The 72,089-nt window shown below is 41.8% G+C and overlaps 3 protein-coding genes across 3 annotated transcripts; 1 reads left to right on the forward strand and 2 right to left on the reverse strand.

Moving 5' to 3' along the window:
• Window positions 1–1,309: 1,309 nt before the first annotated feature.
• Window positions 1,310–8,784, forward strand: clec3ba (C-type lectin domain family 3, member Ba). The gene is made up of 3 exons (XM_062064215.1): window positions 1,310–1,668; window positions 1,735–1,830; window positions 7,946–8,784. The coding sequence occupies exons 1-3, from the start codon at window positions 1,569–1,571 to the stop codon at window positions 8,344–8,346; spliced, it is 597 nt and encodes a 198-aa protein (XP_061920199.1). The 5' UTR covers window positions 1,310–1,568; the 3' UTR covers window positions 8,347–8,784.
• Window positions 8,785–9,455: 671 nt separating this feature from the next.
• Window positions 9,456–43,522, reverse strand: LOC133660033 (CUB domain-containing protein 1-like). Its single transcript, XM_062063065.1, is given in 10 exon segments — window positions 9,456–10,432; window positions 10,434–10,743; window positions 19,093–19,180; window positions 19,269–19,622; window positions 23,189–23,557; window positions 25,921–26,118; window positions 38,312–38,680; window positions 38,754–39,116; window positions 39,181–39,387; window positions 43,326–43,522. Coding segments are annotated over 10 exon segments (2,448 nt in total). The 5' UTR covers window positions 43,390–43,522; the 3' UTR covers window positions 9,456–10,306.
• Window positions 43,523–59,293: 15,771 nt separating this feature from the next.
• Window positions 59,294–62,108, reverse strand: LOC133660034 (transmembrane protein 158). The gene has a single exon (XM_062063067.1). The coding sequence runs from the start codon at window positions 61,899–61,901 to the stop codon at window positions 61,200–61,202; it is 702 nt and encodes a 233-aa protein (XP_061919051.1). The 5' UTR covers window positions 61,902–62,108; the 3' UTR covers window positions 59,294–61,199.
• Window positions 62,109–72,089: the final 9,981 nt, after the last annotated feature.

Raw genomic sequence — 72,089 nt, forward strand, 5'->3', positions numbered from 1 at the left:
AAAAACTATTAAATCAAAAAAATAATTAAATCAAATAATAAAAATAAAGAAATCACAGCATTTTAAAGGGGCAGCACGGTGGAAAAGGGGTTAGTGCGTCTGCCTCACAATACGAAGGTCCTGAGTAGTCGTGAGTTCAATCCCGGCCTCGGGATCTTTCTGTGTGGAGTTTGCATGTTCTCCCCGTGACTGCGTGGGTTCCCTCCGGGTACTCCGACTTCCTCCCACCTCCAAAGACATGCACCTGGGGATAGGTTGATTGGCAACACTAAAGTGGCCCTAGTGTGTGAATGTGAGTGTGAATGTTGTCTGCCTATCTGTGTTGGCCCTGCGATGAGGTGGCGACTTGTCCCCCCCCCCCCCCCCCCCCCCGACCCCCATCCCACTCTCTAACCCTGAAGACTAGATTAGATTAGTTTATTTCAAAGGGGACAATGTAATTTCATAAAACACATGACTATACCTGGTTAAAAAAGCCAGAATGAGCCAGAAGGCTAGTTTTCATCTGTAGTCCCCTGGCCATGATGTAAAAAAGGCAGTAAAATAAAAAAAATAAAAATGTGAAGGCCTTGTAAGTTGTGACCAGTTTAACCTCCTCAGGTACTGAGTTCCACACATTTGCGCTCCTTATTACCATGAATTGATTAACGTGGACCCCGACTTAAACAAGTTGAAAAACTTATTCGGGTGTTACCATTTAGTGGTCAATTGTACGGAATATGTACTGTACTGTGCAATCTACTAATACAAGTCTCAATCAATCAATCAATACTGACCAGGCCGACTTACTGAAAGTGCTCCTGCGCAGAGGAATATAACAGTCACCTCTGACAGAGCCTGAAGTGACACGCGGCTGTTTCTTTGGCTGATGAACTCTGCCAGAGGATCTGGAGCCAATTCATGCAGTACTTTATAGGTCACTTTTAAGTCTGCAAATGTGTGAAGACTGTCCCAGTTTAAAATACTGTATTTTTTTTACAATATCACAGTGATGATAGTGCCTAGGTTTTTTTTTTATCCATAACCTTAATTGCTTGTTTGTACAATATTTACAATGTTTTTTTTTTATAGCTCTGACCAGCCTGAGACCAGCTGGTAAGGCAATAGTTGAAGTGGCTGAAAATCATCGAATGCAAATACAATTTTGCAGCTTCAGTTGCCATCTCATTTCGAATTGCACGAAAATTTTCGAGATTAAACTTTAATATTTTACACAATTTGCCAATAGGGGCTTTAAAGGAAAGCTCTGAATCTATTATTTATATTGGTTGACATTTTGTATTCTTCCTCCATTAGTATGTAGTAGATGATCCTTTTTTTGTTTTAGTTACTTACATGCCTACAGTTTTAGAAGACGTTGGAGAAGTTGCAGCCGCCTGAACACTTGCCAAAAGCAACGCACCCTTGTTGCTCGCCTCCCCTCACACTTTCGCCAACGTCTGTCAGACATCTGCAAAACATTTGCGCTCTCTGAGATAAGAGCTTGCAGCGGCTTGCAAAACAAAGCCGTCTTGGTCTGACCAGCCACGCAGGAAGTTGAACAGACGGATTTCTTCCCAAAGACCACCATGGAACGCGTGCCAGGTATTTGCTTGGTGCTCTGCCTTCTCTTGCTGACACACTGCACACACCAGCAGACACCAGAAAAGAAAAAAACTCCCCAAAAAGGTGAGATTGCTGTCAACATTTCACTTGGATGTGTTTGTTACTACTCACTTGTTCTCATCACGACAGATTCTACCAATGCTGCCATCGAGGAAATAAAGAAACAGATTAATGACATCATCAACGACCTCAATTTATTAAAAGAGCAACAATCTCTGCAGTCGAGTAAGTGTGTTTGACATGTGACATTCTGTGTACATTTCATGACATTTGCTTACTTTGCTCAGACAACAACAAACATTGTTACATGCAATGTGTACATACTTTATACAGTATCTAGCTATGGAAAGCAACAACTCATGATCCAAAGCATACCACATCATGACATCACACTCAAAGGTATTAAGTGTATCTACATAATTACATGCATTGTATACAAAACCCAAAACCAGTGAAGTTGGCACATTGTGTAAATCGTAAAAAAAAACAGAATACAATGATTTGCAAATCCTTTTCAACTTATATTCAATTGAATAGACTGCAAAGACAAGATATTTAACGTTCAAACTGGAAAACGTTGTTATTTTTTGCAAATATTAGCTCATTTGGAATTTGAAGCCTGCAACATGTTTCAAAAAAGCTGGCACACGTGGCAAAAAAGACTGAGAAAGTTGAGGAATGCTCATCAAACACTTATTTGGAACATCCCACAGGTGAACAGGCTAATTGGGAACAGGTGGGTGCCATGATTGGGTAAAAGCTGCTTCCATGAAATGCTCAGTCATTCACAAACAAGGATGAGGCGAGGGTCACCACTTTGTGAACAAATGTGTGAGCAAATTGTCCTACAGTTTAAGAACAACATTTCTCAACCAGCTTTTGCAAGGAATTTAGGGATTTCACCATATACGGTCCGTAATATCATCAAAAATCACTGCACATAAGCAGCAAGGCTGAAAACCAACATTGAATGCCCGTGACATTTGATCCCTCAAGCGGTACTGCATCAAAAAGCGACATCAGTGTGTAAAGGATATCACCACATGGGCTCAGGAACACTTCAGAAAACCACTGTCAGTAACTACAGTTGGTCGCTACATCTGTAAGTGCAAGTAAAAACTCTACTATGCAAAGTGAAAGCCATTTATCAACCACACCCAGAAACGCCGCTGGCTTCACTGCGCCCGAGCTCATCTGAGATGGACTGATGCAAAGTAGAAAAGTGTTCTGTGGTCTGACGAGTCCACATTTCAAATTGTTTTTGGAAACTGTGGACGTCGTGTCCTCCGGACCAAAGAGGAAAAGAACCATCCGGATTGTTATAGGCGCAAAGTTCAAAAGCCAGCATCTGTGATGGTATTGGGGTGTATTAGTGCCCAAGACATGGGTAACTTACACATTTGTGAAGGCGCCATTAATGCTGAAAGGTACATACAGGTTTTGGAGCAACATATGTTGCCATCTAAGCAATGTTATCATGGACGCCCCTGCTTATTTCAGCAAGACAATGCCAAGCCACGTGTTACAACAGCGTGGCTTCATAGTAAAAGAGTGCAGGTACTAGACTGGCCTGCCTGTAGTCCAGAACTGTCTCCCATTGAAAATGTGTGGCACATTATGAAGCTTAAAATACCACAACGGAGACCCCCGGACTGTTGAACAACTTAAGCTGTACATCAAGCAAGAATGGGAAAGAATTCCACCTAAAAAGTTTCAAAAATTGGTTTCCTCAGTTCCCAAACGTTTACTGAGTGTTGTTAAAAGGAAAGGCCATGTAACACAGTGGTGAACATGCCTCTTTGCCAACTTTTTTGCAATGTGTTGCTTCCATTAAATTCTAAGTTAATGATTATTTGCAAAAAAAAATATGTTTCTCAGTTCGAACATTAAATATCTTCTCTTTGCAGTCTATTCTATTGAATTTAAGTTGAAAAATATTTGCAAATCATTGTATTCTGTTTTATTTACCATTTACACAACTGGCCAACTTAACTGGTTTTGGGTTTTGTACATTTCTATTCATCTTGTCTATGGAAATCTATATCTTCAGACCCAAAGCATCCCACATGACGTGTCATCTATGTGTTAGGAAACTCTTGAAAGTATACAACTTGCACTAATTATTATTATTATCTATACACAACAGGGGTGTCCAAAGTGGGGCCCAGGGGCCAAAGGGTGGCTTCCGCTATGAAATATATATTCATAATGACCTTCTTTTAAGCTCACGAGCGGGGCGGGGCGTCTTGAGTCAATATTAATATCAGTCTGATAAAAGTAACAAGTACTGGATTCTAACGGCTAGCATGTAAACTTTCCGATTAGCTCCAATACAAGCGGCCTTGCGGCACATTTACTTGTTAACCACGTAGCAGCTACATGTCCTCCAATAAGCACACAAGGTTGGTCTTTCCGTTTCACAAAAGGTAAACATGGTAGGCCGTCGGCTACTAGGGGCTAACTGCTACACAACAGCTAAGCTAATAATAGCACACAAGCTAGACATACTGTACATAATAAGTGTCCTTAATTGAACAATATTGCAGACTAAGACACTTTTAAGTACATTTTCTTTTTCATTGTATCTTTATTTTGATATATATTTTAGTACAATGTTTAACTTTTTTGTGCAATTAATTGTATTTATGATAACATATAATTATTATTAAATTATTATTATTATTATGATTAATATTATTATATAATTCATTAATTGTATGACAGTGTTTTCTTTTCACATATTCAAACACCGTGTTACTGTTCAAACTATGTGTAATGTTACAGGGGCCAAAAATATATATATACATGTTAAATAAGCAGCACGGTGGAACAGGGGTTGGTGCTTGTGCCTCACAATAAGAAGGTCCTGGGTTTGGTCCCCGGGCTCTGGGTTTTTCTGTGTGGAGTTTGCATGTTCTCCCCGTGACTGCGTGGGTTCCCTCCGGGTACTCCGGCTTCCTCCCACCTCCAAAGACATGCACCTGGGGATAGGTTGATTGGCAACACTAAATGGGCCCTAGTGTGTGAATGTGAGTGTGAATGTTGTCTGTCTATCTGTGTTGGCCCTGCGATGAGGTGGCGACTTGTCCAGGGTGCACCCCGCCTTCCGCCCGAGTGCAGCTGTGATAGGGTCCAGTATCCCCCGCGACCCTGAAAGGGAGAAGCGGTAGAAAATGGATGGATGGATGTTAAATAAAACCCCTGCCTTGTTTTTAATGACTACGTAGGCCTACTACGCTCCTGTAATTAATATTTTAATGTTGGTCATTATGGTGGTACTTGGAGAACCACGTGTTTTCTGAGGTGGTACTTGGTGTTTTTTTATACCTACCACTGTTCTAAGTTTGAGTAATTTCACTTGACCAACCCTTTCCGAACATTCCACCCAACAAAACAATAGAAGTTTGTATCGTTCCTGCTGATGTCCTATCGGATTAATATCAGTACAGTTCAGTGATGTCAAACGTACTGCCCGAGGGCCGGATCAGGCCCGCGAACATGTTTTATCCGGCCCGCGGGATGAGTTTGCTAAGTATAAAAATTAACCAGAAATTTTTGAATGAAAGAAACTGCTGTTCTAAATGTGTCCACTGGATGTCGCAATGGCAATGATTTGTATCTTTGTAGATGATTAAAGTTAAAGTTAAAGTACCAATGATTGTCACACACACACTAGGTGTGGCGAAATTTTTCTCTGCATTTGACCCATCACCCTTGATCACCCCCTGGGAGGTGAGGGGAGCAGTGGGCAGCAGCAGTGGCCACGCCCGGGAATCATTTTTGGTGATTTATGCTACATATGTACAAAATAAAACATGTTAGTGCACCAGTCGAGGAAACTGATCCAACTATATTGTAATTTGATTTTGATATCATTTTTTATCTTGATAAATTGAAAATTACCACCAATGAGTTGAATGATGAACATTATCACATAACTTATTCAGAAAATACAAATAACGACAAATAAAGATAGAATACTATTAACGGCAACATGTAAATGTAAAAAAACAACAACATTATGATTTGTACATTTTCAGAATGTGCTTGTTCTATTTTTAAAGAAAGAAAACAATCTGCAGTTGTATTTATTTTGTAATTATTGTACCGTGATTTTACCAGTCCGGCCCATGGGAGTAGATTTTTCTCCGTGTGGTCCCTGATCTAATATGAGTTTGACACCCCTGGTATAGATCAATACTCAAAGCTCCAATATCGCTATCGTTGATGGCATGTTTACAAGGCTAACGAGTTGTCATGTATAGTTGGTATTGGCACTAATTGTAGGAACTTTTACACCATAACACATTTTACTTTGTCCCTTCTAGGAAAATGTTTACACACCCCTGACATACATTATATCATGTGACATACATATATATATATCATGTGACATACATATATATACTGTATATATCATGTGACATACATTATATATATCATGTGACATACATATATATATAATGTGACATACATTATATATATATCATGTGACATACATTATATATATCATGTGAAATACATATATATATCATGTGACATACATATATATATCATGTGAGATATATATATATATATATATATATAATATATATATATATATATATATATATATATATATATATATATATATATCATGTGACATAAATTATATATATCATGTGATATATATCAATCAATCAATCAATCATGTGACATACATATATATCATGTGACATACATTATATATATCATGTGACATACATTATATATATCATGTGATATATATATATATATATATATACACTACAGTTCAAAAGTTTGGGGTCACATTGAAATGTCCTTATTTTTGAAGGAAAAGCACTGTACTTTTCAATGAAGATAACTTTAAACTAGTCTTAACTTTAAAGAAATACACTCTATACATTGCTAATGTGGTAAATGACTATTCTAGCTGCAAATGTCTGGTTTTTGGTGCAATATCTACATAGGTGTATAGAGGCCCATTTCCAGCAACTATCACTCCAGTGTTCTAATGGTACAATGTGTTTGCTCATTGGCTCAGAAGGCTAATTGATGATTAGAAAACCCTTGTGCAATCATGTTCACACATCTGAAAACACTTTAGCTCGTTACAGAAGCTACAAAACTGACCTTCCTTTGAGCAGATTGAGTTTCTGGAGCATCACATTTGTGGGGTCAATTAAACGCTCAAAATGGCCAGAAAAAGAGAACTTTCATCTGAAACTCGACATTCTATTCTTGTTCTTAGAAATGAAGGCTATTCCACAAAATTGTTTGGGTGACCCCAAATTTTTGAACGGTAGTGTATATATAAATATATATATATATATATATATATATATATATATATATATATATATATATATATATATATATATATATATATATATATATATCATGTAACATACATTATATATATCATGTGACATACATATACTGTATATCATGTGACATACATTATATCATGGATGATCAAAGTGCGGGCCGCAGCACATTTTTTAACGGCCCGTCACACATTCTAATAATTCTATAACAAGAAACACAAAAGAATAAAAGAGCAAATAGGTCTCAAATAATGGGAAAAAGTTGAAATGTTGACACTAAAAACCAGGCACGGACTTCCTATATCTCAGGAAAAATACAGATAACCGATTAACTTATTTATTATATTTATTAATGTACATTTGAATGCAGTTTGTGCACACATTTCTTTGCGGCAGCTTCTTTGGCAGCAGACGTCTACATTGACTTTCAAAACGATGTCATAGAAATGCTGGCATTTCAGGTGGCTGATAAGGTTCGATGTGTTAAAGTGCAATGTTTATTTCCTTCTCACGGAATGTTTGCAGAGCATTCGCTGCAAATAGCACGAAAAAATGTGTTCCTCAGAGACACTGAAGAAGTTTGTTCGCAGCAAGTTCAGAAAAAACAAGTCTCGGAAAAGGAGCGCCTGATTTGCTCGCCTTGCCCCACCTGCAGCACAGTGCGGCTAATCTGGCCTCAATTGGAGTTTTTTTTAAATTTATCATCAGAGGTATTTTAGATGTGACTGTTATAATTATTGCAGAGTGAGCTAGGTGATGTGTCATGACGCCAGAAAGGTAGTTCCTCTGTGTTAGCTCTTACAATAACAATGTCGCTATAGCTTGGTTAATATGAAGATCACTGCATGTAAATGGAGCGTTGTTGGCAGTTTTATGATGAGTTTACAAAGGAATCCCATTACCGGCATTGCTAGCCGCCTCCTACTAGCAGTTTTTTACTATTTAAAATGCACAAAAAAGGGATAGACAGTGTTCCTATCTAAGTATCTATATTGTATCTATCTATATGTCAGTGTGTCTGCGTGGAACCAAGGTCCTCGGCAAGTGTTTCCTGGCCGAGCCGGTCAAGAGGACGTTCCATGCGGCCAGCGACGACTGCATCGCCAAGGGGGGCAGTCTGAGCACCCCTCTAACGGGGGACCAGAACGATCAGCTCTACGCCTACGTGCGCCAGAGCATCGGCCAGGAGGAGCCCATCTGGCTGGGCATCAACGACATGGTGACCGAAGGCCAGTGGTTGGACATGTCAGGTTCCAACCTACGCTTCAAGAACTGGGAGACGACGATCACTACGCAGCCGGACGGGGGGCGCGGCCAGAACTGCGGCACTCTGTCCACCACGGCCAACGGGAAGTGGTTTGATGAAAGCTGTCGCGCTGAGAAGGCTTCGGTGTGTGAGTTCAACATTGTGTGACCGCCTCAGCCTGGAAGACATCTTGCACTTCCTTGATAGGCTCTTTTCACACTATTGCACATTCACTCTTAAAGCAGGGAAATACATGTACAGTAAAAGGTGGCCGCTTGATTTGTCCAGCAAGATGTTCTCTTATTCACTTCTTTTTTTGCATGACTACCACAAATAAACCAATTCATGTAGCATTTTTTTTCTGCAAAGCAACATCTCCTCTGAGGCTCTTCATTCTTTTTCTATTTCCCATATATTCATTGAATGAAAGACAGGAATCATCAAATACATAAACAACCGTGTAGTCAACTGCTAGTCTGCACCATGATGAAGCAGAATGAGTCCAACGCCAGGCAAGGATGTTAAAATATTATCTAAACGGAAAAGATGTATCCATGAAAATATGGAGAAGCTGCTGATGGTGTGTTTGACTAATAAACAGCTAGAAGGAGATATAGTAGAAGTCTGCTCTCCAAAGTAAAAGATGTACATTATTATTACATTAATTCATAAAATGTCTGTAGTTGTGAGTAGTACATTCTATTGTATTGTTTTTACACAATATTCCTTATCTCAAAATGTTTTTTTAATTTACAAAAGGTATGTTACATCATAAGATGTTGCGGTTTTAGGGGAGGGGCATGCAGCAATTACATTGATTGCAATTAATTTAGATAAGAAATGCTGATTTGAGATACAAGTGTTATGAACTCTGTCTCAGAATCAATTATGACGGTTTATTTGTTTTAGAAATGATTAAGAAATATTACATTTGCACATTTCAACATATCTAAAGAAGTAGGAAGAAGCAAAGCTGGTAATTAAGCTTGTAAGTTGAGGTATTAATGTACTGCGCTCTTAATGTGTATTTATGGTGACATATTTTGTCACAAGTTCAATCTGAGACACACCGAAAGCAGTAACAAATCAGTCAGTGATGATTGTTTATTGTCATGTATCACTGAATCATTGTTTCAGGGTGAGATTCAGAATCAGTGAGTCGGTGAATACATGCAAAGGATATCGCGCAAACTGAGAATCCCACACGAGTCTCCGAAAACAACAAAAAACGGTCGGATTTTTCAATTAGATTCAAAGTTTTTGCATAATAGGATACTTTCGAAAAATATGTTACACGGTATTTACTATTACAGTATGGCCGTTGTAAAAATGTAAGGACATATGCCATATTTTTTAGAAAGGTCTTGAATTAAAACTGCACATCAAATCCACAGGCCAGTGGCTGTTTTAGCTTCAATAGTGCCCTGTGCGAGACCCCCCTGCGGAAATGTTACAGTATTTTGACATCAGTGTCATTACAAAATAAAGAAACACTCAAACAAGACAGTTGAATCATTTTGAAGTCACTGGACCAAAAAGTTTGTCGCATACAATCAATGTTTATTTAAAAACATGATTTTAAAAACATGTTTTTTGTTAGCCTTAAAAGGCCCCTTTAGCTTTTGCTCAGGTTTTTAATCATTTATTATATGTATGTTTACCAAAGTCACTTAATTATGCTAAAGCAATGTTGTCATTGGAACAAACAGTGGTGATTTAAAACAGTATGTGTCTATGTAAAGTTTATTTTAGATCGCCACTAAAGAAGGATAACCATTGTGTGAATGGAAGCATCTTTTTTTTACCACTTTATTGGTAAAAGTGGATAAAAGGCATTTAAATAACATACAGGACGTTGTTTTCCCTTGAACAATCTCCATCTGTACAAAATGGAAAAAAAAGTCCTTGTTTTTCCATTGGTCGAAAGTACAAAAGGGTGATTCAGTTCTGCTTTCCCAAGAGAAGTTCCGCCATCCAAGATAAAAAATGAAGGCAACAAGCACATGCAGGCCTGGACATGCGTAGTTTGTGTGTCTAAATTTGGCAGCAGAGAAGAAAAAAAGAGGACATCTTGTGAGGCTGAGCAGCAAGTAATCACAACATCTCCAAAAGTTAAAGCTGCGTCCAATCAGTTGCCTCCCTCTGGTTCCAGTCGTGGCCCTATCTCAGCGGAATGCTCTTCCAGCGAGGGTTGGGACTGGTAAATTACATTGTCCACAAAGGTGTGGCTCAGGGGCCTTTTGGGAAGCGGGGGGAGCCTGTTGCTGTGACAAAGGATACTCCTGGTAAACTCCCACCTCCATGTTGTCGCCAACCGTTCAATTATTGTAACGTCTATCGTGTTGAGGACAGGATTATATAGTTCGTTTATTGGCAACTGGTTTGTATCGGACATAACACATGACACGTTTTCGAGATAAATAAACCAGCGTGTCCTCAATGGAGGCGTACACATGGGACTCGTTGTCCTCGCGAGATTTTGGGAAGCCGTTGCGTCCCGGTTGGAAGTTGGTTCCATTGGGATTGTAGATGGACACCTGATGTTCAAGCTTCTTTTTCTTCTTCCTGTTTGGCAGCAAACACAAGAGTCATTTAGTTCCAATCAGAATGCTCGAAATCCTTAACTTCAAGCATGTTTTAATGTCTGTAACTTATTTACTCTTTATTTATATCCTGTTATAAATTGTACTTTGGAAATCAGGGAAAAGGTAATGATTAATGATTCCTCCTGATTCAAATAAAGTTGAATGAATGACAACAACTTAAATAAGAACATATATTGAAATATATATAAAAATACAGTGGTACCTCAACTTAAGAGTGTTTTGCGACAAGAGCTGTCTTGTTATGCTTTAAATTGCAAGCAAAAAGTTGAGTTACAAGTCCTGTCATTAGTTGGGAGTAGCAAATGTCACAGTAAAACCCATAAGATCCGACCAAAACATCGTGTTTTACTCACTAGCATTAGATTATAGCTAGAGATGAAGATCATTTTGTTTTTCCAAGCACAGGAAGGAAAAAAAGTGAGTGTGAAGGACAGTGCTGAAAAGAACAAGTGGATAATACCCATTAAATAAACAAAAGAATAACCAAAAACATGACACAGCGTATCGCAACTTAACGAAGCAATTTAAGCGTCTGCACCATACAGAAGCAGAATGAGTCTAACACCAGCCAATAATGTTAGAATAATATCCAAATGGCGGACATTCATTCATGAAAATATGAAAAAGCTGCTGATGGCGTGTTTGACAGAGAAGCAGCTGGAGAAAGATACAACAGAAGTCCACTCTCCAAGGTAAACACTGTACATTATTATTACGTTACTTTATAAAACCAATGTAGCTGTTTGTACTACATTCTATTGTATTGCTTTTATATAATATTTTTTAAATAAAAGTTGTTGTTTTTTAAAGGCATGTCACATGTCAAAATTGTGCTGTTTTTTTTAGTGTAAAAAAACAAAATTACCAAAGGAAACAACTTTGTGCTATTCGCAACATAAATGTTTTTCTAATGTTGTCAGGGATTAAACCCAAGTTATTCTGCTCAACGCACTTTATGTTAACACACGCTAACCGCTAGACCAGGGGTAGGGAACCTATTACTCGCGAGCCAGATGTGGCTCTTTTGATGACTGTATCTGGCTCTCAGATAAATCTTAGCTGACATTGCTTAACACGATAAGTAATGAATAATTCCACTAGAAATCACAGTGTTATAAATAACGTTCAAAATTTAAAACATTCTCATGCATTTTAATCTATCCATCTGTTTTCTACCGCACCTCTGTTAGCAAGAACTGTTCACGATCGTACCATCATGATGGCAAATCAAGTGGAGGAAACACAAGTGAATGACATAAATGCAGCGCCATTCTTTTCCCTCGCTTTGGATGAGTCAACAGACGTAAGCCATTTATCCCATTTCAGCGTGATTGCTAGGTATTTTGCCGGTGACATTCTGTGTGAGGAAAGTCTTGCTGTTTTGCCAATGAAAAGAACATCAATAGGGGAGGATTTATTTAAGTCTTTCATTGAGTTTGCTAAATAAAAAAATCCACCAATGGATAAACTCGTTTCGTGCTCCGTGCACGGTGGGGAAAAACAAAGGATTTGTAGCGCTTCTTCGTGAACATGAAAATAGACCCATCCCAAGTTTTCAATGCATTCTACATCAGGAGGCGCTTTGTGCTCAAATGTGTGGCAAGCAGCTTGGTGAGGTGATGTCGCTGGTCATTCCAGTGGTCCACTTTATTGTTGCTCGAGCTTCAAATGATCGCCAATTTAAAACACTGCTGGATGAAGTTGGGAATACCGTAATTATCCTGGTCTGATTTTGCACAGCAATGTGCGTTGGTTGTCAAGAGGGAAGGTGCTCAGCCGCTTTGCGACTTGCCTGAGCCAAATCCGGACCACCAGAGTCAGACATGATATTCACTGCCATTACAAATATATCTGCAATATATGTGTCTGGTAAGGCGCATATGTTTGTTATTCAATTTCATATAAAGCACCCTTTCATTTATCAATTGACATTTTACAAGCTATTTTTGTTTATCAAACGTGTCTCAGCATGTAGTGTCAAGAAAAAAACACACAAAAAAAGTCCACCCCTGCAATCTGCTCTCTTCCTGGTCTGTTATAATGTACTGTAAAGTACACCCTTAATTTAAAAAAAAGCAGTGTTTGAAAAAGTGTATGATCTAACTCAACAGTTTAACAGTAACAGTTTTAAAATAATTTCTATCACAAATATCTCTCTCCTGTGAATGATCGCAACTTGCTCTTACATGTATCTCGCATCTGACCACTGATTGGCCATCTGCTGCATGCTATCAATCATTGTCACGTTGGAAAGAAGGCTGCGCCAGAAAACAAATCATGGAGCTTGTGAGCGGTCTAAAGTACAGGTTTTAGTCCAAGCAGTGGTTTTCCGCCTGGCACAAGTGTTTGACTTGTCTACATTCAATAGCTTTACATAATTTTTGGACGGTAAAAAAACTACACTCATGCGCTCCGGTTAATGAACAGGTAGGTAGTATTTCCTGCTTGGCATTGCTGCCTGTCGCACCTCCTCCAGTGCCCACGGGTCAGCTGCAGGGTCATCAGCCAGGAACCACCATTCACCAACGTTTCACTCCTTTAATCCTGGAACGTCTCCTGGTGGCGGAGCAGTGACAGGGACGTCTCCCTGTCACCCCCTGCAGCTGATAGCTGTTACCCCCTGCGGCTGTTATCGGGGTTAGTTGTTCTTTCCCCAGCTCCTGTCCTTCCTCCTCAGCCAGAGCCAAAAGCTGCCTTTCTCGGCCTCCTCTGCCAGATCTTTTATGGCCTTTCTCAGCTTTCTTCCAGTCACTCCTACGTCCCTCAAAAGGCGTGTGGTTGACAGCCCCACGTAGCCTCGGCAGCCAACTTCTACTGGGTAGATGGTTGTCTTCCAGCCAGCCTCCCGGCACTCCGCAGCCAGCTCCGAGTACTTGGCCTTCTTGCGCTCAAAGGCGGCCTCGATCCCCTCCTCCGATGGTACGGTCAGCTCAATAAGGTGCACCACTCTTGCCTTGCTGGACCACACTACAATATCCGGGCGGAGAGATGTAGTGGTGATCTCCGTGGGGAACCGGAGCTGCCTATTGAGGTCAACCCTCATGTCCCACTCCTGGTCTGGGGAAAAGGGCCTTGCTGCTGTCTCTCTTGGCCTGATGTATCTTTGACCCCCCCCTTCCGTGACAAAGCTGGTATGGTTCTCTGCTGGTGGTGATTCTTTGCTGCCCTGTCGACACCCCTCCAGCACCTCCGCTAGTTTCCTCAGGACCTGGTCGTGGCGCCATCTATAGCGCCCCTGAGAGAGTGCGGTCTTGCAGCCCGACAAGATGTGCTGGAGGCTTGCGTTGGGAGCATTGCAGAGTGAGCAGCATTCCTCGTTCCCGAACCATTGGTGAAGGTTACGAGGACAGGGAAGCGTGTCGTAGGTTGAACGAATAAGGAAGCTGATCCTTGCCTGTGGAATCTTCCACAGGTCGGACCAGCTGATGTTCCGGTTGACCACTCCCTCCCAGGTTGTCCACCTTCCTTGTCGGCCCTGCGACACGGCCTTGATCTTATAGCGCTCTTCCTCCATCCTCGTCACCTCCGCCACCACCATCTCCTTCTTCTCCTTGCGGTTGGCCTTAGACCAGAACCGAGGCGCTTCTCCCCATCCTAGCCCTGCTCTTCCTGCCTGGACTCTGCCCATGAGCTCTTGGTGATGCAGCCTACTGACAGCTCGGTCAACCTCAGTTTGGGCTTTCCACTTTCGGCCAGTGGGAACCTTGGCATTGGCGTTCCTTACTGACTGGTCAGTGGACTCTCTTAGTTCGAGGACCAGCCTGGACTTCTCCTGCATATAGCCCAGACTGATAGACTGCAGTGGCAGCTGCAGTGCGTTCTTCCCAAAGAGGCCCGTTTCTGAAAGGCACCGTGGTAGTCCCAGCCACTTTCTGATGAATGAGTTGGCTTTTCCATCCATCTTACTCACGGCAGATGAGGGGATCTCGCTCATTTTCAGAGGCCACATCACCCTCCTGTAGAGTATGAACTGGTAGCACCAGACCTTGTACTTTCCAGGGAGTTGGCTCTGGTCGATCCTTGCCAGGCCGTCCGTGAGTTGTTTCATGACAGTCCTCCCCATCTGTTTATCGGACAGCTCTGCAGTGTACTGCCTCCCCAGGCTTTTGATGGGTTGCTCAGACAGGAGGGGGATTTTCTCTCCCCCGACGACAAAGATGGTGTTGTCGTTTCTGACTCCCCTTCTGAGTGACAGGCTACGGGATTTGGAGGGTTTAATCTTCATTCTGGCCCATGATGTCAACTCATCCACCCTTTTCAGCAGTCGAGATGTACATGCTGCTGTCTGAAGGAGGCTGGTGACATCGTCCATATAGCTCCTCAATGGGGGTAACCTCTGACCAGATGGTGTTTTGATTCCTCCAACCATTTGCCTTGCTCCGATGAGGATTATCTCAAAGGCTGCCACGAACAAGATTGGAGAAATGGCACACCCCATTGCAATTCCCACTTCTAGATGCTGCCACCCGGTGGTGAAGTCCTGGAGGGCAAAGCACATCTGCAGATCGCTGAAGTAAAGCGCTACCAGGTTCTTGATGCAGGGTGGCATGTGGAAGAACTCCAAGGCGTAGTTGATCAGCTGGTGTGGGACCGATCCGTACGCGTTGGCGAGATCGAGCCAGATGACATGCAGGTCGGTCTTCTCCCGCTTGGCCTTCTGGATCTGGTCCCAGATCATCGTAGAGTGCTCTACGCATCCTGGGAAACCTGGAACTCCTGCTTTCTGGCAGTTGGTGTCGATGTAGCAATTCTCTAGCAGGTAGGTGGTCATCCTTCTGGCCAGCACTGAGAAGAAGATTTTTCCTTCTACGTTCAGCAGGGCGATGTTTCTGAATTGGCCGATATTTTTGGAGTTTTCTTCCTTCGGGATGAATACCGCTACAGCCCTTTGCCACTCCGCTGGAATGAGTTGCTTTTTCCAGGCAGTTCTCATTAGATACCAGAGCAGTTCAAGTACCTTGGGGCAGTTCTTATAGAGCTTGTAGGGAACTCCATTGGGGCCTGGTGCTGATGAGGACCTTGCCTTCTTCACGGTTTGCCTAACTTCGCTGAGCTTGGGGGGCATGATGTTAAATTCAGCTGTCGGTGGCGCAGGCCGGGGCACGTACCCTGGTGTTCCTAATGGGACGTTTCTTAGCGGATCACTGTACTGCCTTTTGACGTGCTGTTCCATTTGCTCCCTGGTGGTTTCGAGCTTCCCGGACTTTTTCTCCTCCAGCAGTTGTCTGGCGTGCTTGAAGGGATCCTTGAAGAAGCTGGCTCGCTCTTTCTGCTTCCGTTTGCTACGCTTGCGGATGCGTTCAGCTCTGCGGAGCCTGGATAGCCTTTGCCTGACCTCCTCCCACAGGACTTTCAGACCTTCTCTCTCTGGCTGGGTTGCCTTCCTCCAGTTCTTGCGGAGTTGTCGGCGTCTTCGCACAAGCTCGGCGATCTCCTTTTCCCTCCTCCCCATTTCCCTTGGGGCAGTCCTCTGCTTGGAGATAATTTCACCAAACCTGTCTTTGCAGGTCTGGTATATAATGTCCCCAAACAGGTTAAGCTTAGCTTCGGCACCTCCATGCAACCTTTCCTCCAGGATCTTGGTCAGGTCTGTATCCAAAGTACGCCATGCCTCTGCTTCATTTGCCTTTGGCCATTTGAGCTTGTTCCTTCTTGCTGGTTTCTTGGTCTCTGCTTGTGGCTCTGTTCTGTGTGAGATGGTAGAGATTGGGTCTTGGTGCTCACGCGGGGGCTCAGCCTCCACCGAGGGGCTTTCTTCCTCTGTGCCATCTGTGCTTTCAGCAACATTGGGTCCGTTAGCACTGTGGTTTTCTACCTGGCTTCTGGTCCCTCTTGTCTCACCCGCTGCCGCGGTGCAAGGTTGCTGTTGGCCTCTCTGACCACACTTTGCTTTCCCCTGGTGGATTCGCAGTCCCCTGTACGTGGTCACCTTTTCCCATCCGCAAGCACACTTTCGGAGGATCTTCTCCTCATTAACTGGAGTTCTGATGTTCTCGTTATCCGTTTCCGTTGCCATCGTCGTTACCGTGTGGTCCGTCATGTTAGGCCCATCTTTCATCCCGCCTCTCGGAGGGCCTGCGGGTTGTTTTTTCCTTGATTTCTTCGTAGTTAAGGTGGGTGTCCCTCTTGCGAGAGACCAGTGGGTTGGGTAACTAGCCGTCCACTCCCGGTGCGGTCTTTCCCTGCTGCCATCCAGTCTTTCCTGGCTGTCCTCCAGTCTTCCCTGGACTCCAACTGCCCTGTTCACAGTAGTCACTGGGGTTTCCAGAACTTCAGTTAATGAACAGGTAGGTAGTATTTCCTGCTTGGCATTGCTGCCTGTCGCACCTCCTCCAGTGCCCACGGGTCAGCTGCAGGGTCATCAGCCAGGAACCACCATTCACCAACGTTTCACTCCTTTAATCCTGGAACGTCTCCTGGTGGCGGAGCAGTGACAGGGACGTCTCCCTGTCACCCCCTGCAGCTGATAGCTGTTACCCCCTGCGGCTGTTATCGGGGTTAGTTGTTCTTTCCCCAGCTCCTGTCCTTCCTCCTCAGCCAGAGCCAAAAGCTGCCTTTCTCGGCCTCCTCTGCCAGATCTTTTATGGCCTTTCTCAGCTTTCTTCCAGTCACTCCTACGTCCCTCAAAAGGCGTGTGGTTGACAGCCCCACGTAGCCTCGGCAGCCAACTTCTACTGGGTAGATGGTTGTCTTCCAGCCAGCCTCCCGGCACTCAGCAGCCAGCTCCGAGTACTTGGCCTTCTTGCGCTCAAAGGCGGCCTCGATCCCCTCCTCCGATGGTACGGTCAGCTCAATAAGGTGCACCACTCTTGCCTTGCTGGACCACACTACAATATCCGGGCGGAGAGATGTAGTGGTGATCTCCGTGGGGAACCGGAGCTGCCTATTGAGGTCAACCCTCATGTCCCACTCCTGGTCTGGGGAAAAGGGCCTTGCTGCTGTCTCTCTTGGCCTGATGTATCTTTGACCCCCCCCTTCCGTGACAAAGCTGGTATGGTTCTCTGCTGGTGGTGATTCTTTGCTGCCCTGTCGACACCCCTCCAGCACCTCCGCTAGTTTCCTCAGGACCTGGTCGTGGCGCCATCTATAGCGCCCCTGAGAGAGTGCGGTCTTGCAGCCCGACAAGATGTGCTGGAGGCTTGCGTTGGGAGCATTGCAGAGTGAGCAGCATTCCTCGTTCCCGAACCATTGGTGAAGGTTACGAGGACAGGGAAGCGTGTCGTAGGTTGAACGAATAAGGAAGCTGATCCTTGCCTGTGGAATCTTCCACAGGTCGGACCAGCTGATGTTCCGGTTGACCACTCCCTCCCAGGTTGTCCACCTTCCTTGTCGGCCCTGCGACACGGCCTTGATCTTATAGCGCTCTTCCTCCATCCTCGTCACCTCCGCCACCACCATCTCCTTCTTCTCCTTGCGGTTGGCCTTAGACCAGAACCGAGGCGCTTCTCCCCATCCTAGCCCTGCTCTTCCTGCCTGGACTCTGCCCATGAGCTCTTGGTGATGCAGCCTACTGACAGCTCGGTCAACCTCAGTTTGGGCTTTCCACTTTCGGCCAGTGGGAACCTTGGCATTGGCGTTCCTTACTGACTGGTCAGTGGACTCTCTTAGTTCGAGGACCAGCCTGGACTTCTCCTGCATATAGCCCAGACTGATAGACTGCAGTGGCAGCTGCAGTGCGTTCTTCCCAAAGAGGCCCGTTTCTGAAAGGCACCGTGGTAGTCCCAGCCACTTTCTGATGAATGAGTTGGCTTTTCCATCCATCTTACTCACGGCAGATGAGGGGATCTCGCTCATTTTCAGAGGCCACATCACCCTCCTGTAGAGTATGAACTGGTAGCACCAGACCTTGTACTTTCCAGGGAGTTGGCTCTGGTCGATCCTTGCCAGGCCGTCCGTGAGTTGTTTCATGACAGTCCTCCCCATCTGTTTATCGGACAGCTCTGCAGTGTACTGCCTCCCCAGGCTTTTGATGGGTTGCTCAGACAGGAGGGGGATTTTCTCTCCCCCGACGACAAAGATGGTGTTGTCGTTTCTGACTCCCCTTCTGAGTGACAGGCTACGGGATTTGGAGGGTTTGATCTTCATTCTGGCCCATGATGTCAACTCATCCACCCTTTTCAGCAGTCGAGATGTACATGCTGCTGTCTGAAGGAGGCTGGTGACATCGTCCATATATCGCTCCAAATCATTATTTAACTTAACATTTGCGGTCTCTATACTTCAACTTGATGCTTTTTTGCTACATTTACATAGCAGACTAAAACATGGTCAGATGACAAGCTTCAAGTAATAAACTTTGCATACTTACTTGATAACAAAACAGACCACCACCAACACGATGATGAAAAGCAGCACCAGAGCCGCGACCACACTAGCGATGGTAACCAACATCATGTCTGAATGAGAGAAAACCATTGAACACACTCAAGCGTTTTGCTACAACTTTGTAAAAAGTAGAAACAATGTGTAAACAAACAAACATACTTGTGCTTTTCCTGAGGGTCAGCTTTGTGATGACCTTGAAGTCTCCTCTCTCAGGCATGCAGTTGGACATGTTTAGGTAGAAGTTTTCAGAAACGCTGACCTCCTCGGCCTCCTCATCCTCCCTGCGACTGTAGTCCTCCTCTAGACTGTCCATCCTCTGCACTCGGATGTTGGTGTGGCGGTTGGCGCATTTGGGCTGGCTAAGGTTGACAAACATCAAGTGCACCTCCGTCTTAGGGGGAAGCGTGACGATCCAGGAGACGGTGGCGTAGGACTCCATCCCAGCTGGCCAACCAGGCGTCGCCAAAAGAATGGGCTCGTCTTTTTTGGGTAATACGGTGAATATGTATCTTTCTGTGTTGATAGAGAAAACACTATCAATTATAAAAAGGTTCACAGGTCACTTTTTCCTGACACATCCACAAATTGATACCAGTGATGACAAAACGGAATAGCATGATGATAGCCATAGAACAGGAAATGCAACATAGGAAGGTTCGTCTGCTAAGACAATTGAATAACAATTACATACAAATATATTTTAGATAGCAATGCTAACATAAACAGCATGTAGCTGAACGCATAATGGCTTAAAACTAGGGCTAAGTACCTTTCACAATGTATACCAATTCCTGCTACTTGGGAATCATATGGTACAAATTTTCTGTAATTTTGCACGTGTTTGTGTTAATATACGTTAATTTGTTTAATAATAAAAACTTTTTTTTTTAATAAACAGTGAGCCGATAATGACAACTGTGTTGTCCGGTTATTATATCTGGTTTTCTAACACTTCTCAGTCTCAAACCATCCATTCATTCATTTTTTACTGCTTGCCCCTTCGGGGCCAGGGGGGGTGTGGGAGCTTATCCCCGCTACACTCGGGCGGAAGGCGGGGTACACCCTGGACAAGTCCCCACCTCATCGCAGGGCCACGTCTCATATATAGTAGACTTTGCGGGCAGCACGGTGGAACAGGGGTTAGTGCGTGTGCCTCATGACCAGTACGAAGGTCCTGGATTCGATCCTGGGCTCGGGATCTTTCTATGTGGAGTTTGCATGTTCTCCCCGTGTCTGCTTGGGTTCCCTCCGGGTACTACGGCTTCCTCCCAACTCCAAAGACATGCACCTGGGGATTTTAGTGTGAATGTTGTCTGTGACTTGTCTAGAGTTAAGTTAAAGTACCAATGATTGTCACACACACACGAGGTGTGGCGAAATTATTCTCTGCATTTGACCCATCACCCTTGATCCCCCCCTGGGAGGTGAGGGGAGCAGTGGGCAGCAGTGGGCAGCAGCGGTAGCTGCGTCCGGGAATCATTTTTGGTGATTCAACCCCCAATTCCAACCCTTGATGCTGAGTGCCAAGCAGGGAGGTAATGGCTCCCATTTTTAGCGTCTTTGGTATGACTCGGCCGGGGTTTGAACTCACAACCTACCGATGTCAGGGCGGACACTCTAACCACTAGGCCACTGAGTGTACCCCGCCCTGGAGTAGACTTTGCATGTGGTTGCAATTTCATGACATTAAACAGCAGTAGTGTATCGGCTACGGTGTGTTGCCTAGTCAAGGATTAGTCATTGCCATTAACCCTTGATGCTGAGTGCCAAGCAGGGAGGTAATGGCTCCCATTTTTAGAGTCTTTGGTATGACTCGGCCGGGGTTTGAACTCACAACCTACCGATGTCAGGGCGGACACTCTAACCCAGACCTGGGCATTCTGCGGCCCGCGGGCCACAGAATGCCCTTTGTGCGTCCCTGTCCGGCCCGCGTGAGGCCAATTATAAATTACAAAATAAATTTTAAAAAGTATCTATGTCGAGTGTGCAATACAACGGTGCTGCTTTTGTTTTGAAAATCGTTATTTGTATTACTTCCGTGTGGACGTATGCGTGTGCGTGATTGTGAGTGAATGTGAACAGCTGCAATCATTAATTACAAAATAAAGTTGAAAAAACATCTATGTCGTGCGCGCATTACAACTGTGCTGCTTTTATTTTGAAAAGTATTATTTATGGGCGTGTGTCCGTGTGTAACCTGCGAGTGAAGGTGCACATGCAGCGACAAGTGATGCACGGTTTACACCCGAGACGCTAAAAAGAGAAAAGTTGATGAAGAATGGCGTGTTTCCAACAAGACATGGACTGCAAAGCAACGTTCCCTCTAAGGTGCGTGCCTGCGCAATTGCGCACTGCTCAAGGGTCTGCTGCGCGCAGCAAATATATGCCGCGCACCAAATCAAATCCCATCTGAATTCTAAACAAAATAAACATATTTATTGTATGTAATTTTGCAATGCAACTTTGAGTGACAGTGACAACAAGCGGCCCTAACGGTGTTCGTCAACACCGTTCAATTGAACACCGTTCAATTATTGTAACGTCTATCGAGATGCTTCGAGGACAGGAATTATATCGATCACTTTATTGAGCAAAACTGTTTATATTCGGACATAACCACACCAAAAACATGAGTAAAACAATTCTATCTCGAAAAACGAGTCATTTTCTGCCGTACAAACCAGGCCAAAACCAACTTGTCATCTGTCACCAACACGCATAGCACTAAACCACTGCTGCTTTTAGGGCCACACAAAAAGTCGGACAACTCAAACACCACACAAAGTTACACTATGACTCCTCAGTCATACGTGTGCTTATTTTACTGTCATTTATTATTAATGTTAATTTATTTATATTAGTCATGGAATGCTGTTACACACACTATGTTGAAGTATTACTATTATTATTAATTATTATTATTATTATTATTTATCTTACGGTATATATCAAAAATAATATTGAGCAAAATTTAATTGAAATATTGTCGATGTGGCCCTCCAGCAGTGCTCGGGTTGCTCATGCGGCCCCCGGTAAAAATTAATTGCCCACCCCTGCTCTAACCACTAGGCCACTGAGTGTACCCCGCCCTGGAGTAGACTTTGCATGTGGTTGCAATTCCATGACATTAAACAGCAGTAGTGTATCGGCTACGGTGTGTTGCCTAGTCAAGGATTAGTCATTGCCATTAAGATCAATCTAGTCTTTTGTTGCGTCCTAAAAAGTGTTAATATTGTAAGTATTTTACTTATCACACACTGCAAAGTGCACCTTTTTTGTAGTTTTCATGACCAAATTTGGAGGTGTTGAAATAGCTATTAAAAATTGCTAATTCTAATCAATATCATGGCAAATCCAAGGTAATCTAACGCTTTTTACTGTATGTTTGAGTGTTTTCTATCAGGCATACTTGCTATGTCGGCATGGAAAATTGCAACATTATCTAGAGGGAGTTTGGCTGAGTCCACTCGGAGTGCTGCTTGAGTGAATGCTTCCCCGCCAAGTGTTTAAGCCGATGTCGAGTCTACAACTGGACGTGACGTAACGTGCAACAAAAGTATTGATATATGGCACCTTTTGATTTTCATGAATAAATACCTGGAATTTGGTCGATGTCTGTCTGTAAAAGTAGCGAATTCGGTACCCATCCCGACTTATAACTAGGGTTGGTTATTCGACTACCGTAAATTGATTAAGAAAATGAAGGATCTTTTATATACATCGGTCATTTCTTCTGTATAATTATTCATATTAATTTTAAGAGAGAAAATTACAATTTCTGTTTGGATATGCAACTACTGATAGTATGATGTACATTTTGCCTCAATTGATGTGATTCATCAACAATCACAATTCTTAATCACTTGAATTGTGTGCCCATCCCTGTAATGACTAACATAATAATAACAACCAGAAAAGCTTGACAGAATTTCCAGCAACACCTATAAAACTACCAAGTAAGTTTCACACCCTAGTGTTCCCTCTAATGTGTCTGTTAGGATGACTAGTTTTTAATTTTATTAAATGGTTCATTTCCTATATCGGATGGCATGCGTAGGACTCAATCATCATTTTGTTACCTGCTATCTCGTCTGTCAAACTGGCTCTCAACATAGGCTTCACAGTAGGTGTCAGTGCTTGGCCCTCCCTTCTGGTCACAGTGACAGATATGTTGGTGTGGATTTGGACCTTCCGAATGGCCCCGTGAGGACATAAAAGGGCTACAGTAGTTTTGTCATCTTCGATCAGTGTGATGAGGCTGTCGTTGCATGGCTGCTCAGGGAGGTGCTGCTGCAGGGGTCCGATTAAAGACTCTAGCTCGACAGTGCCATGCAGAGGAGGGCGGAGGGCCCAGGTCACAGCGCTGAGAGGGGCTGGGAGGCATTTTGGCAGCGAAGGCACTGAAAGAGGAACTTGACGCTTCGGGCAGTCCTGAAATTGGGTACAACCTGCGTAAAAAATATGAATATAGTGAATGAAGGCTTTTATAGGAAGACTGGGCAAATTATGAACTCGGCAACTGTACTACTAACATCCGTAGACTAAATGACATACGTCATGGCTCACATTTTTAATTGCTCTCTATGGAATTTGCTTGGCTTTAGATTAGGGATGTTCCGATCTGATATTGACATCAAATATCAGTCCAATGTCAGCAAAAAACGGATTATATCGGCTTGCACCTAAAATGTCTGATACAAGCAGTCCTGCAGCAGAGTGTTTACTTGTGCAAAGCTGGACAGCCAGTTAACATCTAAATGTCCGCTTATGAGCACACACAACTTTAGTTAAGTCATTTACAAAAGGTAAGCAGAATGCAGATAAAGAGCGATAACTCAAAAAACAACAACAGAGTGGATGAGAGAGAAGAGGAAAGAAGCTGTCAAACGTTTTGCTATCATTTAAACGTGAAAAAGATGGTGAAATGTTTGCACTGTCAAATGGAGCTGACATTTCACAGTAGCACTACATCGATGATGCGGCACATTACCAGAAAGCATGCTTCATATTTAAGAGCAGCAAACAAGCAGAAACAAGGTAAAAGTCTATTTTGGGAGCCAACACCAGATTAAATGTTGGACTTGCAAAATGATTGTTTTATTAAAAAAAATGTAAGGACATGTTAGCATCTACAGTTTATTTTAATGCTAATGACTTGTTTGTCCAAAAATCAAACAACCCTTTATAACAATGTCCCTCGTTATACTTTATTAGTCCTTTTGTTTAGTTTGGTTCTTTAGGACGTGAAAGTTTATTTATTGCATTAGTTATGTATTACCTGGTTCATGTTTATCTGGATTTTATCTTTTTAAATATTTTTTGGGGGTAATACAGTAAATAGCGATGCTCCTGTGGTAAAAGTGCAATTTCAATGTTATGTGCTTTTATAAGAAGAAATAATTTAGGTCATCATAAAAAAACTATTTTTAAAACTAACTTAATGATTCATGACAACTTAATGAATTATTGTGGCCACTAGGTTTGCCAAAAAAAAAAAGAAAAATATTTATACAACTCCAACTTGAGGACAGCATGAGGACTGCACGGTTAATAATACATTGGTTTGTGTTTTTCATACCAAACATTATTATGCTCTGTTTGACTAATTTAACTTGATCAAGCCTTTTCTAACATATACTACAGAAAATAAAAGTAAGTGTGATTCCTGTAGAAATCGGATCGAATCAATATTGGTATCGGCCAGTACTCAAGGTCCAATATCAGTATTATATCGGAAGTGAACAAGTTGTATCGGGACACTCCGACTCTAAATACATTTCCTGAATCATAACATTTCATTTCAATCTAGATTTGAGGCAGTATCACTTTTCATTTCTCATAATTAATCAAATAATTACTGCTTTAAAGAGCTATTCTTGAAATGTTGTTCCTGGATGATGAATGCATGTGTTTCTTAACAAAGAAAATCAAAGTTATTTACTTTTAGGGAGATCTTTTGACTAAATGTCCTTAGCTAAAAAACAGTTAGCTGAGTAATGAGTATGAGAGAATCTCTCTGAGAGTTCTGGATTTCAATTTCCATGACAGCTGTGAAGACAACAATAATATGACATAAGTACACAAGGATGATTTTCCAATGTTGGTCTATTAGACATCAAACTGGTTGATAATGCTCAACAGCACCGTTGCTGGTTGCAGCAAAGTATTGCACCATATTTTGCTTTAATTACTTGACAATTTCACAAATGTAAAGGCACATATCTATTAGTATATTTATGTCTTAAAGCCATGTCTACACAAATAGGGATACCGGTATTTCAAAAACATATATTTTTCCATGCGTTTCGGCACAACGTCCACACGCAACTGTGAGCAATTCTCGTTAAAAACTGAGCTCTTGGAAAACTTAAACACGGGTGAGATTTCAAAAACTCAAAACTTAAAGGGGAACTGCACTTTTTGCCTATCATTCACAATCCCTATATAAGACATTGTGAAGGATTGTGAATAATAGGCAAAATTCCAAACAAAGTGCAGTTACCCTTTAAGATTTGCACAGGCAATTGAAAAAAAAAATCATACATCAATCATGTTTCCTGGGCGCTGTATAAGTAAGCCCTGATTTTAAAGATAACGTACACGCCACTACATCACTATATTGATGAACAGATTATAATTTACGCCCAAGTCAGCTCTGGCTGCCTTTGCATGACAGCTAATCAATTTGATTTTATGTGGGCAGAGATTTTTTTTTAAAACGTGTGTTTTTGCATTACTGTAAGAAATACATTGACTATATTTAATCTGTGATGTGAGTAGCCAGAAGTGTATGACTCAACTAGGGATTTACCGATGACTCCACTGGCGGTGACGAGCACGTCTTGGGGAAGACAGTCCTGGAAAGACAGCTGAGTAACGCTTCCAGATGGGACTGTGATATTCTCCATCGTCATAGAGTTCATCTTCATCTCACATTCAGATGCCGACCTCAACCTTTCCAAGTGAAGAGAAAGGACCTTCAACTTCCTCAGGTCGACAGAACACAACACTGCAAATAAGAATGCAAAAATATTCAAACAAGCTGAATGCAAACCAGGTTCCTCTCTTCATTCCCAGCTGTGTCAGCTGTCATCTCTGACTAAGCAATGAGGCAACATTGGAGCTCCCTGACCCTGAACGCTTGAGGGGATCATTACTGTAAACTCCACTCTCCATGTCCTTCTATAATCACCACACTATTTGTGTAAATGCGAAAAACATAAAATAACATGTAGTGGAACTTCTGTGACATTTTGGAAGACGGTCTGCCAAGCACGCAGCTGCAGTCTACATTAAGCAATACATTTTTGCACTGGTGTTGCAACAGGTAGATAAATGAAAAAAATATGTTACTTGCTGCAACATGCAGCATCTTGATCAAACTTCCAAAAGTAAAACGTCCAAGTTGTTTTTGGGAAATAAAGATTGAGAAATCATTTGGCCATCATAAGTGCTCCAAAAACTGTATATTAGGGAGGTAACTAGTATAAACGGTATTAATGATAACTGCGGTAAAACTTCCGATGGTTAATATTACCGTTTTAAATTTAAATGATCAAAAAACAGTGATTGATAACTGCACTTTGATAAACTCGGACTGACTGGTGCCAGCTCGCTAGCCTAAATTCTAACATGAAAACAAGAGACATTAACAACTTTCCCCATTACGAAACAACATACTCTAATCTAAAATTATATAAACACATTACTGTCCGAAGAACTAAGATACAGGGACATGAGCACTATGAGGAAAAAATAGGAACATTGAGAAAAAAGAGGAACATTTTTATTAGCACAAAGTGCCGCCATGCAAACCCCGAAAGAACATTTTGAAAATCAAAACTACATTTCCTGCAGTTGGGTGAATTTTTACACTATATTTTACCTTTAGATTTATTCTACCTACTAACCTCTTGGGCTATCCTTTTGACATAATAATTTTACACATAAGTCGCTCCTGAGTATAAGTCGCACCCCTGGCCAAACTATGAAAAAAACTGCGACTTATAGTCAAAAAATACGGTACCTGCGACCGAGGCGAGCGTTCAACAAATTTTGTTTAGATCGTATTTTTATTGATATTTTATTAAAAAACGCGGAAGTAATTTTTGACACAAAAATGAAAGTTTAAAAACTTTGGTTTTTGCGAACATTTCACATGCCTGAAGATATTAAATTGTGTACATTGAACATACAGGCTGTGCTCTCTTAGAAAAGAGTGATCATTCTATACTCAGAGAAATACGACAAGAAGCTGTTTTTACGGTACGTTCAAGGTCCGCTGAACAGAGCCGGATACCACTATGCCAGCAAAAAATTATAAATAATAATAATAGGTTTTATTTGTTTCTCACTTTTCATTTAAATAAATCTTTAAGTGCGACAGTACAAACCAATATTTAAAACAATAAAAGCTTAGCCAATAAAACAGATATAATACTAAGACTAAAACACTATCAGTGAAGCATGAGAAACAAAAAGCATGCAAAACAGTGTCTATTTAAAAAGAAAATTGTCAAAATATTTCAGTGTGTGTATAAGTACTTGAAAGCACATTTAACAATACCGCGATAATAATGATAACCGTGATAAGAAATTTTCATATTGTTACATTCCTACCGTTGATACATATTTCTTCTTCATTAGAAGACAACCAAAAAAATGCTGACTTAGGCTGAAGGGGAAGCATCTTAACTGCCTCTTTTTTAAACCAGATTAGAGTGGTACGCTAATTCATATTATTGGGTTTAATATGCGAATCTCGGATGATTGAATTGAGAATTTTCAATGTATTTATAGAGGAATATATTCAGCGGGACTTTGATGCGGTGACTGAAAACAATAGAGTTTGTGGAAAAATAGCTGACACGCTTATGGTACGAAATGTAAGATACACGCCCCAACAAATTAGCGAAAAAGCTGAAGAAACTTTGCAAGAGGGTTATAAAAAGATAAAGAACAGTCGCAGTGGATGCGACCGCTGTAGTAATGTACCAACAAACCAAATGCAGCAACAAGAACTCTGATCTCGTAGTTTGAGGTATATGTGCTTAAATATAGGAGGCAGTGAACAAGTGGAACTAATACGGATCTATTAAGGTTAATTTGTGTATTTATTACGCAAGCTTTTTTTACACTGAATTTATGTAACAAATTTTTTTGCGTTAGAATTTTATGAAATTTTGCTGACAATTTAATTGAAAAAAATGTGGTGTTTTAAAATTCAGTGTAAAAAAAATCAGTGTATGAAAATTCAGTGCTGAAAAATTCAGTGTAAAAAAACATTGTTGCTTCAAAAAGCAAGACTCACGTCCGGTAAATTAAGACTGAAGCAATCGATTCTGTGTTAGAACCAGCCAATTAGGTGTCAAGTTTGAAGTCATGTGACACTGGTCTTGCAAAACAGCATACAAATGGCAGTTAACTGGGCTAGATTAGCATAATACAATATAATTAACATTTCAATGCAGTCCCTGGATATTTTCAAAATATATAAATTATTCCAATGGTTAGAATCTGCACTTTTGAGTGACATACAAAGCTACGCTTCATGCAGACCAGGCACGAACAAAGTAGGGCAGAGTGGGCGGGGCTTGTTTCTGAGCAGCGAGTGTCAGACAGAGACAGATTTCTATAGCAAAGTTCTGCAGAACCAGTGATATTATATTGGATATGTGGAAGTTTTTTTTAACCCTTTGTGTTTATGTTTCGCCGCGTTTGTTACAATATTCAATGTTTTATTGTTCATAGTTAATATTGTAAATCCCACATTCTATATTTTGTACATTATGAAATGTCCTATTTTCATGTGTGGGTTGAAAAGTGCATTGGAAAGTTTGTTATTTTTGTCAAAGCTGAATTTGTTTGTATAGTTAATATTATGTCATTTTTTTGGAGTTATTTGTCCAGTAAAAAAAGAAAGCTATCCTTTTTCTTACAGGCCATTTTTTAAATTCATTGTTTCAGTCATTCAATAGAGATTTTAAAGTTATTTTTGCATTATTAAAACTAATAAAATAGATATTATTTTAGGCATAACAAAACATGTTGAGTAACCTCAGTGATGCCTACATAAATGTGTCTCTCGTTAGTATTTTGTAACATAACAATTTTCTATCCAAACAGAAGAGGAGTTATTATTTAAATCTGTTGAAATTATAAGGAATCTTTGAGTAAACTTAAAATATCATTTGATACAATTAGATAAAAAATTGATTATTGATGCATCAGTAATTTATGTATATTGATGCAGTTATACAATTATTTTCGTTTCACTAAATAAGCGTTTATCACTTGCAACATTTAAAAACAGTGCATTCGTAATAAGAAACAGGTAAATAAATTTCCATCATTTTTATTAAATTCATGGAAGTATGTGCAAAACTAGAACATAAGTGCCCTATAGTAAAAGACCTGGTCGGATCTCTCATTGAGGTGGCTCGCTGCAATCAGCCAAATTTAAGAACTATCTGCATTACATTATTTACAATATATAAATTGATTATCGATTGACGCTTACTAATCAATTTTATAATCTTCCATATTTGAATTGCGATTAATCTAAAAATCGATTATTTACCCCACCCCCAGCAGAGACCACAACATCTTTCCCTATATCTAATACCCGGACTTTGTGAAGTACTTAATTTTTTAACCCAGCCCATTTCACACTTTGAAAGACTTTCAAAACTATACGAGTCTAGAAAGCTATGACCACTTTGTTTGTGGATGGTTTTGTGACGTTTGTGTTTATCTGTATAAACCCAATGGACATCGTGTTGTCAAGCCAAGCTAGAGTAATGGACTCTCAGAAATTATATGACCCAAGTTTGACACCCTGGATAATCACGGATAACCAATCTAATGTCATCTCAGCACACTGTGACTGTAAGGCAGGATTGGGAGAATAATGTTCTCATTTCTCCCTTAGAGATAGGGTGAGAAGCTCTGCCATCCGGGGGGAGCTCAAAGTAAAGCCGCTGCTCCTCCACATCGAGAGGAGCCAGATGAGGTGGTTCGGGCATCTGGTCAGGATGCCACCCGAACGCCTCCCTCGGGAGGTGTTTAGGGCACGTCCAACCGGTAGGAGGCCACGGGGAAGACCCAGGACACGTTGGGAAGACTATGTCTCCCGGCTGGCCTGGGAACGCCTCGGGATCCCCCGGGAGGAGCTGGACGAAGTGGCTGGGGAGAGGAAAGTCTGGGCTTCCCTGCTTAGGCTGCTGCCCCCGCGACCCGACCTCGGATAAGCGGAAGAAGATGGATGGATGGATGGATGTTCTCATTTCGCTTCTCTTCTGTTTTATGTGGAGTCAGTCCGGATAAGAGAAGTGAGTACTATTTTTTTATCAAAACAACTACTACTAACAGTTCTTCGATCAGCACATCAAGTTAATGCAAAGTGGGGCTGTTATTTATTTTAGATAAATGTTTACTTACAAAATGTTCTTAATTACCTGAAATGATTCGAACAAACACAAAGTCGTCAGCATGTCACATTTCGGTTTGTTTGCAGCAATGCATGATCTTCTTCTTAGTCGTTTCTCAATGTCCAGAAATAATCTTAGGACTTCGATAAAAGCTACTTTTATTCCTTCCACCTCGATTGTGACAGTTGACAATAGCACACGTGTTACTGGTTAAATGAACGTCGGCCTTAGTCAAGTCACTTTTGGAAAGTAACTTTGGCCATTCAATATGTATACTGGCAATGCATTGTGGGATATGTAAAAACATTCTAACCCCTCTATATATTGTTTATGGCTGACTTACTGCGACAAAATCTAATTTGAAGTGCTAATGACGATTATTATAGAAGAGGATATCATTGTTTACATCCAGAGCAGCTAGCTATCTTTGAAACTAACTCAGGGGTGGTGACAATGCTCAGACTTTACGAGTAGTAGAAATGTCCTATAATATCAGACTGCCGATAATATCGGCCGATAAATGCTTTAAAAATAAAAAATAAAAAAATAAATAAAAATAAAATGTAATATCGGAAATTATCGGTATCGGTTTCAAAAAGTATTTATTTATTTTTTGTCCTGTCCAGCTTCTCAAGCAAATCATATAGTTGATGTAGATGCTCATATCGGCTGTTCAGATTTACTTTACAAAACAGAAGTGTAGGATACTTCTCTTGTTGCCTTATTTGTATTTGACTTTATTAAATGTATTTATATTATCATTTGGTGCAGCCGGGCCGGAGCAGGATGTGATAGAAAGAGAAAAAAAGGAAGACAGAGGGGGAAATTGTGGGGACAAGAGGGGGATTAGACAGAGAGACAAAAACAACAACAGCAAACACAACAATAACAACAACAACAATAGAGCAAAGTAAAATGTATGACTTTTTAAAACGCCGCTGTACGGAGTGGTACACGGACGTAGGGAGAAGCACAAAGCAGTTGCGTCTCCTAGTCAGCAGCCCCTCTCCCCTCTCCCACATACAACACAGGAGTTGCAGCATGACTGCAGCATGTGAGGTTTACTGGCGACGCTTGATGACCTCATCAAACCGCCGCGAGCGCAGCATAAGAACAACAAGAGTGTGTTGTTGCCGGTGCTGTAGCCGTGGCTAACAAGCGAGCTCGCTTGGTGACTGACTAACGACATGGTTTGGGATTATTTTAAAGTGTCTCTGACGGATAAAAAACTGGCAATTTGCAAAGACTGCAAAAATTTGAATATGCAAGGAGGAACCAAGACGTCTTCCTTTAGTACGAGCAATTAGATCTCCCACCTCTTCAAGAATCATAAAGAGATACACATGAATACAAGCGGAAGATGGATGAAAAGCAAACACCGAAAAAAAGTAGTACCACACAGTTGTCGCTTAAAGACTACGCCGAGAAAAAAACAAAAATATAACAAAAACCACCCCAAGGCGAAAGCCCACGTTGTGGTCAGGGACAACACACGCAGTATGGCAAAAGCTACGGTGGAGTTTGGTGTGGCTACTCTGCCCTGCATGGCGCACAATTTGCAGCTTGCAGTGAACGGAGGTGCCCTGTCTCAACGCAGCATTTCAGAAGCTCTGGCTGACTGGTAGGCCACTTCAAGCACTCACCACTAGCTTGCAGCACATTTTTGTTACTCATACAAATACGTTAGAGCTGGGCAGATTGAGCCCAGTTTATAATTTCCTGTTATACAGTATGCCAGGCAGTCTTGCACTACAGGAGAACTATGTTATTGTTTACTTTATTACTCGAGAAAATGAAAGATGGCGGCGCGTGTACACGCAGCGACCACTCTCTCTCCTGATAATGCGGTGTTTTCTTGTTTTACGTGTGTTTTTTCGTCTCGTGTGTGTAAGTGTTCGTCGCGTTTATCTGCCCCACGGCAAACATACAGCCGTGAGGGACTGCTTGCCATAGGCAGCACCGGAGTTAAGGACTTAAACCCGGCGGACGTCGAGGTGCTACGAAGCCTCGGATTACTCCGGCGGCCCACCACAACACCGACCCCCACAGCTGCTCCGTGCCCGCAGAGGAGGCGCCGCAAGCGGTGTGCGAGAAGGCGGAAGCGCGGCAAGCGCGGAGGTATCCGAGCCAGGCTAGCGGCTAGCCCAAACAAGCCGGCTATTCCATCCATCCTCCTAGCCAACGTACGCTCCCTGGACAACAAACGGGACCACATACAGCTCATCCGATCCACACAGAAGACGGTGAGAGAGTGTTGTGCTTTTGTGTTCACTGAAACGTGGCTCCACGACGGCATCCCGGACTCCGCCATCCAGCTCGACCAGCTAACATGCTATCGGGCAGACAGGGCCCTCACTGCAGGAGGTAAGACCCGCGGTGGCGGGGTCTGTGTTTACATCAGTGATGCATGGTGTAAGGACACTGTTGTTACACAGAAGCACTGCTCAGCCCTGGTGGAGTTCATGTTTTTAAAGTGTCGGCCTTTCCACCTACCGAGGGAGTTTACAGCCATTCTACTAGCTGCTGTTTATATTCCCCCCTGCTCTAACAACAAGGACAGAGACAGGGCACTATCTGAACTGAACTGTGCCATCACCGAACACCAGACAGCCCATCCAGACGGCTTCCTCATCGTGGCTGGTGATTTCAACCAGGCTAACCTCAAGTCAGTGTGTCCACAGCTACATCAACACATTGACTTTCCTACAAGAGGTAATAACACACTGGACATGGTCTTCACCACTCAGAGAGGAGCTTACAAGGCGTCACCCCTCCCCCACCTGGGTGCTTCTGACCACCTCACTGTCATGCTAATGCCAGCATACAGGCCGAGGGCTAAAGTCACCAGACCAGTTCAGAAGCAAGTGAGGGTGTGGCCAGTGGATGCCTCCTCTGCTCTGCAGGACTGTTTTGACACCACAGACTGGGACATTTTCAAGCAGGCAGCCACCTACAACCACCACATCGACATACAGGAATATACAGAGACTGTCACTGCATACATCACTAAATGCATCGATGATGTCACAGAGACCAGGACCATCACGGTACGGGAAAATCAGAAACCATGGCTGACGGGGGAAGTCCATAGGTTGCTGAGAGCCCGGAACGCTGCCTTCAGAGCAGGAGATGAGGCTGGCCTGAGAACAGCCAGGGCCAACCTGAACCGTGGCATCAGAGATGCTAAGAGGCAGTACGGCAGCAGGATAGCCCACCGCTTCAGTGACAGCAGAGACACCAGGAGCCTGTGGCGGGGGATCCAGACCATCACGGACTATAAACCCCGACCACAGACCTGTGACAGTGACACCGCTCTGCTGAACAGCCTGAACGAGTTCTTTGGACGCTTTGAGGCAAAAAACAGCACGCCTGCACGGAAGACTCCACCCCCTCCGGATGACCAGGTGCTGTCCCTGTCTTCGGCCAGCGTGAGGCGTTCCCTCTCCAGAGTCAACGCACGCAAAGCTGGAGGCCCGGACAACATACCTGGTCGTGTGCTGAGAGACTGTGCAGCGGAGCTCACAGATGTCTTCACGGACATCTTCAACACCTCCCTGAGCCAAGCTGCTGTTCCCACGTGCCTCAAAGCCACCACCATCATCCCGGTTCCCAAGAAGGCTTCCCCATCCAGCTACAACGATTACCGTCCCGTTGCACTGACGCCCATCATCACGAAGTGCTTCGAACGGCTAGTCTTGCAGCACATCAAGTCCATCCTCCCCCCCACCCTGGACCCCTACCAGTTTGCATATCGGGCCAACAGATCGACCGATGATGCAATCTCCACAGCCCTCCACTCAGCTCTCACCCACCTGGACACTAAAGACTCCTACGCCAGGATGCTGTTCATAGACTTCAGTTCAGCATTTAACACCATCATCCCACAGCAGCTGATTCACAAACTGGACCGGCTGGGGCTGAACACGTCGCTGTGCAACTGGCTGCTGGACTTCCTGACTGGGAGACCACAGGCAGTCCGGGTCGGCAGGTACACATCCAGCACCATCATCATGAACACAGGGGCCCCTCAAGGATGTGTGCTGAGCCCCCTTCTCTTCACCCTGCTGACCCACGACTGCACGCCGAAGCACAGCACCAACCTCTTCGTCAAGTTTGCGGACGACACAACTGTGGTAGGTCTCATCCACAATAACGATGAGACCGGCTACAGAGACGAGGTGAGCCAACTGGCCACATGGTGCGGTGACAACAATCTCTCTCTCAATGTAGAGAAAACAAGGGAGATTGTTGTGGACTTCAGGAGAGCGCACACCCAGCACCCTCCTCTGACCATCAACGGTGCGGTGGTGGAGAGAGTGAGCAGCACCAAATACCTGGGTGTGCACATCACAGATGACCTCTCCTGGAAAACCAACACTGCATCACTGGCCAAGAGGGCTCAACAGCGCCTCTACTTCCTCCGCAAACTGCGAAGAGCAAAAGCCTCAGCCTCCATCATGCACTCCTTCTACCGGGGCGTCATTGAGAGCATCCTGACCAGCTGCATAACTGTGTGGTACGGAGGCTGCACGGCGTCCTGCCGCAGGACGCTGCAGCGCACAGTTAGGGCAGCTGAGAAGATCGTCGGTGCCCCCCTCCCCTCCCTCCAGGACATTTACAACACACGCCTGTCACGCAAAGCACTCCGCGTGGCAGGCGACATCACACACCCCTCACACGGCTTCTTCAGACTGCTGCCATCCGGCAGACGACTGAGAAGCCTCAGAGCTCGAAGCTGTAGGCTGAGAGACAGCTTCATCCATCAGGCTGTCAGGAAGCTGAACTCTCTCCCGGCCCCCCCCCCCCTTCTCACTCTGCCCTGCAATCTGATCTGAACTGTGAACTGAGACACTACACCCCCCCCCCCCCCCCCACTCACCCACACACACACACACACACACACACACACACACACACACACACCATCTATCACTTAGCCACTTTACTCCGGACTCAAAATGCTGCTAACTGTTTTAACTGTTTACACTGTTTACATTGCACTTTGCACTCCCATCTAAATACTTGAATACTTACGTTGCAATACTGTATATACAATAGATAGATATTATAGATATTCTGGTAATATCTTCTTCCCCTGTATATTTTTCCCCCCCCTCATGCGACTGTTTAAATTGTTGTCTTCTTTATTCTTCTTTTACACTTTATATTTATAGACACCGTGGTTGTGAGAGGAACGTAATTTCGTCCACCTGTATGTCCTGTACAAACAGTTGTTTGACAATAAAGCTGACTTTGACTTTTTTTGACTTTGAGTATACTCTGGACTAAAGCTGTGTGCCTTCATTGTTTTTGTAGCTGTTGTTTTGAGGCAAAATAAAAAATAATGCACTTTGTGAAAGTCAAAGTATAGTATTTCCCATAGTTGTAGTGGGTATTAGGATTATTTTAGGGAGAGCATGTCCCAAATTCCAAGATGCTGTTTTGAGAGGCATGTTAAAACAAATAATGCACTTTGTGACTTCAATAATAAATATGGCAGTGCCATGTTGGCATTTTTTTCCATAACTTGAGTTGATTTATTTTGGAAAACCTTGTTACATTGTTTGGTGCATCCAGCGGGGCATCACAACAAAATTAGGCATAATAATGTGTTAATTCCACGACTGTATATATCGGTATCGGTTAATATCGGAATCGGTAATTAAGAGTTGGACAATATCGGAATATCGGCAAAAAAATCCATTATCGGACATCTCTACCGAGTAGAATATTCGACCTCGGGGGGCGTTTCAGTTGAAATTTAGACTAGGAACTCGGAAAGTCTGACTTGCCACTACAAATGGAACGTTTCTGCCACCCTCCTCAAAAGTGCCAGTGAAAGCGATACAGACCCTCTCAGGCAATGACAGAGGTGTCATTCAACTAGTTGTAAACCGATGTATCATCCTAAAAGTTATGAAAATATCTTCCATCCATCCATCCATTTTCTACCGCTTGTCCCTTTTGGGGTCGCGGGAGGGTGCTGGAGCCTCTCAGCTGCATTCGGGCGGAAGGCGGGGTACACCCTGGACAAGTCGCCCCCTCATCGCAGGGCCAACACGAAGGTTAAAAAGTTACTTAGTCCTACTTTAAAAAGTTACTTAGTGCTGCTTCAAATAGTCTAATAAAAGAGCTAAATAAAAAGTATTTATATATTTAAAGACCAACATTTGTGTTTTTGTTCATTAATGGTATTAAAATGTATTTGTTTTATTACATAATGCCTTTAGCTCTATTCAGCAATTTTTTTTTTCAGGGCCATAAAAAAACCCCGCCCTCCACTGGACACTCCCGCTTGAGCTCATCATACATTTGATCGATTGTAGTGTGAAACATGTATCCTAAATGACAAAATATAGCGTTATTCAGTGTAACGATTGTACTCACGTTAAGAGTCCCTAAAAGCGCAATTACTTTTCTGTATAAAGGAAACAACACACCGGTCTTTCCTCGTCTCTCATCGTGGTTACAGTGAACACAAAAAATTCTTGTTCCCCGAGGTCACACTGGCATCGCACCTCGCCTCCACGGGGGGCCTGCCCCACTATTTGAAAAGGACTGATTTAGCGTGACAGCTACCCTGTCCTGCTAGCGTGATTCTAGGGAGACAAAAAGTGAAACGCGTTGTGCTTGCGTCTACACCTGTTGCCGTTTAACAATGGTGGTGAGGCACGCAGAGAACTCCACGTAGTAAAACAAGTGAATTGACGTGAAAAAGGTGACCATCTGCAGCAGCCGAGTAATGATTTGTTAATGCTGGCGAGGTGGCCGGCTTAATCATGGAGCTCTGTGCCCATACATAATGGCCTCTGGCATGGGCGTCAGCGGCTTCACAAGGCCTAAAGACAAGACAACCCTTACAATTGCTACCAGGAATTGAGATCAGGGGTTTCAAACTCAATTTAACTGGTGGCTGCAGGAGGTATTTAGTTGGGGAGAGGCTGGGCTGCACAAAGTATTTATTTACCAATCACATTTGAACTACATGACTAAATTTGTTAAATACTTCTCCCAGCAGCTAAAGTGACTCTGAGCTATGGTAGGCCTTATGTCATTGTAAATGTAAAATCCAAAGCAAAAATTGGGTATTGTGACACTGCTGAGTTCCCCAGGATATGACCGAGACATTTTTGCTTGCTTATGAGAGTTGCTCTTTGTGATGCTTAGTGTGTTCATTGTGCCGTCTTTTTTGCGAATTATTATAGTTAGTAAGGGTGCTTAAAAAAATCGATTCACATCCAAATCGCGATTTTTTTAAATTTTTCGATTCGATATTTATTACGACCCCTACTCTACATAGAATGGTTGTAATTCCTCAATGATAAGTGCTATTGTGTGAAACATCTTAAATTTAAGCTGAAAGTGTACAATTAAAACTGCAGCCCTTTGAGAGACTCGTGATTTAGGGCTACATAAGTAAACTTTGATTGATTGATTGATTGATTGATTGATAAAACCAATCTTGTTTATTTTATTGTTGTTACAGAAGGTTCTGTAACAGCTTCTTCCCTCAGACCGTAAAACTCTTGAACGCATCATAATAATCCCCTCAATTCCCCCCAAAAATGGATTAACTGGCTGGAATATAAAGACAATATAACATACATCCATAAACGTGGATGCATATGCAAAAGTGCAATATATTTATCTGTACAGTAATCTATTTATTTATATCTGTACTGTAAAGTTCAAATTTGAATGACAATAAAAAGGAAGTCTAAGTTACATTAATGCAAAAGTCTAAAAACAGTTGTCGTAAACCAGTTTACATACCTGGTGAACTCGCCTTGAAAGAGGACACATTGAGTTTCAGGGACAGTCCTGGAGAACCAGCTCGTCTTCTGTCCATTTCACAGTTTCTCAGAGTCAAAGAGAAGTCCCCCTGATTTAGGACCGGCATGGTGTCCGTTAGACCTAGCACCAGCGCCCGCCTGCCTTTACTGTGATACTCTGCCGCTGTTTCCTTCTTTAGACAACGCGGCTGTGTGATGTTTAGGAACTCAATAGTCGCCTTATATTTCGCCTCGATATGAAAGTGCCACTCCATCACGTCGTCATCGGGGAAGCTCTCCGGGAAGTTTGGAGAGAGCAACTCGATGGAAGAGCTCCGGCGTGGCAAAGACACTGTGATTTTGGCAAGGGCTACAAGTGAAAACATACAATTTAGACACAGCAAAGACAAGATATAGAAAATACTACAACGATGCTAACTTACATTTAATTTCCTCCCCAACAGACACACCAAACTGGTCCCTTTGCACCTTCAGACTTGGTGGAACATCCAGAGAGAAGCTGCCCTCATTCAATATCTGAGCAGCACTGATTGGGCCTCCTCTGCAGTATTTCCCAATGACAACAGTCCCTGACACCTGGAAGGCCTTTAGGGTGTAGGTGTGTCTGTCTGGACAGTTCGCAGATGGACTTATTTGTCTCAGACCCCCTTTAGTGAAGTCCACTTGGATCGCTTTTGGTGCTGAGGCTTTCAGGTTCCAAGTAAATGTGCGATGGAACTCCAGCTGCGTATAGGGGTCTGATTCCGTCTGGATGGTGTCGCTGCTGCACGACGTTGCTGTACATTCTGGGGAAACATCTTTCGTCAGCAAGTGCTTTGGAAGAAAAAAATACTCTCGGTTCAATGTTACCTATATTTCTAATTATCTCCACTTTAAATACATCTTCAGGTCGGGGGCAATCAAATTCCACCACAGAAGGGGTGTTTTCTTTTAACAACAGAGATGTGTCGAACCTGCACCTCGCCCCTAAGCACACTTTGCATTGCGACCCTTTGACCTGGTTGCTTATGTTGAGGGCGGTGCCTTGGTCAGGGGTTAGTGTCAGCCTCTGGACGCCTGCAAGCAAACAAAAAAAACAGAGGAGTCAACAATCAAAGATTGTCTAAGGAATTTAAAGGAATTCTAGACAGAAATCTGAATAAAACCGTCCCTTGCCACATTGTCCTGAATTTTTTATTTTTTCAAAAGCATATCTTGCAACATTTTTTACCCAAATTAAGCATGTTAAGCAATAAAAATTGCTCCGTGAACAACAAATAACACCACACTACAAGATGACACAAAACCAATAAGAGCGCGCTGCACAGCATTGTGGCCACTGATTGGCTCAGCCTCAGGCAGCTATTTTAGATTGAAAGAGTGCAAAGGTGACTATGTGGGTTATTCAATGTCTAGTGCAGTGGTTCTTAACCTGGGTTCGATCGAACCCTAGGGGTTCGGTGAGTCGGCTCCAGGGGTTCGGCGGAGCCTCCGCCACGGAGGTCCAGACACACCCGACTCATTGTGTAAATAAAAACTTCTCCCTATTGGCGTATTATGGATACCCTCAAACAATGTTCCCTCTAATTTTTCATATGCGTGAGCAAATGCAAAAACTCCTTGAGTATTCAGTGGAGCACATGTGAGCACACCTGTCCCAAACCTGACTAAATAAAAAATTAAATGTTTTATTATTATAATCAAATGACAGCTGTCATTTCCATGAGATTATTTTCAAATATAAGTGTTTTGGCCCAGTTACAATGACAATAACAAAAAATATTGTTTTGCATGAGCTGTGTACTAGTATTGTATGTCTGAGTGAAAAACGAAGAAAAGGAACAGACATTGCTGTGAAAATAAATAAATAATTTTATTTGATCATTTATCATTTAAAATGACATGAGAGTGGCACTTGCTAAGGTGAAGCCACGCATATCTGAACTGGTCTCTCAAAGGCAACAGCAAAAGTCACACTGATTTGCAGGTGTGTAATTTGTTGTGAGTTCATGCACTGTGTTGGTTTTGTTCTTTGAACAAGGTGATGTTCATGCACGGTTCATTTTGTGCACCAGTAAAAAAAACATAACTTTGCCTTGAATTTGAAAAAAACAAACATTGTATTTTTCACTAAAGAAGGGTTCGGTGAATGCGCATATGAAACTGGTGGGGTTCTGTACCTCCAACAAGGTTAAGAACCACTGGTCTAGTGGGCTCTCATGATGTTAAAATAAATGTAGATGGTTGTAAACAGTTTTCGCTCTAGTTATGTAAACATTGTATTTATAATTAACAATTCCTAATGTGTGAATGTGAGCGTGAATGTTGTCCGTGTTGGCCCTGCGATGAGGTGGCGACTGCTCGTGTGCAGCTAAGATAGGCGCCAGCATCCCCCGCAACCCCGTAAAAAACAAGCGGTAGAAAATGGATGGATGGGATGGAATTCCTACTTCCTGGAAAATAATTTACCAAGTCCAGGTCAATTAACAGCATTAACTGAGAGACGACTGCGGACCTCATATACTGTAACTCAGGCTTCTGTACAGTGTTCACTTTCACATTTCATATGTATACTTGTTACAATATTAAGCTCTTTCGTATGTATACTTGTTACAATGTTAAGCTCTTAAGGGATGACGTTTTAGTGTGGGAAAACAAACACTAAATACTGTACCTATTCATTTTACATATGCATTTCTGTCAAAAACCTTCTATCTTCCAACTCAGTTCACATATTTAATCATTGTTGAAATAAAAAACATCAAGGTTGACACTTCAAATAGTGTAAGGCAGAGGTCCATCCATCCATCCATCTTCTTTCGCTTATCCGAGGTCGGGTCGCGGGGGCAGCAGCTTAAGCAGGGAAGCCCAGACTTCCCTCTCCCCAGCCACTTCGTCCAGCTCCTCCCGGGGGATCCCGAGGCGTTCCCAGGCCAGCCGGGAGACATAGTCTTCCCAACGTGTCCTGGGTCTTCCCCGTGGCCTCCTACCGGTCGGACGTGCCCTAAACACCTCCCTAGGGACGCGTTCGGGTGGCATCCTGACCAGATGCCCGAACCACCTCATCTGGCTCCTCTCGATGTGGAGGAGCAGCGGCTTTACTTTGAGCTCCCCCGGATGGCAGAGCTTCTCACCCTATCTCTAAGGGAGAGCCCCGCCACCCGGCGGAGGAAACTAATTTCGGCCGCTTGTACCCGTGATCTTGTCCTTTCGGTCATAACCCAAAGCTCATGACCATAGGTGAGGATGGGAACGTAGATCGACCGGTAAATTGAGAGCTTTGCCTTCCGGCTCAGCTCCTTCTTCACCACAACGGATCGATACAGCGTCCGCATTACTGAAGACGCCGCACCGATCCGCCTGTCGATCTCACGATCCACTCTTCCCTCACTAGTGAACAAGACTCCGAGGTACTTGAACTCCTCCACGGGGCAGGTGTCAAACTCAAATACAGAGTGGGCCAACATTTAAAACTGAACAAAGCCACGGGCCAAGGTTGAACAAATTAACCTTTTAATAGGGACCCAAACAAGTTTTGCATTGAATATTGAACAAGCAAGGCTTATATAACTTTATAGTGACATGCAAAATCGAGTTTCAAATAATAATAATAATAATAATAAAAAAATATCAATGGCATATCAAATACAATTTAAATAAAAATGGAATGCCTCTTTTCTATTTGCAGCCTTCTGAGGTAAATGTCAACATTAACTTTTTCCACAGGCTAATAAATTTGAAAATAAAATAACAATGAATAAACCAACCATTCAGGACTTTAAACTGCTCAGTTTGCAACACACTGATCTAATCTGATGTGCCCAAGCCAGATACCTGCCATCTTTTCTTGGATGCTAGTTCATTAATGTCGAGGCTCAGGCTTTGAGCTGATACAACCATTATCGAATGAAGGTGTTCATCAGTCATTATATCTCGTAGTCAACCCGGACCACAGTCTTGGGGGCGTGCCTTAAAGGCACTGCCTTTAACGTCCTCTACGAGCTGTCGTCACGTCCGCTTTTCATCCATTTTAACAACGTGCCGGCCCAGTCACAAGATATGTGCGGCTTCTGTACGCACACACACGTGAATGCAACGCATACTTGATCAACAGCGATACAGGTTACACTGAGGGTGGCCGTATAAACAACTTTAACACTGTTAGAAATATACGCCACACTGTGAATCCACACCAAACAAGAATGACAAACACAATTCGGGAGAATATCCGCACCGTAACACAACATAAACACAACAGAACAAATGCCCAGAACCCTTTGCTGCACTAACTCTTCCGGGACGCTACAAAATACACCCCTCCGCTACCATCAATCTTGAACAGCTCATCAGCATTGGCTCTATTTTTTATGTATTTGCAAAACAGCAAATCCTCGCACAGTGACTCGCCATCCACAAAGCTTCTGCTTAGCCCCGCCCCCATTAGTTACTGTTGCTGTCTGTCAAACTTTCGCTCCTACCTAGAAATGTAAAGCCTACAGGAAAAATAAGTAATTTACATTTATCTATATAGCGGATTTCACAGACAGAATCACAAAGTGATTTACAGTGTGTATAGAAAATGAAAGCATAGTAAAAAAAAAAATCAAAGAATATAATAATAAAAAATTTTTAAAAATCAAAGTGAAATTTCCTCCCGTTCCTCGCGCCCCACCTGTCATGTCTCTATTCCCCACCAGTGGGGCGCGCCCCACACTTTGAGAAACGCTGGTGTAAGGCAACTGTGCCGAAAACTACAAATGCACTAATCTCTTTGCTAATGTTTTAGACACGAACACACTTATTCGTCCATGACACAAACAAGACAACTCTTTAGTCAACTAGATCCTGCTTGACTTCAAATAAATACACTCAAAACGAAATCATTGATGTGGTTGCCGCAAACAATAAAATAATGACGTAAACACAATGATTCATCTATGAGCACCTCGCCCATGATACCGCAGTCCAGCAGCAACTTGGCTGCTTTTTAACGGTTAACAATTAAACAAACTCACCTGAGACCACGAGGAACACACAATACAGGAATAAAACAACGACCGGAATTCTTGATGAATACATGCTGTTTAACGATGTGAAATCATTGGACTTTTTAGCATGGTGTCCTCATGTCGTGTTGGTTAGCTTGAGCTCGTTGATAAGGTAACAGCCGGGCACTTCCTGGAATCCGTGGGCGAGGGAGCGGTGAACTGCAGGTAGCGTGGGCGTGGCGAATGGGCGTGGTTTATTAATAATGACTGGGCTAGGGGTCCCCAAACCTTTTGACTCCGGGGCCGCATTGGGGTAATATATATATATATATATATATATATATATATATATATATATATATATATATATATATATATATATATATATATATATCAGTGGCGTGCGGTGAGGTTCATGTCTGGTGAAGCACTGACTTCATCACAGTCAGATTTACAAAACATATGAACCCTAAAGAGTATCTTATTCACCATGGGATTGGCAGCAGTTAATGTTTTTAGTTATGTTTTATGTTTAATTATATTATTCTATATTATATTCTATATTATATTATATATATATATATAATATAATATATATATATATATATATATATATATATATATATATATATATATATATATATATATATAATATATATATATATATATATATATTATATATTATATATATATATAATATATTATATTAGTTATGTTTAATGTTTTAAAGGCCTACTGAAACCCACTACTACCGACCACGCAGTCTGATAGTTTATATATCAATGATGAAATCTTAACATTATAACACATGCCAATACGGCCGGGTTAACTTATAAAGTGACATTTTAAATTTGCCGCTAAACTTCCGGTTCGAAACGCCTCTGAGGATGACGTATGCGCGTGACGTAGCCCGGCGAACACGGGTATGCCTTCCACATTGAAGCCAATACGAAAAAGCTCTGTTTTCATTTCATAATTCCACAGTATTCTGGACATCTGTGTTCGTGAATCTGTTGCAATCATGTTCATTGCATTATGGAGAAGGAAGCTGAGCAAGCAAAGAAGAAAGTTGTCGGTGCGAAATGGACGTATTTTTCGAACGTAGTCAGCAACAACAGTACACAGCCGGCGCTTCTTTGTTTACATTCCCGAAAGATGCAGTCAAGATGGAAGAACTCGGATAACAGAGACTCTAACCAGGAGGACTTTTGACTTCGATACACAGACGCCTGTAGAGAACTGGGACAACACAGACTCTTACCAGGATTACTGGTACACAAGAAAGTTTGATCATATTACGCCTATACTGGCTCACTTGCACTGGCTTCCTGTGCACTTAAGATGCGACTTTAAGGTTTTACTACTTACGTATAAAATATTACACGGTTTAGCTCCAGCCTATCTCGCCGATTGTATTGTACCATATGTCCCGACAAGAAATCTGCGTTCAAAGAACTCCGGCTTATTAGTGATTCCCAGAGCCAAGAAAAAGTCTGCGGGCTATAGAGCGTTTTCTATTCGGGCTCCAGTACTCTGGAATGCCCTCCCGGTAACAGTTAGAGATGCTACCTCAGTAGAAGCATTTAAGTCCCATCTTAAAACTCATTTGTATAATCTAGCCTTTAAATAGACCCCCCCTTTTTTAGACCAGTTGATCTGCCGTTTCTTTTCTTCTCTCCTCTTCTCCCCTGTCCCTTGCGAGGGGGAGTTGCATAGGTCCGGTGGCCATGGATGAAGTGCTGGCTGTCCAGAGCCGGGACCCCGGGTGGACCACTAGCCTGTGCATCGGTTGGGGACATCTCTGCGCTGCTGACCCGTCTCCGCTCGGGATGGTTTCCTGTTGGCCCCGCTGTGGACTGGACTCCCGCTGATGTGTTGGATCCACTGTGGACTGGACTTTCACAATGTTATGTCAGACCCACTCGACATCCGTTGCTTTCGGTCTCCCCTAGAGAGGGGGGGTTACCCACATATGCGGTCCTCTCCAAGGTTTCTCATAGTCATTCACCGACGTCCCACTGGGGTGAGTTTTTCCTTGCCCGTATGTGGGCTCTGTACCGAGGATGTCGTTGTGGCTTGTACAGCCCTTTGAGACACTTGTGATTTAGGGCTATATAAATAAACATTGATTGATTGATTGATTGATTGACTTTGATTTGGATGACAAAGACGCAGACGTGCTACTGTGAGTATGCAGCTTTGGCTTCTAAACATTTGATCGCTTGACCGTATGTGCGCAACTTTTTTTGCGTATGTACGTAACTTTTTTAAAATATATAAGCTTTATGAACCTTGGGTTAGGTGAACGGTCTTTTGGGCTGAGTGATTGTGTGTGTTGATCAGGTGTTTGAATTGTATTGGCGTGTTCTATGGAGCTAGGAGCTAGCAGAGGAGCTAGGAGCTAGCGTAACAAACACGCAGGTGTTTTTATGCAGGATTAATTTGTGGCATATTAAATATAAGCCTGGTTGTGTTGTGGCTAATAGAGTATATATATGTCTTGTGTTTATTTACTGTTGTAGTCATTCCCAGCTGAATATCAGGTCACCCCCGGCTCTCACAGCATCTTCCCTATCTGAATAGCTTCAACTCCCCACTAGTCCTTCACTTGCACTTTACTCATCCACAAATCTTTCATCCTCGCTCAAATTAATGGGGAAATTGTCGCTTTCTCGGTCCGAATCTCTCTCACTTCATGCGGCCATCATTGTAAACAATAGGGAACTTTGCGTATATGTTCAACTGACTACGTCACGCTACTTCCGGTAGGGGCAAGCCTTTTTTTTTATCAGATACCAAAAGTTGCAATCTTTATCGTCGTTGTTCTATACTAAATCCTTTCAGCAAAAATATGGCAATATCGCGAAATGATCAAGTATGACACATAGAATAGATCTGCTATCCCCGTTTAAATAAAAAAATTTCATTTCAGTAGGCCTTTAAGTTAATGTGTTTAAAAGCTCATACCAGCATTCTTCCCTGCTTTGCACTCAGCATCAAGGGTTGGAATTGGGGGTTAAATCACCAAAAATTATTCCCAGACACGGCGCCGCTGCTGCCCACTGCTCCCCTCACCTCCCAGGGGGTGAACAAGGGGATGGGTCAAATGCAGAGGACAAATTTCACCACACCTAGTGTGTGTGACAATCATTGGTACTTTACTTTAACTTTACACTTACAAACTGTAGCATGCACACAAAAAAGCACATTTAATAAAAAAAACGTTATTATGGTCTTACCTTTACTTATAAGTGCGGGAACAGTGGTGTTTGTGTTGGAAGAGTTGTGAATGAATGAAATATGAAATCCGCGCTGCCGTCTGCAGGTGTACCTAATGTTGTGTCCCTGTTCACGGCTCCTCCGGCGCGTCGCGCGAGCATTGTTGTTTTTGCACTTTTTGGCTTCTTGTTAAGTGACTTTTTTTTGGGTGGATTCGGTCTTGCACGTGGAGGGTTTGGGTGTGGGCTTTGGTTGGTGTGGCGCTCCCGTCGGGCGGTGCATCGCGGCGGAGGTGCTTGGCACCAGGAGGCGGGGTTATGAGACGAGCCTCCAGTTTTATGATCGATCAGCACAAGAAATACGTTACACACTTTTTGATTGATTGATTGAGACTTTTATTAGTAGGTTGCACAGTGAAGTACATATTCCGTACAATTGACCACTAAATGGTAACACCCTAATAAGTTTTTCAACTTGTTTAAGTCGGGGTCCACTTAAATTGATTCATGATACAGATATATACTATCATATATACTATCATCATAATACAGTCATCACACAAGATAATCACATTGAATTATTTACATTATTTACAATCAGGAGTGTGGAGGGGGGGTGGGGTGGGGATATGGACATCAAGTAGTGGACAGAGAGAGAGAGAGAGAGAGAGAGAGAGAGAGAGAGAGAGAGAGAGAGAGAGAGAGAGAGAGAGAGAGAGAGATCAGAAGGCATAAGAAAAAGAATCTGCATTTGATTGTTTACATTTGATTATTAGCAATCCGGGGAGGGTGTTAGTTTAGGGTTGTAGCTGCCTGGAGGTGAACTTTTATTGCGGTTTTGAAGGAGGATAGAGATGCCCTTTCTTTTATACCTGTTGGGAGCGCATTCCACATTGATGTGGCATAGAAAGAGAATGAGTTAAGACCTTTGTTAGTTCGGAATCTGGGTTTAACATACAGTTGTTGACAAAATACACTGTACATTATATACCTCAGCTAACTAAACTATGGAAATGTATAATATAATTCATATAGCAATACGGTCTCACTGCACAGCAGGCCAGCAGTTAGCCCAGTCATTGTGCACAATCCATGTTGAGGCACAACGCAGTGACGTGCCTCAACTGGCTGCTGATCACCGCACGGTCTCTTCTCAGTATTTGAACGGCAAATGTGAAAATAAAAATAAAAATAATCTAAAACTGGTGAAGTTAAATGGAAAATAACTTTAGTATAATCACTGGATACATATAACAATTTAATTTTTTTTTTTTCTTTTTACTATTTTTTTCTTTCCATGATGGCAGGTGAGGCCGTGCCTCCCCTGCCTCTAGTGACGGCACGCCACTGATGTATATATATATATATATATATATATATATATATATATATATATATATATATATATATATATATATATATGTATATGGGGTATGGGTTATACTTGTATGGCGCTTTTCTACCTTCAAGGTACTCAAAGTGCTTTGACATTATTTCCACATTCACCCATTCACACACACATTCAGACACTGATGGCGGGAGCTGCCATGCAAGGCCCTAACCACGACCCATCAGGAGCAAGGGTGAAGTGTCTTGCTCAAGGACACAACGGACGTGACCAGGTTGGTAGAAGGTGGGGATTGAACCAGGAACCCTCAGGTTGCTGGCACAGCCACTCGCCCAACATAAATATGCATATATACACATGTGTGTGTATATATGTATATGTATATATATACATATATATATATGTGTATGTGTATATATGTGTGAGTATACATGTATATGTATATGTATATATATGTGAGTATATATATATGTGTGTATATATGTGTGTGTATATATGTGTGAGTATACATGTATATGTATATGTATATATATGTGAGTATATATATGTGTGTGTATATATATATATATATATATATATATATATATATATATATATATATATATATATATATATATATATATACATACATATATATTCCTCGTGCACTAATTGACTTAAAGAGCGCACTTGCGGCATGCCACGTTATCAATGGTAAAATTCATTTTTAGACAATATGATTTGCCTGAGTGGCTAGGAGATGGTAGAAAATGGACAGATTAAAAAAATAATAATACAAATTTGCATTTATTTTTTTATTTTTTTATTTTTCACTTGGGACTTCGCGCGGGCAGGATTTTGGACGCTGGGGGGCCGTATCCGTAGCTTGGGGACCCCTGCTGTACAGGCTTATAGGCCCAAGCTGTTTGGGCCTATATATGCTTTTTTTTATTTCTCTTTGCTATTTGGGCTTATTGGACCCTAATTAGAATAAAAACTCAGAATCATCTTTTAGGGGGGGGGTTACCCACATATGCGGTCCTCTTCAAGGTTTCTCATAGTCATTCACATTGACGTCCCACTGGGGTGAGTTTTCCTTGCCCGTATGTGGGCTCTGTACCGAGGATGTTGTTGTGGCTTGTACAGCCCTTTGAGACACTTGTGATTTAGGGCTATATAAATAAACATTGATTGATTCATTGATTGAATATGATGTACTTAGTCCATAAGTAACAAACGTGTACTTCATGTTTAGTGTAATGCTAGTTCTTATTTTTACACTTTTTTTTCCAAATTCCATTGTATGTTATACTCTTCTGACACCACCAGATAGCAGTATAAGTGTCCACATAAGGGCCATAAGACCCAATTCAGTAGTGTACACAATTTTGGAAATAAGAGCTAAAAGGTGCTGTCCACGCATGTGGCCAACTAAATATGTATAATTATTAAGGATTCACTATTATTTGTATACACAGAGTTATGTGTAAAATAAATTTAAAAACATACATAATATGGAATCAATATTATATGGCTAATTATAAGGCATGTGCACAGAGATTTTTATTTTAATTTTTTTATTTTTAAACCTTTATTTATAATATTCAACATTTACATACAAGCAAAGAAATAACAATAATCAAAACAAGTACAGAAACAGTACAAAACAGCGCCAGGGGGTTGTAAACTCAATAAAGCAACTAAAGAAGAATGGGCAGTACGGTGGAACAGGGGTTAGTGCATGTGCCTCACAACACTGAGTAGTCCTGAGTTCAATCCCGGGCTCAGGGTCTTTCTGTGTGGAGTTTGCATGTTCTCCCCGTGACTGCGTGGGTTCCCTCCGGGTACTCCGGCTTCCTCCCACCTCCAAAGACATGCACCTGGGGATAGGTTGATTGGCAACACTAAATTGGCCCTAGTGTGTGAATGTGAGTGTGAATGTTGTCTGTTCTTGGGTAAAACAGAATCCATCCTGTTTGGGTCCCACATCAAACTTAAGAAAGTCAATGACTTCACCATAAAAGTAGGTGACATTGTTATCACCAGGAAAGATGGGGTCACCTACCTAGGTTCCATTCTAGAGGCTAACCTTCCCTGTGATAAAATGGCAACCAAGGTAATCAAAAAGGTTAACCAACGAGCGAGATTTCTCTACAGAATTTCCTCTCTGGTCAACAAAAGCACCTTGAGGATTCTGGCGGGAACTCTCGTTCAACCCTTTTTCGATCACGCATGCACCTCCTGGTACCCCAGCACCTCCAAAACCCTCAAATCTAAACTCCAAACATCTCAGAACAAGCTAGTCAGGTTACTTCTAGACCTCCACCCCAGATCCCACCTCACTCCTACCCACTTCTCTAAAGTGGGCTGGCTCAAGGTGGAGGACAGAGTTAAACAACTTGCACTGAGCCTAGTCTATAAAATCCGCTACACCTCCCTGATACTGAAGTACATGTCAAACTACTTCCTTAACGTAAATGACCGCCATAACCACAACACCAGGGGGTGCTCCACTAACCACGTTAAACCCAGATTCCGAACTAACAAAGGTCTTAACTCATTCTCTTTCTATGCCACATCAATGTGGAATGCGCTCCCAACAGGTATAAAAGAAAGGGCATCTCTATCCTCCTTCAAAACCGCAATAAAAGTTCACTTCCAGGCAGCTACAACCCTAAACTAACACCCTCCCCGGACTGCTAATAATCAAATGTAAACAATCAAATGCAGATACTTTTTCTTTTTCTTATGCCTTCTGATCTCTCTCTCTCTCTGTCTCTCTCTCTCTCTCTCTCTCTCTCTCTCTCTCTCTCTCTCTCTCTCTCTCTCTCTCTCTCTCTCTTTGTCCACTACTTGATGTCCATATCCTCCCCCCGCCCCCTCCACAGCCCTGATTGTAAATAATGTAAATAATTCAATGTGATTATCTTATGTGATGACTGTATTATGATGATAGTATATATGATAGTATATATCTGTATCATGAATCAATTTAAGTGGACCCCGACTTAAACAAGTTGAAAAACTTTTTCGGGTGTTACCATTTAGTGGTCAATTGTACGGAATATGTACTTCACTGTGCAACCTACTAATAAAAGTCTCAATCAATCAATCAATGTCTATCTGTGTTGGCCCTGTGATGAGGTGGCGACTTGTCCAGGGTGTAAACCGCCTTCCGCCCGGATGCAGCTGAAATAGGCTCCAGCACCACCCGCGACCCCAAAAAGGACAAGCGGTAGGAAATGGATGGATGGATGGATGGAAGAAGAATGCAAAATATATATATATATATGTGTAAAGCCATAGGCTCACACGAGTTCCGTAAATAATCAAAATTTGGAGCACAGCATCACAGAGGTAGAAAGCGTTTTAAAGTAAAGTTCTAATCCTTTTTTAAAAGCACAAAAAACTATTGAGAAACTTACATTCATGAATATAAAACTTAGCCAATAGTATAATGAGGTTGCAAAGGTAAAATTCCTTTTTAAATTTGTTCTCATGCTGTGTAAAAACCAAATAGCACATATTTAAAACTAAGCACAAATTTGTGGTGAATATTTTCCAGGATGAAACGACAGATGCCCTGCCATAGTGATCAAATGTGCAAAAAGATTTGGGGGATATGTGCTCAAGCTAGAAAAAGGGCACCCATCTTGAAAATTGTTCATAAAATTATAATTTTGCTGAATCACAGCAAGATGTTTTCAATGTATGTACTGACAAACTAAAATGATCAAAATGAATAAGAGTAGTAATAAACGTGTACAGTACACACATTTATTTTTTACTCACTGTTTTATGACTGACTTGAAGCATAAGCAGCATCACAATAATATTATACAACAAATATACCTCACCGAACTGCTGTAAAGTGAAACTTAAAACCCACATTTAATCTCTATAATAAAATTACCTTAAATATCTATTTTATAACAAGCCAAAACAACACTGACAAGCTTAACTGTGCTGTATGCACTGCTCTGCCAACACGCACACACAAACACACACACACAGAAGTCCCTTTGGTGCCCTCACCAATGATCAGAAATCAGAAAAATCATTAACTTTAACAACCATACTGCTACAATAATAAACATTTAAAACAGTAAAATCCAATTACAATAACATCTGTAAAAGGAGGAGCTGCCAATAAAGGACAAGACAGGGGGGTGATAGGAGGGGGCGGCAGAGTGTGTGTGTGCTCTTGGAAGAGGCACCACTGAACAAGAAGTACTCTTCTCTTCCGCTGTAATTTAATTCTGCTTTAGCATTTTTTTCCAGAAAAGTCCAGTGTCATTCCATTTAAAACTTGCTGTGGTACCAAGCCTGCTTCGTTGATTTTTACATACTTGCCAGCACCATTATTGCACTCATCGCAGATAGTCTTTTTTTTTTTTTTTTTTTAACTCCACAGCGATTCATTCTTCTTTCCATGTTGGTCTGTTGTCTTTTTGGACTCATACTGAGTTAGTAAAATGGGAAAACCTTGTCAAAAGGAGAAGGGATTGTGTTTTTAAAGAAAAATACACATTAAAGGCATACTAAAACCCACTACTACCGACCACGCAGTCTGATAGTTTATATATCAATGATGAAATCTTAACATTGGAACACATGCCAATACGGCCGGGTTAACTTATAAAGTGCAATTTTAAATTTCCCGGCAAACTTCCGGCTGAAAACGTTTCTCTATGATGACGTTTGCGCGTGACGTCAATGGTTGAACCGGAAGTATTGGTACACCATTGTATCCCAATACAAACAGCTCTGTTTTCATCGCAAAATTCTACAGTATTCTGGACATCTGTGTTGGTGAATCTTTTGCAATTTGTTCAATTAACAATGGAGACTGCAAAGAAGAAAGCTGTAGGTGGGATCGGTGTATTAGCGGCTGGCTGCAGCAACACAACCAGGAGGACTTTGACTTGGATAGCAGACACGCTATCCGACGCTAGCCGCAGACCGCATCGATGATCGGGTGAAGTCCTTCGTCGCGCCGTCGATCGCTGGAACGCAGGTGAGCACGGGTGTTGATGAGCAGATGAGGGCTGGCGTAGGTGGAGCGCTAATGTTTTTACCATAGCTCTGACGAGGTCCCGTAGCTAAATTAGTTTCAATGGCGTCGTTAGCAACAGTATTGCTAGGCTTGGACAGGCGGCACAGCATTAACCGTGTAGTTACAGGTCCAGTGTTTGGTTCGGTGTCTCCTGATAGTAGAAGTAATAGCACTTCTGTCTATCCTTCCAGTCAGGGGCTTATTTCTTTTGTTTCTATCTGCATTTAAGCACGATGCTATCACGTTAGTTCTGTAGCTAAAGTGCTTCACCGATGTATTGTTGTGGAGATAAAAGTCACTGTGAATGTCCATTTCGCGTTCTCGACTCTCATTTTCAAGAGGATATAGTATCCGAGGTGGTTTAAAATACAAATCCGTGATCCACAATAGAAAAAGGAGAGAGTGTGGAATCCAATGAGCCAGCTTGTACCTAAGTTACGGTCAGAGCGAAAAAAGATACGTCCTGCACTGCACTCTAGTCCTTTACTCTCACGTTCCTCATCCACGAATCTTTCATCCTCGCTCAAATTAATGGGGTAATCGTCGCTTTCTCGGTCCGAATCGCTCTCGCTGCTGGTGTAAAAAATGGGGAAATGTGAGGAGCCCTTCAACCTGCGACGTCACGCTACTTCCGGTACAGGCAAGGCTTTTTTAATCAGCGACCAAAAGTTGCGAACTTTATCGTCGATGTTCTCTACTAAATCCTTTCAGCAAAAATATGGCAATATCGCGAAATGATTAAGTATGACACATAGAATGGATCTGCTATCCCCGTTTAAATAAAACAATTTCATTTCAGTAGGCTTTTTACCATGATCAAGAAGGTGGTTCACCTAGGGTGAGGCTCAGCCATTGCACTCCGGCTGTGCTGACCCTTACGAATTCCCCAAAAATGATACAATATACATTCATTATTTATTGATATTAAATTTGTTTTAATTTACGAAGGTCCTGAGTAGTCCTGAGTTCAATCCCGAGCTCGGGGTCTTTCTGTGTGGAGTTTGCATGTTGTCCCCGTGACTGCGTGGGTTCCCTTCGGGTACTCCGGCTTCCTCCCACCTCCAAAGACATGCACCTGGGGATAGGTTGATAGGCAACACTAAATTGGCCCTAGTGTGTGAATGTGAGTGTGAATGTTGTCTGTCTATCTGTGTTGGTCCTGCGATGAGGTGGCGACTTGTCCAGGGTGTACCCCGCCTACCGCCCGAAGACAGCTGAGATAGGCTCCAGCGACCCCCCGCAACCCCAAAAAGGGACAAGCGGTAGAAAATGGATGGATGGATGGATGGATTTTTTTTATTATCAGGATTTCTTTTACACTTTGTCTTCCTCAGTTACCATAAATCTACCATAAAATTATACTGGACAGTTCATATATTTGAACTTACAAAATACATAGGGGACCAGATACTGATTTTCCTCTGTTTTTTAAAATTATTCATCTATCTATATCTTCTCTAAAATGTTTTATCTATTTAAAACAAGTATAAAAATACCTATTATTCCTAGTGTAGGCATTTTGCAGCTAAGGTATTGTACTAGGGTACAAGTACCCTCATTTGAGAACCAGTGACATAACAATCATTGCACCGTACTTTCTTTAAACTTACTTTCTCTGGTTTTCCTTCAAAGGTAGATGTGCTTTTTTTTTTGGACCTCAAATTTGATATACTACTTGTCCGCATTAGGAGCTTGGTTGAGTTGATGCCTATCCCACCGGACTTTGGGTTGAAAGGTGGGTTACATCCTAAAGGTCACCAGTCAATCACAAGACACATACATGCAGACAAACAACCTTTCACACTCACATTCACACGTATAGGGGAAATGTCTAATATATATTATATATACATGCATCCTTTTGGACTGTGGGAGGAAAATGGAGTAGCAGGAGAAAACCAATACAAGTACAGGGAGAGCATGCAAATGCCACACAAAGATGCGAACCAGGATTCGAACCCAAATCACCTAACTACTACTCCACCATGCTGCCCACCATTTTTTATTGATGCATTTTGTTCTTAATATGCATTCAGGCACAATCAGCACAGAGTATTGGTTTAGCATCCAAAAAAAGTAATACAGGATTATCATACAATCATTTTATTGTCATGTATACTGTTTATAGTGTGACATAAATACAAAGAAGTACACATATTGAGTTATACGTTATAAATCTAGCATTATAAACACTGAAACTCTTTTGCTGATCAGTCATAAACAAGTCCTTTGCTAGAATGGGTTAGGAAAAAGGCGAATATTAACTTTTTGATTATACATTGTCAGTACATGTGCAGTGCAAAAAGTTCTACACAGGGGATAAGGCAAAACATTCTAGAAAAACTACAAACACTGTTTAAAGAGAAAAGTGTGCACATTTACATGTTCTAGGTCAGAAATTCCCAACCGCTGTGCCCTGGCACATTAGAGCGCCAAAAAAAAAGGTCACCACCTGAATTTAACTGAGCAAAGAGGTAAGAGCCTCCCATTGGATAATTACAGCCATAGGTGATTATGTTTCAGCTGGCTACATAACCCAACTGATACAGTGAGGTGCATCTCTATGCGGGTAAATCTGCATTCTTCTCTTCCTACCGATTGTTCACGAGATTTAGTAGTGGCATACAAATTAAAAAGCAGAGGTAACTTATTAACACATCTACCATCCTTGTGATATGGTGTGTGCACATCATAAGTTCAACTTTTTTAAACAAACACATATGTCTGAAAAGTTAAAAGTGTAGACTGTAAAAAAAATGTCATTGTAAATTCACAGCAACTTACTGGCTAATAATTGCATGACGTTCACAGCAACATTTACAGTAATTTACTGTAAACATATATTTAAAGCAATTAACTGTAACTGCAGAGCTGCGATTTTACAGTTAATTACAACTATATGCTGTAATTTAGCAATTGTAATGTTATTCTTAATTACTCTCTCGCTTTAACAGCATACCACTACCTACTTTACAAGAGTGTGCAAAGTAGTCTACGGATATCAGTTTGAATTTACAGTTAGTTGTTGTAAGGATTGTAAAATAACACTTAATTGCTATGAAATATAATGTTTTTGTATTTTTTTTTACAGCAATTTGTTGTAGTGTTACAGTAAATTTTGATTACAGTGGACACAATACTGTAAAATTCTGTGAAATCCTGGTACATTTTTGCAGAATAGAATGGGGCCCTTTAAATTTTTTAAAGTGGAAGGACAGTGGGGAAACTCATATCTCCCATCATCAATACAAGATCTTTGTGAAAATGTAGTACAACCTAATGCAGAATCTTGTGGAAATATGTGCTGTAATCAAAGGTCAAGATGATCCAACAGAATATTAGACCAGTGATCTCCAACACGTATAACTCGTGAGCCACCTAATTTTGAGTAGCTTACCAAAGGAGAGAATATTAGCTTCAACTTTTATAACAGTTCAATTCAGACTTAAGGGTTTGACTAATTAGCACAAAATAGCAAAAAACAATAACTGGGCTATTTGAATGAATATCTGCTTGTAAATAAACTACAATTAAATTGTTGCCACTCTAAACATAGTAATCCCTTGTTTATCGCTGTTAATTGGATGTGAAATGGTGACGACGCTGTGGACAATATATGATGTAATCAAAGCTTAAGGCGGTCCAACAGAATATTAGACCAGGGGTCTCCAATAGGTATTGTGAGCCACCTGATTTTGAGTAGTTTACCAAAACTGTTCAATTCATACATTACGGCTTGATTCGATGACAAATTAGCACAACATAGCAAAACAACAATAACTGTGCTGTTTGACTGAAGATTTGCTTGTAAATAAACTACAAAATTAATTGTTGCCAGTCATAAATTCAGTAATCCCTCGGGTTATCGCTGTTAATTGGTTCCGGACATGACAGCGATAAATTAAATATATATAAATATTTGAACAGCTAGAGCATTAAAAAACCTGATCACTACCTTCTAAACATGTTTTTCAACATTATAAGAGCCCTCTAGACATGAAATAACACACTTTAGTCACCTTTACGCTCTTCTAATCCGATATAGTTATGCTGTCTGAGGCTGAGCCAATCAGTGGCCAAGTTACTGAGCAGCGCAGTTATACTTGAAAATGCTTGATTTAGGGGAAAAAGTTAAATATGCTTAAAAAAACCTATTCTTTCATTATGTTCAATTCAGACAGCATGCCTTGATTTAATGACACATTCCCATGAAATAACAATGCTGACTGTGCTGTTTGGGTGGAAATGTGCTTAGTAGATAAAGTCCAAGTGAATCGTTGCCACTCATAAATTGAACACCAATAGCTCAACTCTCCTATATATCATATAAATGAAAAGGAGGAATCATTAATTATAAGTCAAATATTTTAACAGCTAGAACATTAAAAAAACCTAATCACTACCTTCTAAATGTGCTTTTCAACATTACGAGAGCCCTCTAGACATGAAATAACACACTTTAGTCACCTTTACGCTCTTTTAATTCGATATAGTAACGCTGCCTGAGGCTGAGCCAATCAGTGGCCACGGTACTGAGCAGCGTGGCTATGCTTGAAAATTCTTGATTTAGGGCAGGGGTGTCAAACTCATTTTAGATCGGGGTCCACATGGAGAAAAATCTACTCCCAAGTGGGCCGGGCTGGTAAAATCACAGCACGATAACTTAAAAATAAAGACAACTTCACATTGTTTTCTTTGTTTAAAAATAGAACAAGCACATATAGAAAATGTACAAATCATAATGTTGTTAGTTTTTTTTTTACACTTACATGTTGCGGTTAATAGTATTCTATCTTTATTTGTTGTTATTTATACTTTCTAAATAAATTATGTGATAATGTTCATCAGTCAACCCATTGGTGTTAATTTTCACTCTATCAAGATAAAAAAATAATATCAAAATCAAATTACAGGATGTTATTTATGTAGTTTGCTCATTTTCCTCGATTGGTGCACTAACATCATGTGTTTTATTTATTTGTTACATACCGTATGTAGCATCATCTACAAAGATACAAAGAACTGCTATTGTGACATCTAGTGGACAGCAGTTTCTTCCATTAAAAAATTTCGGCTCATTTTTATACTTAGCAAACTCATCCCGCGGGCCGGATAAATTCTGTTCTTACGTTTGACACCCCTGATTTAGGTGAAAAAGTTAAATATGCTTAAAAAAAACTATTATTTCACTCTGTTCAATTCAGACAGCATGTCTTGATTTAATGAGAAATTCCCATGAAATTACAATGACTGTGCTGTTTGGGTGGAAATGTGCTTGGTAAAAAAAAAAGTGAATCGTTGCCACTCATAAATTGAACACAAATAGCTCAACTCTCCTATCCTAAATGAAAAGCAGGAATCATTAATTGTAAGTCAAATATTTTAACAGCTAGAGCATTAAACAATCCACCAGATCACTACCTTCTAAACGTGTTTTTCAACATTATGAGAGCCCTCTAGACATGAAATAACACACTTTAGTCACCTTTACGCTCTTTTACTCCAATATAGTAACGCTGCCTGAGGCTGAGCCAATCAGTGGCTATGCTTGAAAATGCTTGATTTAGGGCAGGGGTGTCAAACTCATTTTAGAATTGTTCTTACGTTTGACACCCCTGATTTAGGTGAAAAAGTTAAATATGCTTAAAAACTTTTTTTTTAAAAATTCTGTTCAATTCAGACTGTGATGAGGTGGCGACTTGTCCAGTGTGTACCCCGCCTTCTGCGGAATGCAGCTGAGATAGGCTCCAGCACCCCCCGCGACCCCAAAAGGGACAAGCGGTAGAAAATGGATGGATGTTCAATTCAGACAGCATGCCTTGATTTAATGAGAAATTCCCATGAAATAACAATGACTGTGCTGTTTGGGTGGAAATGTGCTTGGTAAAAAAAAAAGTCCAAGTGAATCGTTGCCACTCATAAATTGAACACCAATAGCTCACCTCTCCTATCTTTTTGTCGGAGTAGTTTTTAAAGCGGGGAAAATGACTGCAGGCGGGACACAAAATGAATGAATGAAGTGTTTGTACACAGAGACATGGTTTGCACACGGAGGCATAATCGGCTTGACCAAAAAGTTTGTCAATCGTAAATTGAGCTTCTTCTGTTTTGAACTCTCCGCTATTTCTGAATGCATTTTGTCTTTCCACTCTTTCTGCTCACAATTCTAATGGTGTTTTTTTCTTAGATTTTGCTCCACCAATATGCCGCCGACCAACTACGGGCCGCAAATAGCCCTTGTTCCTCAATTTGGACACCCCTGACCTAGGGTGGCGTTTTTTGGGATTGTGTTCTTAAAGAAAAATACAAACTAAATGATAGACTATACATTAAAGTTGGACACTCCTATGTTAGCGTGTGACCTTTTTTTTCCCGGTTTGTGTGTCGGTTGGGAAGAACTATTTCTGCTCACATTTTTAATGGTGTTTTTTTCTTAGATTTTGCTCCACCAATATGCTGCCGACCAACTATGGAGTGCAAATAGCCCTCGGGCCTCACTTTGGACACCCCTGACCTAGGGTGTCGTTTTTTGGGATTGTGTTCTTAAAGAAAAATACAAACTAAATGATAAAATATACATTAAAGTTTGACACTCCTATGTTAGCGTGTGACATTTTTTTCCCCGGTTGGGAAGAACTGTTTCTGCTCACATGTTTAATGGTGTTTTTTCCTTAGATTTTGCTCCACCAATATGCTGCCGAACAACTACGGAGCGCAAATAGCCCTCGGGCCTCACTTTGGACACCCCTGACCTAGGGTGTCGTTTTTTGGGATTGTGTTCTTAAAGAAAAATACAAACTAAATGATAGACTATATATTAAAGTTGGACAATCCTATGTTAGCGTGTGACCTTTTTTTTCCCGGTTTGTGTGTCGGTTGGGAAGAACTGTTTCTGCTCACATTTTTAATGGTGTTTTTTTCTTAGATTTTGCTCCACCAATATGCTGCCGACCAACTATGGAGTGCAAATAGCCCTCGGGCCTCACTTTGGACACCCCTGACCTAGGGTGTCGTTTTTTGGGATTGTGTTCTTAAAGAAAAATACAAACTAAATGATAAAACATACATTAAAGTTGGACACTCCTATGTTAGCGTGTGACCTTTTTTTCCCCCGGTCGGGAAGAACTGTTTCTGCTCACATTTTTAATGGTGCTTTTTCCTTAGATTTTGCTCCACCAATATGCTGCCGAACAACTACGGAGCGCAAATAGCCCTCGGGCCTCACTTTGGACACCCCTGACCTAGGGTGTCGTTTTTTGGGATTGTGTTCTTAAAGAAAAATACAAACTAAATGATAGACTATATATTAAAGTTGGACAATCCTATGTTAGCGTGTGACCTTTTTTTTCCCGGTTTGTGTGTCGGTTGGGAAGAACTGTTTCTGCTCACATTTTTAATGGTGTTTTTTTCTTAGATTTTGCTCCACCAATATGCTGCCGACCAACTATGGAGTGCAAATAGCCCTCGGGCCTCACTTTGGACACCCCTGACCTAGGGTGTCGTTTTTTGGGATTGTGTTCTTAAAGAAAAATACAAACTAAATGATAAAACATACATTAAAGTTGGACACTCCTATGTTAGCGTGTGACCTTTTTTTCCCCCGGTCGGGAAGAACTGTTTCTGCTCACATTTTTAATGGTGCTTTTTCCTTAGATTTTGCTCCACCAATATGCTGCCGACCAACTATGGAGTGCAAATAGCCCTCGGGCCTCACTTTGGACACCCCTGACGTAGGGTGTCGTTTTTTGGGATTGTGTTCTTAAAGAAAAATACAAACTAAATGATAGACTATACATTAAAGTTGGACACTCCTATGTTAGCGTGTGACCTTTTTTTTCCCGGTTTGTGTGTCGGTTGGGAAGAACTATTTCTGCTCACATTTTTAATGGTGTTTTTTTCTTAGATTTTGCTCCACCAATATGCTGCCGACCAACTATGGAGCGCAAATAGCCCTCGGGCCTCACTTTGGACACCCCTGACCTAGGGTGTCGTTTTTTGGGATTGTGTTCTTAAAGAAAAATACAAACTAAATGATAGACTATACATTAAAGTTGAACAATCCTATGTTAGCGTGTGACCTTTTTTTCCCCGGTTTGTGTGTCGGTTGGGAAGAACTGAGCTAGGCTATAAAAGGCCTGTACAAAAACACATTGATCCCAGCATAAAGTTCCTTCACGTGGTCATACATTCATACCTTGGTCCTCTGAGGAGCTTTGAGAGTCAATAAACAGTCTTCCATGAATGTTGGCAATGAGAGTATAATGGCTACAATTATTATTAGGCTGTAAAGGTCAGGTCAGTCACCTGGGTCTTCTCTGCTCCATCCCATTAGGCAGGAAGCCTGCAATGATAGGAACCGGCCATATGAGAGCAGCAACACTCCACACGATGATGACCAGAGTCATGAAACAAGCCACAAGTGTCGACTCGATGGGTTTTCTGTTCAGCCTCCAACTTTTGTCACCCTTCAGCTCGTCGAGGCTGAAATCCACGCAGCAGAAATTGACCTGGTCCCCGCTCTGCTGGCCCCTCTGCCTGGCGGGGCCCAGCCTCCTGTAGCTGGACAGCCCGCAGCCCACGCACAGCCTCAACTCCTGCTGACCCCCGGTGGTCCCCAGGTGCTCGATGACCACCGGCGAGATGGCGCGGTTGAAGGAGGCGGAGAAAAAAGCCCGCCCGTGGTTGTTGGTGGTGTAGATGAGCACGTCGCACTGGAAGCCGAAGCTGCTGTCCCAGCGGGCCACCAGCGAGGCGGGCAGCAGTCTCTGGACGCTGACGTTGCACTGGGACACAGTCTGCAGCGGCGACGCGTCCGGCGAGGCTTCGCTCCCTTCCGCGGACCTCTTGGACAGGTGCACGTCCACCTCCAGGTTGGACAGGAAGCTGTTGGAGGAGTTGGCGGGCGGCAGGAGCAGGTCCTCGTCGCTCCAGCCCTGGCATCGCTGGACAAGTCCGGCCACCGCGGTGAGAGCCAGCAGGAGGGTCGGACACTTGTTCAGCATGGCCCGGGGTGGCTCTCTCCAGCTCGCATGGTGCGTGGGCAGAACCGCGCTGGTGATGTTTGGCTGGTTTTTAAAGCGCGCAGCTCCAGATGGAGAGATTCTATCCTCTGCTCGACGGGTGCGAACGTCCAATGGCTGTCACATGTGCGAAGCCTCCTCCTTTTTCTCCTCCTCCTCCTCCCTTTGCATTAGTCTCCTCAAACTCAGCTCCCTTCACACCAATTCTCTCCCTTCTCACTTCAAACACAACAACATACATAGATAACACAACTATTTGTCACTACAGTGGTGCCTCAACTTACTTTTGTGATGGAGCTCTTAATTCAAAACACTTATTAGGGACCGATGTCCCTTTGGGACAGAGGACCCTATTGAATTTCTAGTGTTTTATTATTATTCTTTATTACTATACCGCCGCCTCTTTGAGCTGTAGTTTGACCCAATTAAAGGCCTACTGAAATGAATTTTTTTTATTTAAACGGGGATAGCAGATCCATTCTATGTGTCATACTTGATCATTTCGATCATATTTTTGCTGAAAGGATTTAGTAGAGAACATCGACGATAAAGTTCGCAACTTTTGGTCGCTGATAAAAAAAGCCTTGCCTGTACCGGAAGTAGCGTGACGTCGCAGGTTGGAAGGCTCCTCACATTTCCCCATTGTTTACACCAGCAGCGAGAGCGATTCGGACCGAGAAAGCGACGATTACCCCATTAATTTGAGCCAGGATGAAAGATTCGTGGATGAGGAACGTGAGAGTGAAGGACTAGAGTGCAGTGCAGGACGTATCTTTTTTCGCTCTGACCGTAACTTAGGTACAAGCTGGCTCATTGGATTCCACACTCTCTCCTTTTTCTATTGTGGATCACGGATTTGTATTTTAAACCACCTCGGATACTATATCATCTTGAAAATGAGAGTCGAGAACGCAAAAAGGACATTCACAGTGACTTTTATCTCCACGACAATACATCGGCGATGCACTTTAGCTACGGAGCTAACGTGATAGCATCGTGCTTAAATGCAGATAGAAACAAAATAAATAACCCCCTGACTGGAAGGATAGACAGAAAATCAACAATACTATTAAACCATGGACCTGTAAATACACGGTTAATGCTTTCCAGCCTGGCGAAGCTTAACAATGCTGTTGCTAACGACGCCATTGAAGCTAACTTAGCAACTGGACCTCACAGAGCTATGATAAAAACATTAGCGCTCCACCTATACGCCAGCCAGCCCTCATCTGCTCATCAACACTCGTGCTCACCTGCGTTCCAGTGATCGACGGAAGGACGAAGGACTTCACCCGATCATCCGTGCGGTCGGCGGCTAGCGTCGGATAGCGCTTCTGTTATCCAAGTCAAAGTCCTCCTGGTTGTGTTGCTACAGCCAGCCGCTAATACACCGATCCCACCTAAAGCTTTCTTCTTTGCAGTCTTTATTGTTCATTAAACAAATTGCAAAAGATTCACCAACACAGATGTCCAGAATACTGTGGAATTTTGAGATGAAAACAGAGCTTTTTGTATTGGATTCAATGGTGTCCTTATACTTCCGTTTAACTATTGATGTCACGCGCATACGTCATCATACATAGACGTTTTCAACCGGAAGTTTCCGGGAAATTTAAAATTGCACTTTTTAAGTTAACCCGGCCGTATTGGCATGTGTTGCAATGTTAAGATTTCATCATTGATATATAAACTATCAGACTGTGTGGTCGGTAGTAGTGGGTTTCAGTAGGCCTTTAACATGCTTCAAAACTCACCAAATTGGACACACACATCAGGACTGGCTAACCAAACCCCAAAACTCAAAATTGCGCTCTAGCGCCCCATTGGAAGAAAACACAGACAAAACTGCTTCTAACTCCCAGTAGGAATGTCGTAGACACATGAAACCTCTATGTAGGTCTCACTTAGACCTATATTACATACACTGACAACCCCCAGCAAAAATCCACAGGAAGTTTGCAATTCCCCCTTCAAAACAAAAGTTGTGTAAAAACAGTCACCTTTTTTCAAACATTATCTCCTCTGAGCGCGTTTGTCATGTCGGCTTCAAATAAGCACAGGAGAGAGATTGAACCCTTCTGATTAAAAGTTGATGAAAGAGCATGAAACAAAAACCTCTATGTAGGTCTCACTTAGACCTACATTTCATACACTGACAACCCCCAGCAAAAATCAACAGGAAGTTTGCATTTCCCCCTTCAAAACAAAAGTTGTGTAAAAACAGTCACCTTTTTTCAAACATTATCTCCTCTGATCGCGTTTGTCGTGTCGGCTTCAAATAAGCACAGGAGAGAGATTGAACCCTTCTGATTAAAAGTTGATGAAATAGCATGAAACAAAAACCTCTATGTAGGTCTCACTTAGACCTATATTTCATACACTGACAACCCCCAGCAAAAATCAACAGGAAGTTTGCAATTCCCCCTTCAAAACAAAAGTTGTGTAAAAACAGTCACGTTTTTCAAACATTATCTCCTCTGAGCGCGTTTGTAGTGTCGGCTTCAAATAAGCACAGGAGAGAGATTGAACCCTTCTGATTAAAAGTTGATGAAAGAGCATGAAACAAAAACCTCTATGTAGGTCTCACTTAGACCTATATTTCATACACTGACAACCCCCAGCTAAAATCAACAGGAAGTTTGCAATTCCCCCTTCAAAACAAAAGTTGTGTAAAAACAGTCACCTTTTTTCAAACATTATCTCCTCTGATCGCGTTTGTCGTGTCGGCTTCAAATAAGCACAGGAGAGAGATTGAACCCTTCTGATTAAAAGTTGATGAAAGAGCATGAAACAAAAACCTCTATGTAGGTCTCACTTAGACCTATATTTCATACACTGACAACCCCCAGCAAAAATCAACAGGAAGTTTGCAATTCCCCCTTCAAAACAAAAGTTGTGTAAAAACAGTCACGTTTTTCAAACATTATCTCCTCTGAGCGCGTTTGTAGTGTCGGCTTCAAATAAGCACAGGAGAGAGATTGAACCCTTCTGATTAAAAGTTGATGAAAGAGCATGAAACAAAAACCTTTATGTAGGTCTCACTTAGACCTATATTTCATACACTGACAACCCCCAGCAAAAATCAACAGGAAGTTTGCAATTCCCCCTTCAAAACAAAAGTTGTGTAAAAACAGTCACCTTTTTCAAACATTATCTCCTTTGAGCGCATTTGTCGTGTCGGCTTCAAATAAGCACAGGAGAGAGATTGAACCCTTCTGATTAAAAGTTGATGAAAGAGCATGAAACAAAAACCTCTATGTAGGTCTCACTTAGACCTATATTTCATACACTGACAACCCCCAGCTAAAATCAACAGGAAGTTTGCAATTCCCCCTTCAAAACAAAAGTTGTGTAAAAACAGTCACCTTTTTTCAAACATTATCTCCTCTGAGCGCAATTGTCGTGTCGGCTTCAAATAAGCACAGGAGAGAGATTGAACCCTTCTGATTAAAAGTTGATGAAAGAGCATGAAACAAAAACCTCTATGTAGGTCTCACTTAGACCTATATTTCATACACTGACAACCCCCAGCAAAAATCAACAGGAAGTTTGCAATTCCCCCTTCAAAACAAAAGTTGTGTAAAAACAGTCACCTTTTTTCAAACATTATCTCCTTTGAGCGCGTTTGTCGTGTAGGCTTCAAATAAGCACAGGAGAGAGATTGAACCCTTCTGATTAAAAGTTGATGAAAGAGCATGAAACAAAAACCTCTATGTAGGTCTCACTTAGACCTATATTTCATACACTGACAACCCCCAGCAAAAATCAACAGGAAGTTTGCAATTCCCCCTTCAAAACAAAAGTTGTGTAAAAACAGTCACGTTTTTCAAACATTATCTCCTCTGAGCGCGTTTGTAGTGTCGGCTTCAAATAAGCACAGGAGAGAGATTGAACCCTTCTAGGTCTCACTTAGACCTATATTTCATACACTGACAACCCCCAGCAAAAATCAACAGGAAGTTTGCAATTCCCCCTTCAAAACAAAAGTTGTGTAAAAACAGTCACCTTTTTTCAAACATTATCTCCTCTGAGCGCGTTTGTCATGTCGGCTTCAAATAAGCACAGGAGAGAGATTGAACCCTTCTGATTAAAAGTTGATGAAAGAGCATGAAACAAAAACCTTTATGTAGGTCTCACTTAGACCTATATTTCATACACTGACAACCCCCAGCAAAAATCAACAGGAAGTTTGCAATTCCCCCTTCAAAACAAAAGTTGTGTAAAAACAGTCACCTTTTTTCAAACATTATCTCCTTTGAGCGCATTTGTCGTGTCGGCTTCAAATAAGCACAGGAGAGAGATTGAACCCTTCTGATTAAAAGTTGATGAAAGAGCATGAAACAAAAACCTCTATGTAGGTCTCACTTAGACCTATATTTCATACACTGACAACCCCCAGCTAAAATCAACAGGAAGTTTGCAATTCCCCCTTCAAAACAAAAGTTGTGTAAAAACAGTCACCTTTTTTCAAACATTATCTCCTCTGAGCGCAATTGTCGTGTCGGCTTCAAATAAGCACAGGAGAGAGATTGAACCCTTCTGATTTAAAGTTGATGAAAGAGCATGAAACAAAAACCTCTATGTAGGTCTCACTTAGACCTATATTTCATACACTGACAACCCCCAGCTAAAATCAACAGGAAGTTTGCAATTCCCCCTTCAAAACAAAAGTTGTGTAAAAACAGTCACCTTTTTTCAAACATTATCTCCTTTGAGCGCGTTTGTCGTGTAGGCTTCAAATAAGCACAGGAGAGAGATTGAACCCTTCTGATTAAAAGTTGATGAAAGAGCATGAAACAAAAACCTCTATGTAGGTCTCACTTAGACCTATATTTCATACACTGACAACCCCCAGCTAAAATCAACAGGAAGTTTGCAATTCCCCCTTCAATACAAAAGATGGCTAAAACAAACTAGCCTTTTTTTAAACATCTCCTCTGAGGCCGTTCTTATCCGGGCTTGGGTCGCGGGGGCAGCAGCCCAATCAGGGAAGCCTAGACTTCCCTCAGCCGCTTCCATAAATACTCTGTCCCGTCCATTGCTGCTTGCAGCTTTAATTTTTACGTTATTATTCACCACTCCGAGTAGGCTATACCTATTGAATAATATGCAAACATTAACTCTGTAAAAGAGTGAGGCATGTATATACGTTTTATAGATAATCAATAGAGTAGTATTTCAACTTACAATCTTACTTAACTTCTTAACTTTCTCAGCTCTTAACTGTAAACCAGGGGTGTCAAACTCATTTTAGATCGGGGCCCACATGGAGAAAAATCTACTCCCAAGTGGGCCGGACTGGTAAAATCACGGCCCGATGACTTAAAAATTGTCACACAGCGGTGAAGGATGTCTTGTCTAGTTTTTTTTTTTGTCTTGTGAATTTCATATTTTAGTTTGAAAAGTAACTCTCCTGGGTAGCACGGTGGAACAGGGGTTAGTGCATGTGCCTCACAATACGAAGGTCCTGAGTTCAATCCCGGGCTCGGGATCTTTCTGTGTGGAGTTTGTATGTTCTCCCCGTGACTGTGTGGGTTCCCTCCGGGTACTCCGGCTTCCTCCCACCGCCAAGAACATGCAACTGGGGATAGGTTGATTGGCAACACTAAAAAATTGTCCCTAGTGTGTGAATGTGAGTGTGAATGTTGTCTGTCTATCTGTGGCCCTGCGATGAGAGGGCGACTTGTCCAGGGTGTACACCGCCTTCCGCCCGAATGCAGCTGAGATAGGCTCCAGCACCCCCGCGTCCCCAAAAGGGACAAGCGGTAGAAAATGGATGGATGGAAGTAACTCTCCTGACGTCATCCCTGATCCCTGATTGTTTCCACCTGTTCCCCATTGCCCTCATGTGTCTTATAAGCCCACGCCTCCCTTTGTTCTGTGCCAGAATGTCTTGTTGTCTCGTGCATCTCTAGCATCATGCCCAAGCCTTGTCTCGTCTCGCTTTTGAGTATCCTGATCCTGAATTCCCTTGTTGGTATTTTGAGTTTCCTTTTCTCCTCCTAAGCAGAGTGATTTTTGGTTACATAGTTTTGCAGCCAAAGTGGTGAGTTTCAGTTTATTCTTACAGTTCTTCTTTTCCATCAACTTTTTGAGTGACATTCTGTTAACTATTTTTCTAGATCAGAAACAGTGTAGAAGTTTTATAGCCCATTGTTTCACCCTCCTTTTGGAGTATTTTTTTGTTATTGATACATTTCAGCGTTATATTCCACGCTAAGTATAGTTCGCTATTGATATTTTTTGTTTCCTCCTTTTTGGAGTGATTTTCGGTTGTTCCTTTTTGTGGAACCTTTTTCGCCTAGTTGTCAGATTATAACCGATGTTATATTGCCCTGTCTCAGGAGGTGATAAGTAGTATTCAAAATAAAAGCCTGCCGGATTGTTCCCTACTCTGTATCTGAGTCCTATTTTTGACCAAGCGTGACAAAAATAAAGACAACTTCAGATTGTTATCTTTTTTTAAAAATGGAACAAGCACATTCTGAAAATGTACAAATCATAATGTTGTTGTTGTTTTTTTACACTTACATGTTGCGGTTAATAGTATTCTATCTTTATTTGTCGTTATTTATATGTTTTAAATAAATTATGTGATAATGTTCATCAGTCAATTCATTGGTGTTAATTCATTTTCAAGATAAAAAATGATATCAAAATCAAATTACAGGATGTTATTTATGTAGTTTGATCATTTTCCTCGACTGGTGTATTAACATCATGTGGTTTATTTTATACATATCATCATCTACAAAGATACAAATAATTGCTATTTCGACATCTAGTGGACACATTTAGAACAGCAGTTTATTTCATTCAAAAATTTCAGTTTAATTTTTATACTTAGCAAACTCCTCCTGCGGGCCGGATAAAACCTGTTCGCGTGCCTGATCCGGCCCTCGGGCACATCGAGGCTTGTCACCCACTGCCCATGAGCAACCAAAGACCACCAGCTGTCATCATGAGATTCACAAACAGGAAAAAGAAAATCGCACTATTGAAGCAAGGACGTAAACTGAAAGGTACAGATGTTTTCATAAATGAACACTTGACAAAGAAAAATGCTGACATCGGAAGGATCGCACGACATCTTAAAAGGCAAAGCAAGATTCAACAAACTTGGGTAACGAACTGTAAGATCTTCATCAAACTAAATGGGATGCCGGAGGAAGCAAAAGTCTTGGTGGTGAGGAAAATAGAAGATCTTGATAAGTATTGACATTAATGCAGTACTTGGTATCAATGTAGCTTTGTGACTTGACTTTGGGTATTTAGAAAAGCGCTATATAAATCCCAGGTATTATTATTATTATTCTACGTCATCTCAATGCTACCCACACCAAGAACACAGACCACACCAAGTATTGATATGGACATGTTACAGAAGATCCTACAACATCAACAAAAAGAACTGGACATGTGTGAGTATCACGAGCACACCACAACAGAGACTGATATAGAGATAGACCCTGATAATATATATACTGTATATATATATAAGGTTGATTGGCAACACTAACATTGGCCATAGTGTGTGAATGTGAGTGTGAATGTTGTCTGTCTATCTGTGTTGGCCCTGCGATGAGGTGGCGACTTGTCCAGGGTGTACCCCGCCTTCCCCCCGATTGTAGCTGAGATAGGCTGCAGCGCCCCGCGCAACCCCGAAGGGAATAAGCGGTAGAAAATGGATGTGATGGTTGGATATATATATATATATATATATATATATATATATATATATATATATATATATATATATATATATATATATATATATATATATATATATATATATATATATATATATATATATATATATATATATATATGTATATATATATATATAGAAAGCTGTGATTGCTTGGTAAATTATTTGACCCAAGTTCGACACCCTGGAAAATCACGAATAACCAATCTAAAATCCTTTCAGCAGTCAGTGACTGTAAGGCAGGATTGGGAGAATGCTGTTCTAATGTTGCCTTATTTTTGTTTTTTGTGTAGACCACAGTCCAGATGAGAGAAATACGTACAGTATCCTTTATCAATACAACTAGTTATTTGACCAAGCACATCAACTTAATTCAAAGTTGGCTTGTTTTTTTAATTTTAGATTCCATCCATCCATTTTCCACCGCTTGTCCCTTTTGGGGTCGCGGGGGGTGCTGGAGCCTATCTCAGCTGCATTCGGGCGGAAGGCGGCGTACACTCTGGACAAGTCGCCGGCCCTGCGATTCATTTTTTTAATTATCTGAAATGAAATTATCCAAAAAAACAGGCAGTTTGTTTGTCTCTCATGGAAACACACCTGTTGTTGTTGACTTTGGACTAGCGACTGCACAACATCAAAGCCGCGGAACAGGGACACACTTCAGGCTTACACACAAACATGCATCCACAAAAATATACGCCACACACATACATACCCCACCCCCCCAATCCAACGCCCCAGACGCAAATCCCATAGGGGTGATGAAAGGATGGTCAGCGCCTGAGAGCTGCGGCCCACCACCATGACCCCGCACTCCCTTCCCTCTGTTGCTAGATATCTCGAGATGTATGTTGTATTATGTACAGTACGTATATGTGCTTTGCTATGGAGGTTTTTCCCACTCCAGACTGGTCCCCCTTAGGAGCCCAGTCTAGATTGTATTTTTTTACTCATCCTTCCCCAGCGTTTTACCTTTTCCCCCATCTTTTACGGGGCGCTTTGTGGCGACCCATCAGCGTTCTTGTTCTGTAAGCCTGTACACTGTTTGTTTGTCTAATCTTGAACGATTTTGTGCTGAAAATAAAGTTTCGTTGTACTTGTGCAATGACAATAAAGACCTATCCTATCCTATCCTATCCTATCCCAGTTGTCCATAGCACGTCACATCGGATTGGTTGATTGCAGCAATCCATGCTTGCCTGCGCAGTTCACTCTTCTGTTCAGCCGCTTCCCTCTGTCCAGAAATAAGCTTAGGAATGCGATAAAGCTAGTTTTATGCCTCCCACTTCGATTGTGACAGTTGACAATCATAAACGTTGACTGGATAAATGATCAATAACAATGAGCGTGTTTACTCACAAAGCCTACCAATAGGGCACTGACAATGCAATATGGGAAATGTAGAAAAAACAGAAGCCCTCTACAGCGGTGGTCCCCAACCACCGGGCCGCGGCCCGGTACTGGTCCGTGGATCGATTGGTACCGGGCCAAGAAAAAAATAAAAAATAACAAAAAAATATATATATATTTTTTTTAAATTAAATTAACATAAAAAACACAAGACACACTTACAATTAGTGCACTTAAATTATATATCAATATAGATCAATACAGTCTGCAGGGATACAGTCCGTAAGCACACATGAATGTATTTTTTAATGACAAAAAAAATAAATAAAAACGACTTTGTAACGCGTCTCTTTTTAAACTACACAACGGCACGGGGACCAATAGCGTGTTAACTTTGACAGCCCTAATTGAAATGTATTTTTTTCGTATTCTTATGGAGATATACGGGGATGGCGTGGCGCATTTGGGAGAGTGGCCGTGCCAGCAACCTGAGGGTTCCTGGTTCAATCCCCAGCTTCTACCAACCTCGTCACGTCCGTTGTGTCCTTGAGCAAGACACTTCACCCTTGCTCCTGATGGGTCGTGGTTAGGGCCTTGCATGGCAGCTCCCGCAATCAGTGTGTGGATGCAGGCCTGGCCCTAACCAATCTGGCGCCCTAGGCAAGATTTTAGGTGGCGCCCCCCCCCCCCCCCCCCCCCACATCGGCAGTGAAGTGTATATACTCACAAGAAACCGAATAGCTTTGTCTTTGACCTTTTTTTTTTACTTAAGGAAAGCAAATTAACATATTATATGAGAATGTTATGTTATGATTATCTTTAACCGAATCACAGCAGTGCTCAAATTAAAAAACAGCATTCCCTCTCATGTGATATTGCTTAATTAACATTAATGATGTGCACTTTAACAACTAGGCTTACAACTATACCTAATATATAAAGGGGTGGAAAAGTGACTATTACCTGCAGGGCAAACATTAGCTAACCAGAAGGCAATAACAATGTAAACAAAAAACACCTGCTTAAAAGATCTAATACAAATGTCCCTGAGGAATGTAAGGTGGAAGTACTGTAATTACCTAACGTTACATTATTATTTTCCATAACAATTT

This window comes from Entelurus aequoreus, linkage group LG11 (assembly GCF_033978785.1).
Source record: "Entelurus aequoreus isolate RoL-2023_Sb linkage group LG11, RoL_Eaeq_v1.1, whole genome shotgun sequence".
Lineage (NCBI taxonomy): Eukaryota > Metazoa > Chordata > Actinopteri > Syngnathiformes > Syngnathidae > Entelurus > Entelurus aequoreus.

Excerpts from the sequence above, each read along its gene's own strand:
- clec3ba (XM_062064215.1), top strand. The coding sequence starts at position 1,569 with ATGGAACGCGTGCCAGGTATTTGCTTGGTGCTCTGCCTTCTCTTGCTG. Across the intron at positions 1,669-1,734 it reads GAAAAAAACTCCCCAAAAAG|ATTCTACCAATGCTGCCATC; the intron begins GTGAGATTGCTG and ends TCATCACGACAG. Across the intron at positions 1,831-7,945 it reads GCAACAATCTCTGCAGTCGA|TGTGTCTGCGTGGAACCAAG; the intron begins GTAAGTGTGTTT and ends TCTATATGTCAG.
- LOC133660034 (XM_062063067.1), bottom strand. The coding sequence starts at position 61,901 with ATGCTGAACAAGTGTCCGACCCTCCTGCTGGCTCTCACCGCGGTGGCC.